General features: G+C 45.4%; 3 protein-coding genes across 6 annotated transcripts; all 3 read left to right on the forward strand.

Annotated features, from left to right (window-relative positions):
- Positions 1 to 14,284: 14,284 nt before the first annotated feature.
- LOC125149676 (piezo-type mechanosensitive ion channel component 2-like) lies at positions 14,285 to 33,483 on the forward strand. Of its 4 annotated transcripts, none has more exons than XM_047828824.1 (6): positions 14,285 to 14,389; positions 24,681 to 25,085; positions 25,411 to 25,669; positions 28,727 to 28,909; positions 31,496 to 31,748; positions 32,988 to 33,482. In XM_047828824.1, exons 2-6 carry the CDS (start codon positions 24,700 to 24,702, stop codon positions 33,122 to 33,124), a joined length of 1,218 nt encoding a protein of 405 aa, XP_047684780.1. In that variant the 5' UTR covers positions 14,285 to 14,389; positions 24,681 to 24,699; the 3' UTR covers positions 33,125 to 33,482. The 4 variants fall into 4 exon arrangements, with proteins under 4 accessions (XP_047684780.1, XP_047684777.1, XP_047684778.1 ...); XM_047828821.1 differs by lacking the exon at positions 14,285 to 14,389 and adding an exon at positions 21,882 to 22,195 and having other exon boundaries at positions 32,988 to 33,483; XM_047828822.1 differs by lacking the exon at positions 14,285 to 14,389 and adding an exon at positions 22,087 to 23,458 and having other exon boundaries at positions 32,988 to 33,483.
- A 1,153-nt stretch (positions 33,484 to 34,636) lies between these two features.
- On the forward strand, positions 34,637 to 36,959 carry LOC125148640 (piezo-type mechanosensitive ion channel component 2-like). Its single transcript, XM_047826660.1, has 4 exons — positions 34,637 to 34,656; positions 35,349 to 35,469; positions 35,568 to 35,782; positions 36,386 to 36,959. The coding sequence occupies exons 1-4, from the start codon at positions 34,637 to 34,639 to the stop codon at positions 36,444 to 36,446; spliced, it is 417 nt and encodes a 138-aa protein (XP_047682616.1). The 3' UTR covers positions 36,447 to 36,959.
- Positions 36,960 to 37,212: 253 nt separating this feature from the next.
- On the forward strand, positions 37,213 to 58,690 carry LOC125148641 (piezo-type mechanosensitive ion channel component 2-like). The gene is made up of 11 exons (XM_047826661.1): positions 37,213 to 37,346; positions 41,366 to 41,566; positions 43,277 to 43,424; positions 48,451 to 48,639; positions 48,985 to 49,077; positions 50,651 to 50,823; positions 52,691 to 52,764; positions 52,991 to 53,045; positions 54,227 to 54,306; positions 56,656 to 56,839; positions 57,933 to 58,690. The coding sequence occupies exons 1-11, from the start codon at positions 37,213 to 37,215 to the stop codon at positions 58,183 to 58,185; spliced, it is 1,584 nt and encodes a 527-aa protein (XP_047682617.1). The 3' UTR covers positions 58,186 to 58,690.
- The last annotated feature ends 11,810 nt before the right edge of the window (positions 58,691 to 70,500 follow it).

Here is a 70,500-nt window from a genome sequence, read left to right on the forward strand (position 1 = left end):
AAGCTCTCCTTTAGGTCAGCAATGACTTTGCCTCTTGATAAACCTGCTGCCTGGAGGGTCTCGACCTTCTGGACCTCTCAGAAGCCTTGGGCACCGTTAACCATTTTGTTCCTTCTTGAAACACTCTTCCCCCGGCTTCCTGAGTGACCACTCTCTTTGTTTCCCTTCGGAATCTCCGGCCAGTGTTTCTGAGTTTCCTCTTGAGAGCTCTTCTTTCTCCTCCAGAGCTTTAAACGTCGGAGTTCACCGAGATGCTGTCCTAGACTCCCTTCTCTCTAGGGGCTCTCCTTCGAAGGCCAAACCACTCCCGTGGCTTCAGAGATTCATAATGTCCCGATCCCTAACTCCAGGCCAAATCTCTGCTCCATTTCCAGTCCGCCCCATGAGCTACCTAATTTACCTCTCCACGGGAGGATTGCACACGGCCCCAGCCTCTGCAAATCCAGAACACACACATGGCTGGGTCTCTTCCTTGCACACAAACAGCTCCTCCCTCTCCGCCCTGCTCGCCTCCACGAAATGGCAACTCGGCGCTGAAGCCCTTCGAGCTAAAACCTGGAGCTCATCCTTGACCCTGCCCTGTCCCTCCCCACTTGCACCCAACAGGTCAGGTCGTCGAGCTCTGCCAGTCCTGTCTTCTAAATATCCCCGACCCATCGACTTTTCTCCATTTCCGCCCCCTCCATCCTACCCAAAGCACCTGCAACTTTCACTGTTCGACACTCCCAAAAACCTCCTAGGGATTTTCCCCTGTGCACATGCCACACAGCAGATGGTAGTGAGAACACAGCTTCCGTTTAAATCACCGAAGACGTGATCCTTAGCCTGGTGCCGGGAGCAACCTGGCCCCAGCCTCCACGTGCTCTCACCCCCATCTAACCCTCCCCTTGGATGCCGGGCCCCAGGCTCACGGCTGCACTTCCTATCGTCTTGGACACCGAATTCCTCGAAGCCAGGAGTCTTCTGCCATGACACCTGCCCTGCCCAAGCCACTCTTCTCTCCTGCCCTGCCCCTTCCCTTCTCCCTCCTTCATGCTTTCCTCCTCTGCCCAGCCCAGCCTGGTCAATTCTGCTCACACTTTAGTGTCTTGCCTTTAACATTACTCCCATAGGGACATTTTCCTGATTGCCACTAGCCCCAGAAGACATTATAGCCTTCTATGTATTTGCAGCATTTCTCCACAGCACCAGATGGGTAATTAAATAGTTACTTAATAATTGCGAAGTGGTATGTGCTCTCTTAAACTACAGACTCCAGGAAAGCAGAAAGCTGTGCATGGCTTTGCTCACTCCTGTCTCCCTAAGACCCAGTGCAGTGCTGGTATTAGAAGACACTCAATAAATAAATATTTGTGGAAATGAATGAATGAACCCTCAACTCACACTATCATGTGGATGAGAGTCACAGCAGAGCCTCTTAGGCACCTCTTCAGAGCCTCGAGACCTCATGAGTCCTGGATCCTGCTCTTCATGGGCTCTGAGGAGGATGGGCATCCATCCCAGTTTGCCCAGAACAATCCCAGTGTATGCCTGTTGTTCTGACATAATTATTGTGTCCCTTTTCACTTTCAAAGGGGTTCCTGGTCTGACCTTTACTGATCAGCAGTATACCAACCATCTCGATGCAGGCACAACCTGACAGTGCTGCCCACATGCCTCTTGTCCCCAACCTTGGAGAGGTCACTGTTCTATACCACCAGGTGTCCACACCAACACATGAGTGGGTGGCACCCAGAGTGTAAGGGAGCTATCCCCCCAGTAGGAGACCCAAACCAATGCGTGGATTCTCCCCCTTCGTCATTGCCAACGGAACATCCTAGGGCTTGGCCGGCGTAGCCCCTCAAAAGCATGGTCCTGTAGACTGGGACATCAGTCATGATCAAGAGCAAGTTCCCGGCTATGGACTCCCTTGCCTCATTCCTCTTTATCCCCGGCCCCTCTTCCTTCTGCGTCCAGCTTTGATCTCTAGAGAACCCAGGCTATTTCCACGGTGCCCCAAAGGGAAGAATTAAATTCAAACAGCAGGGAGAGAGCCAAGTATGAGAAGATGCATTTGGGCTGAGTAAAAGACCGGCCTAACACCAAGCTTAAGCCTGTCTTTCTTCAGAGGTAATGAGTTCTCTGTCATCAGAAGTGTTCTCAGACAGAACACCAGGAGGGAATTTCAGCACCAGGTAAGGCTGGGCAAACGTCTAACTGCCTTCCTCCCCGAGAGCCCCGTGGTTCTATATCGAGTAAAAAATTATCTCCCACGTTTATGTGGTTCGAGACAGTGTGGATAAACAGCTCTTTGGTTTGCAAACCTTATCCACAGAGCTGGATGTTTTCCACAAATATTCGTGCTTACCGCGGGCCCAAGTAAAAGTATAATGGCCGAAAGATCAAGACTTTAAAATAATGAAAAGCACACATAGTTTCCCAAACACTCCCAACTGGCATAAACATGCACAATCCATCAAAAAAACAGGATCCTGACCACCCCATTGGCTGATGGGGTGGTAACAATTCAACTTTTTTTTTTTTTTTTCAATTTAACAATCCTAAAGTCGCCAATTCATTTCATTTTTAAGTTCGTTTGTCTCAGGCCCCGGACCGTCAAACGATAAAGTTCAAGCCAACCTCCTCTACGACTAGTAAGGCGTTTGGGATTGCTTTCAAACGTGAGGTTAATTTCCTTTCCCGGGGAAGGTTCACCCTGAAGCACGGTGTGGATGCGAGGACAGTTGCCACGTGGCCTCAGCGCCTTGAACTTGGGGGAAGGGAAAGGAAACGAATCCTGAGAGTGCGCTGGCGGCCACGAAACCGACCCCCCCCCCACCCCCCCCTCCCACCCCACCCCCCCCCCCCCCTCCCACCCCACCCCCCCCTCCCACCCCACCCCCCCCCCGCCTCCGCCGGGGCAGACAGATTCATCCACCTAAGACGTGTACAAAAGGAAGCCCAAAGGTCGTGGGCCCTCGGGCTTGCCAACGCAGAACTGGTTGGCTGCATCTGTCAGGAAAGGACCACTGCACTGGGGGGGCGCGGTGGCAGAGCTGTTGTTTACACAAACAGCACTCGTGGCTGGACTCTGACCGCAACCAGAGGGAGGGGCCCGCACTGTCCTGCCAAGGGGACCAAGAAGTTAGGCCAGGGCGTCAGGATCCGGGGCCAGCGGCATGCGCTAGACACGGAATCGGAAGGAGAAACCTACTTGAACAAGACGCCATGACTTGACCTGGGGGCGGGGAGCACCCAGCACCCTGGATAGAAGGCTCCCCAGGACTGTTTCAGAGCCCCCAGCTGTGACCTGAGATCACTCTCACTAGCTGGGCTCCCGGGGAAGATTAGCCAGGAACGGAAGGAAGAGGAATGAGCAGGTGGGAACCAGCAGAGGCACCGGTGGGAGCGGCTGAGGAAGGCGCGCTGGCATTTTTCCAACCCCAGGCACTTTGGGCATGTGCCCGCATCTTACTTTCTATCCATGTTCACAAGGAATACGCCTTAAAGCCATCCAGAAACACACACACACCCCCTTAGGAAGCATCCGATTCGTGCTTTTGAAGGGTATCGGGCTGAAGCATTCGTTCAATTTCGGGAATCAGCTTTTCCTTTCCCTCCACGGAGTCCGTGTTGAAACTGTGCACCACGATGTGGCCCGGAATTCAACTTTTACTTTTGTCTTTTCTTTTTCAGAATTAAACTTTCTTTGCAGAATTGAACTTTTGCCCATCGGTTGCCCTCCTCACCTCCATCACCAGGTTGCTTTTCAAGGTCAGTTCTCACAAATGAACGATGCGGCACGTTGAGAGCATTCACTTGAGCAGCCAGCCCGGAACAGCTGGGCAGGACCCAGCCGGGCACCTCTGCTCGCCCGCTACGGGGTTCTTCTCTTGCCTACACCTCCAGACCCAACTTCCTCAGTGACATATCTATGCCTCTCACCTTTGTACCTGTTCTCTGTCCTGGAAAGAACGATGCTTCCCACAGCATAGGATTGAGCTACCAATATCAGTGAATATTCAAAAAACCAAGGGGAAGAGACCTGATGAGGGGATGTGCTGGCCTCAAAGGACGCAGGTCAGAATGTAGAGCTGGGAGGGAGCCCAGATCCTCCCTCACCTAATTCCCATATTCAGAGGTATGAGAACTGAGGGGGTCAGGCTAGGAGGCTCACTCCCTTGCAGAATACATGAAAATACTTCCTCAAGAACACACAGCTGCTTAGTGGTAGCAATGGAACTAGAAGCCAAGTCAAAGCGTGCCCCGTGTCACATGCTCCCAATCTGTATGTAGTGTGTATGAGCAAATTCACAGCACCACCGGGAAACCTGTTACCCAGATGCCTTCCTCTCCGCCAACTGGTGTCACCAAACGAGAGCCAACCACATTCGATAACCTATGAACTCACCCGGCACTGCCTGTGTTCCAGGCACTTTGGAGAAGGAATCAAAGCAAGGGCTAGCTGTTCCAGTGCTCAAGAGCTTACAATCTAGTTGGAGAAGCAAGACATTCGTCCCATAGGGTTTACTGAGTGATTACGTGCCAGGCACTGATGCAGGCACCGCTGGAGAGAACTAAACCAGACCTCTCTCTGCTTGCCACCCCACAACGGGGGAGACGGGGCAAAAGCAGACAAATAAGATGGGTCAAGGCGGAGATGATGAAGGCTGATGCGGCGGTGAGCACCTCCACCACTCTCGAAAGACTGGGGTGCCGAACACCATCTCTCCTCTCAGGTGTGATGTGTGAGTTCATGGAGCTCATAACCACAAGGGGAATGGCCTGAGGGCAGAGCTTTCCCAGGGACGAGGAGGCACAGGTTGGCATGGCCCACATATAGGCCAAAGGCCAAAGGAGAAGGTAACCCAGGAGAAGAAGAGTCTGAGTTGACCTCAAAGAGTCAGGCACAAACCAGACCATGCAGAGCCCTTAAGTCCAGGCAGGGGATTTGGACTTTGTGTAGGGGAAAGGGCGTCATCTGACCCTACAGTCACAAAGTCAACCGAATAGAAACCAGCATATGTACCGTGACAAACGCACCTGCCACGTTCAGGGGAGGGACTACGTGGAGGTGACAGACTGGCTGGCGACGGGGCACTGATTCCAGCCACAGGGAGCAAAGCCAAAGGCATCGGAAGTAAAGCGCACGCCTGTCTGACTTTTGCCACGTACAACACGCATTTATTACCGGTTTGGCAGGGAAGGGCAGCTTTTTATGATCCCCTCTCAACTCTACATACAGGGCTTACATATACAGGTCGAATAATTATTTTCACTTTTTGTTAGAGGTGGTAGCACCCGGAAGAGGTTGCATTTGGGAAGAAGAGGTAAGCAGCCTTCTAAAATGTGAGGAGAGCGTGTGCAAAGGCACACTCAGCAGAGGGGCCGTGTGCAGGGCGGGGGGCGGAGGTGGGGGTGAACCCGAGAAGCGGGTGCACTGCCCAAAGTCCACAGCCAGGTTTCCACTGAAATATCCACCTGGGCGTGAGGGGTGAGGTACGTGTGTTCGGATATCATCGTGGCCGTCGCAGAGGCGACTGGGCCACCTGAGGCAGGGTGGAGTCAGTGAGGGCCTCGAGGAAGCAGAGCTGTGATTCAGGATGGAGTCAAGGAGGTCTGAGCTCAGGCAGCTCACAGGTAGTCAGTTCATCGCACCCTCAACCACCGCAATATCCCACTGCTCGCTTCGCGCGGGTCCCCCAAATAACTAGTACACTTTGCACAGCCACTCGGGACTCTTTTTAAAGCACCACCTGGCACTTATTGTCCCCTTTGCTGTTCACGACAACCCTGTGGGGTAGAGAGAGCCTGTCCTTACTCGTGCTTTGCAGGCAGAGAAGGAGGCCAGAGCAGCAGCCCCCCCCCCACCCCCCGCCCCGGGAAGAGCCAGGCCCGGGTCTGTTTGACAGCTAAAGCACATTTGGACTGTCCTCAACAAAGACGACGACTGGCAGAATCTCAGTGGGTGAGACTGACACTAAACTCTACTTTTAAACGAGGGGAGGAGAAAGCCTCTACAATATGCTGGTGTTGCCACAGGGTTTCAGACAACAAGACATGGGTAGCGCGGACACTGGACCACCTTTGACCCCCTTCCCCGGCTTCCTCGCCGACAACCACCCTGACTTCCTTATTCTTTCAAACCCCGAAAATCAAGAGCAAATGTGACAAGCATTAGCAGAAGGTGACTTCGTACATCTGCAACGCCCTCTCTGAGACGATCACCTCACGAGACAGACCTGGAACCACATCCCGTCCCCCTACCACAGATTGGAAACCTAAGCCTCCTAACACTCGTCTGTGGAGACTCCCAGACAAGTCCCTACTTCGCGAGTGCTCATGCTGTCTGCCCCTGTGGTCCCCACGCCCCCAGGGTCACCCCACCTTCCCCCCACACCCCGCCAACCCAAGTCATGAACCTGAACGTATTCCCCAAGCTGCCCTGAAAGAACCAACTTACACGAAAGCCTTGGTGAGCCATATGGATTCCATAAACTATTCCTCTGTAAACATGGGAGTAGGATCGTGATAGGAAACCCAAGGCCTTTGTTCTAGGCCCCTTCTCATTCCCTCAGCACCCAGTCTGGTAGGCTCCAAAGTCTTCCCTTTCCAGCCCTAATGCAGAGCCCCCCAGCCTTCCCATTCCCTCAGCCCAGGGCCACACGTGAAAACCCCACCATCCATGCAAGACGCACCGGGGTCCCCCCCACACAAGGCAGTTGTGGTCTTACGTTACAAATAAAAATAAATACAATAAAGCTTCTAACTTTTATTATCCTATTTTTGCCTCTGTTTATATCCAGAAATACAGGGTTCGCTTTATTTCTTGCCCAAAAAATAAGTCGGCACGTGGAGGTCCACGGCTACAGAAGAACACACAAAGGCTAACAGTCAGATCTTCACTTGGCAAGTCATATTTAACTGTCACTTCTCCTAACTAGGAGAATTAAGGCCTTCCAACTCCAAACCCAAGGGGTCTGCTGAAGGGAACAGGCCTTCGGGGCTCAGGAAATTTTTCTATTGTTTCTCCTGACCAAAGGGCAAGTTGAGATTTCGAGAAGTCAGACAGGAAAGAAAAGTGAGTGGGCTTGAAGGGCCTTTGGAGAAAACATTTGGGGAGAAGACCCAGAAGAGGCGTGACAGGGATTGAAGAAAGAGCAGGACAGAGAAAGGGGTGTTAAAAGTGAGGGAGTCCCTTCATTTCTCCTCAGAACCTAAGAGCCAGATTGTTCATCTGGCTCAGTAAATGTTTGTTCTGCAGAAGCAAGAACACGCCAGATCTGCCCTGAAGGTGGGCAGCGGGTGCAGAGTGGAGGCAAGGAGGGTGAGGCCTTGCGCTTCCCTAACAGGAACTGTCCCTGAGCAAACAGGACCGGGCTACATGTGGGGTGGCGTTTGCCTGGGATGGGCACCGGTACCCATTAATTCACCCGCACAAGCACTGAGCTAGGATTCAATAGCAGTCACTAAATGTCCATCCGGGGCTAAGACAAACCTTGACCTATAAAATGATTTCAAGTTTCTTCCTGAACCGCGAAATTAAACCGTTACACCCTGAATAAGTGAGAAGTGAATTCCCAAGCCATATTATCAATCTCTTGTCTTCTAAAAAGTTTTAAATAAGCTTGGAGTGCTCCCACCACAGCACACACACTCCTCCCCTCTGAGAAGATGTCCCAAAATCTTCCTAAGAATACGAAAAAAGGAACTTCTTGCCTCCGTTCATCTGAGCTTCCATTGTGCCTTCGGGCTTTCTTTCTTTTATATCCCTCTCTGCCCCAGTCTCCACCAACCAGCTTTTCTCTCTGACAAATGTGAATAAAGGAGAACTGACCAAAAAGAGAGGCTAAGAGGACCCTCACGTCTCCAGTGGCAGGGAGCAAGGAGGTCGTGTGTGGCGCCCCCTGGCGGCTCCCTGGATCCTTTCTGAACCAAGAACGCCGAGCCTTGCAAGGCCACAGTGAAAGGGCAACTTTCCTCCTCCCCTCCAACTCAGCACATTCGGTCTTTTTTTTTTTTCCCCCACCCTCAGCCCATCTGTAAACGCTGGTGATTTTCTAAAGGACTTTAATAATATGAATACACTTGGAAAATCAACGAAGAAAAGTCAAGTTTATAAGGTTTAGGTTTCCTGTCCTGAAATACCTAATTATTGCTTCTTGCTTGGATTGTTCACCATGAAAGTTTAGCTTTCAACATCTCTAATGACTTATCCTTACTTTACTCCTCCCTTCCTCCCTCAAAGACCCTAGCAGCAAGAGTCACAAGTTCAAATCACTGTGGGACCAGGCAGGAGACAAAAAGGGGTCCAGCCATTACCTGTGGCAGCCATCACCCAGCAAAGAGGTCCATTTTTGGCCTGTGCACATACATGCCCCAGGCTTCCTGGTCTTCTGGATTTTTCAAGAGAAGTCAGAAACACATATTTTTGTGTGGAATGCCCCAACGTTTAAATGTCTTTAGCCAATTCACACTTTCTTCACATACTCTGTGAATCAACCAACTCATCTCTGCTGCTCGGGTGGACAGGTGGGGTGCCAGCTTACGAATTGCTACTGAGGCCCCTCACGTTGCCTGTGGTTTAGGTGGTTGGGCACCCACACACTTCCCCACCCCAAGGGGGATGAGTTTCCTACGGTAGGAACTGTGGGAGTCCATTCCCACAGAATCATGCAGTTGATATAGGGATCTATTCTGTCTCTCTTTTAAGAGACATTGAAGGATTGTCCTGAAATTGACTACTGATCTTATTTTCATTCAGACTAATGTTTTCGTTAATGTCTTCCTTAGAAAGTTAAGAATCTCACCCCTTTGTCTTTTTTTTTTCAACGTTTTTTTTTTGTTTTTTTTTTTTTTGTTTTTTTTTTTTTTTTGGGACAGAGAGAGACAGAGCATGAACGGGGGAGGGGCAGAGAGAGAGGGAGACACAGAATCGGAAACAGGCTCCAGGCTCCTAGCCATCAGCCCAGAGCCTGATGCGGGGCTCGAACTCACGGACTGCGAGATCGTGACCTGGCTGAAGTCGGACGCTTAACAGACTGTGCCACCCAGGCGCCCCGCCCCTTTGTCTTTTAGAAGGATGGGGAGCAAGGTGGCAGCAAAGGGGTAGATAAGTTTTAGTTCTAAATTACAGCTCCCAAAATACAGGTGTTTGAGGACCACAAAATTCCTCTAATACCATTGTAAGATGAAGGACGAAAGGTTGTCCTTTTCATTTCAGTTCAAGGAATATTGATTCTGCTCTTACTACCACGGGCGTAAGTATGTGCCCAGGACGGCCCCAATCTCAGGGAAGGTCACAGAGTCACAGATGACTTCTGACCCATCCAGCCACCACGCGACCTCATGTCCTACTGGTGCCTTGGGATCCTTTAGAGCTCCTCACCAAGATGACCTGTTAATCTTTTGCTTCTAGAAAACAACTTTTTTATTTATTTATTATTTTTTTAACGTTTATTTATTTTTGAGACAGAGAGGGACAGAGCATGAACGGGGGAGGGTCAGAGAGAGGGAGACACAGAATCTGAAACAGGCTCCAGGCTCCGAGCTGTCAGCACAGAGCCCGACGCGGGGCTCGAACCCACGGACCAAACTCACGGACCGTGAGATCATGACCTGAGCCGAAGTCGGCCGCCTAACCGACTGAGCCACCCAGGTGCCCCGAAAACAACTTTTTTAAATAGTCCCTCCAAATGGAGAAATTGACTGAGGTTTCTGGAATTCACATGTCTCTTATAGAAGTGGTGTCCTCATCTCAGCCAGACCCCAGCAATGAGTGACTCCTTGGCCTGTCACACATCTGCTTTAGATCTGGTGGGGTGCCTAGACCCAAGATGAGAAGCTTTTGAGAGCCCCCAGTCATCCCTGTGGGCTCCCTCCCCTGCATGGGCTACTCTGTGCCTTGCTCAGAATCATGATGTGGTAACTTATTAGGGCAGCAAAAATAGGGTGTTATATCTTGACTGAACACAGATGTGGGCTTTATAAAGTGGACAAAACATTTAAAACACTTAAGTTCATTCACTCACACAAACACTTGGGAGCATACCATTTATATATTAGTTTAAATTCTTAAATATATGACCTTTATCCATGTAACTATTTGATTTTATGAAAGCATTCTCCCATGCATAATCTCATTTGATCCCCACAAAACCCTCTCACGTAGAGGAGACTGATGGGCCCACCGCCATCTTACCAGTCGGGAAAGAGAGGTGAAATGCCTAAGCAGCAGTTACCCAGATGTGACAACAGAGGCCTAAATGTGACCCCCAGGTTTCTGACTCGAGAACTCAGGCTTTCCCCGCTTCACTGGGCAGTCTTTGGACGCAAAAGGTCACCAAGCTTGTTCTTAAACATTTACGAGAAAATGCACTGACCCCGCTTGCAAAGAATGTCTGTCCCATGGTTTGTTGCTTCTCAACAAACACTTTGGAAGCTGAGAGGACAAAACATGAGGGACCACAGGATGTTAAGCCCGTCCTGGAACCTTGGGCACCTCTGCCTTCCTCCTCAAATATCAAAGCAACTATAACCTACGGTGCAAGAGTATCCCCCATTCCTGGGGTTTGAGAAGAGGCATCAGATTCATTAATTCTATAACTAGGGATGTAACCACTTTGCCCAACCCCCATTTGGGGACCCGCCCCCTTCCCATTTAGTAGTCCTTGTGCCCTTGGAGTGGCTGAGCCCCCAGCTGGAGTGGATGCGTGCCCCCCCAGGCCCCACTCTACCCCCATGTTACGGTTATTATTAATGGCCTTAATCCTTCCTATTAATAGAATTGTTACTAGAAATGTTGTCTTGGTAAATTAGGGGAGCATGATTACAAAAATCATGCCTCAAGCTTGTCTGTGCAAAGAAAAAACAACATCTTTCATCTCACCAAAGGAAGGAAGGAACGGAGGCAATATTGGGAGTCAGTCCTTCGTAGAAAGGACAGATTTTATATGAGGACACTTTTGGTTGTGCACGAAAGGGGGATGGGTGGCCAAGCAAGCTTGGGAACCTGTGGGGCATCGTATCTGCCAGTATGTTCTATCAGTAACAGACAAGTACTCTGGATGCACAAAGATTTCTCTCCGAACTATCACCAATAAAGGAGGCCCTAGGCTGAGAGATGAGCTTCTCTGCCCAATAGCATTCATGCAACCATTAGCTCTGCAGCGCGGTGGCCCTTCACCCTCCGCTGAGCCTGCCACCAACAAAGAGTATCAAGTCACCATCCCAAAGAGGGTAAGATCAGGTCAAAATGCATCTGCTACCTAGGATTTCAGGGATGCAAAATTAAATCACAGATCAGTAGAGCTCAAAGGGAGGTTGAGGCCGGCTATTCCAACTCCCTTACTCTACAGGAAACGAGGTCGAGAAGTGTCATGTCTGAGTGAATTGGGCCAGTAACGACTCTAATTGCCATATACATAATCGTGAAATTGGGGCGCAGCCTGTCACAGGGTAAAGAATTAAATTTAAAACACTATATTCCTCTTTTTCCCTGCTTCCTTTCTTTTGTAGATTGTTTTAATTAACTATGTGCCATTCTGCACGTGGCTCATCTCCCTGAAATCTTTGGAGGCCTCATCTTGGCTACCTCCTGGTTGAACCTCAAGGCCTAAGTTCTGGTCATCAGCTATATAGGCCCAGAAACTCAATTTTAAGGTTAGCAAGGGCTAACTTCATGTCTTATCTGTGCATTATGGACTTCTGTACTTCTAAGTCCCCGAGGTTAATAAGCTTAAGGTCCCGGTATGTCTTACTGTCACCCCACGGTCTTAAGGGTCCTGGATCTCAGTCCAGATATTTTTCCACTACCACAGGGTCACCTTCAGAAGCAGCTGATATGATCCAGAAATAAACCCCCCCAATGTTAAAACTAGACAGAATCTAACATAACACCCTCATCTTCATGAGGCAGGAGAGTGCCAGAGAATTTAAGTTCTTGGTCCAAAGTCACACAGCTGGTTAACCACAGAACTCAGTCTGGGACAGGTCTCCTGACTCAGACCACAGTACTTTCTCATGAATCCCATTCCCCCTCCCTACCAGACTGTGTTAGCTACACACTACTTGCCCATCTGCTTAAATTGTTGGACTCTAATGCAAATTTCTATAACCAAAATGCTACTTTTTCATTGACCTTTTTGACAGAAATGGCAAAGCAACGCTGTTAGCCGATTCGACATGATAGAGATGAGCTGGTACATTGAAGGGACATTCAAAGTAACTCAAAACTGGAATGTTACTTCCATATTAATTTCTTATTACAAAATATGAACATTTTATGGGATAAGGATATTTTCCCCACCACATTTTAAAAGATTAATTCATTCAACCGATACTTATTAGCGTACCAGGCACGACTCAAGGTTCCAAAGATACAAGAGTGATCAAAACAGTTTTGAAAATCATTTTTTTCATGCAACCGCATGCTCTTATAGTCCAGTAGGAATCACATTTTTTTTTTTGTTTTCCTAAATTCAAGGTTTTATTGAGGTTTGATTTGCTTGCAAGGCACTGTGAAAAGTACAAAATTCATAGCCTTTGCCCTTTAAAAACTTAAAAGTCCTGGAGGGAAGATAGACAAAGCACACAGTCCCAGAAATAGTTATCAATAAGTGATATGTGACTGGGCCACCAAAGTTAATGGTCTCAAAACGAATCCTTAAAATAATTCAGAGGAGAGGACATCAGAGAGCAAATTTTAGAAGCAACTGGCTTGTCAAGGGAAGACAGAGAGGAGTTCAATATGGAAAAGTCACCGCCAGAAGACATGGTCTAGAAGAGCTAGCTCGTTCATAGAGGGATGGGAAGATGTCACCTCTCTCCCCAGCCCAGCGGGCCAGAGTGGGAAGAAACGCCCGGACCCCTTGCAAGCCTGACTGAGACGCTGCAGATTCAGTCTGTAAAAATCAAGGCTGCCAACGCTTGTAAGCACTCGGCTAACACAGGAGTGGAGCCTTCCTCCTGGCAGAATGCATAGGTTGTAACGTAAACAGGAGACCCAAGAGTCCGGGTGCCCCCTCATCAGATACACACCGTGCACGCTGCGTGCCGAGTGCTGGCTGAGAAATCCCGTGTGACGGCCACCGCCTCTAGGGACATAGACTGAGCAAATACACGGCACACCTGGTGAGGGCTGAGAGCAAATTAACAGGACACGGAGACAGAGCCTCTCGGGGAGACGCTGCCAGCTCGGTCACGAAGCCTCGAAGGGAGTGGTGGTTTTGCCGGGACCCAGACGAAGGGTGAGGAGCCCCAGACAGAGGTAAGGAAGGTTTCCGGGACAAGGCAGGAGACTTGGAGGTCTGAGGCAGGAGAAGCGGGGTGGCTCCATCAGTGGCGGACAGACCCAGACCACCGGGCAACGTACCAGACCTGGGGCCAGGGGGCCATGTCAGACCTGGCCTACGGGCCCCATGGGCTTAAGAGGATGTTACGGAGATTTGATAGGAAATGCCAGGACTGCTTCTTGGTTTTTTTGGTTTGCTTTTTGATGTTTAATTTTTTTTTTAAGTTTTGAAACTATTTTGTAGAGAGTAGATTGGAGTCAGGAAAAAAAAAAAAAACAAGAAAGAAAGGCAGTAGGTATATATCCCCATAGAGAAATGCATAGAGCCCAGGGATGGCTGGGAGAATCAGGGAACGGTGGGTTTGAATCACCCCCGTGGCTCTGGCTCCCTTTCGGCCAGCCTCATGGGGAATAGAGGCCAATGCTAGAGTCCAACACACCCGACAGGTGCTGTTGTCCAAGCCGAGAATCTCTGCAGAAATGGCTCGTCTGCCTCTTCACTCCACTGGCCAGCGGCGCTGGGGGTGCAGAGAGCCGGCCTGATGGTGAGAGGTGAGAGAAGAGGGGAAACTTGTCTTCGAGGCCTTCACCCCACCCGAGCCCTGCCGGCTGCGTGGCCAGGAGGAACTTCCTCCCAAGCCTGTGACAGTGGCAGGAGCGCTCTGCTCCCGGTTCCCCGCCGCCCCCCCCTGCCCCCGCACCCGCACCCGCCCCCAGCCCTGCTCTTTCTCGGGTCCTTGCAACACAAACTGTGAGTCAAAGACTGTAAAGTACGAAGAAGGAAGAGTCAACACTCTGCCCTCCGCCTCTGCCCAGCCCAGCTCTGCGCAGGCTGCTTCTGGCATTGGAACCGCCTCTTATAACTGCCTTGGGGTTCCAAAGGCTGCCCCTCCCATCAACCGCTTCCACGCAACTGCCACTGACTCAGAACTGCCTCCAGATCCTCGCGGCCCCACCCGGGACCAGCCCCGCCCTGCACTAGCTCACTTCCTGAGACACTGTCAACCATGCCCCGCGCTGGTCATTGTCTCCATCCGAGCCTCGAGCATTTTTTTTTAAAATATATGAAATTTACTGTCAGATTGGTGTCTGTACAACACCCAGTGCTCATCCGAACAGGTGTCCTCCTCAGTACCCATCACCCACCCACCCCTCCCTCCCATCCCCATCAACCCTCAGTTTGTTCTCAGTTCTTAAGAGTCTCTTATGCTTTGGCTCTCGCCCTCTCTAACCTCTTTTTTTTTTCCTTCCCCTCCCCCATGGGTTTCTGTGAAGTTTCTCAGGATCCACATAAGAGTGAAAACATATGGTATCTTTCTCTGTATGGCTTATTTCACTTAGCATCACACTCTCCAGTTCCATCCACATTGCTACAAAAGGCCATATTTCATTCTTTCTCATTGCCACATAGTATTCCATTGTGTATATAAACCACAATTTCCTTATCCACTCGTCAGTTGATAGACATTTAGGCTCTTTCCATAATTTGGCTATTGTTGAAAGTGCTGCTATAAACATTGGGGTACAAGTGCCCCGATGCATCAGCACTCCTGTATCCCTTGGGCAAATTCCTAGCAGTGCTACTGCTGGGTCAGAGGGTAGATCTATTTTCAATTATTTGAGGAACCTCCACACTGTTTTCCAGAGTGGCTGCACCAGTTTGCCTTCCCACCAACAGTGCAAGAGGGTTCCTGTTTCTCTAGCCTGGCTAGAGGGTTATCAATTTTGTTTATTTTTTCAAAAAACCAACTCTTGGTTTCATTGATCTGCTCCACAGTGTTTTTAGATTCTATATTGTTTATTTCTGCTCTCATCTTTATTATTTCTCTTCTTCTGCTGGGTTTAGGGTGTCTTTGCTCTTCTGCTTCTATTTCCTTTAGGTGTGCTGTTAGATTTTGTATTTGGGATTTTTCTTGTTTCTTGAGATAGGCCTGGATTGCAATGTATTACCCTCTCAGGACTACCTTGGCTGCATCCCAAAGCATTTGGATTGTTGTATTTTCATTTTCGCTTGTTTCCACAGTTTTTTAAATTTTTTCTCTAATTGCCTGGTTGACCCATTCATTCTTTAGTAGGGTGATCTTTAACCTCCATGCTTTTGGAGGTTGTCCAGACTTTTTCCTGTGGTTGATTTCAAGCTTCATAGCATTGTGGTCCGAATGTATGCATGGTATGATCTCAATTCTTGTATACTTATGAAGGGCTGTTTTGTGAGCCAGTATGTGATCTATCTTGGAGAATGTTCCATGTGCACTCGAGAAGAAAGTATATTCTGTTGCTTTGGGATGCAGAGTTCTAAATATATCTGTCAAGTCCATCTGGTCCAATGTCTCATTCAGGGCCCTTGTTTCTTTATTGACCGTGTGTCTAGATGATCTATCCATTGTTGTAAGGGCAGTATTAAAGTCCCCTGCAATTACCACATTCTTATCAATAAGGTTGCTTATGTTTGTGATTGTTTTATATATTTGGGGGCTCTCGTAATCGGTGCATAGACATTTGTAATTGTTAGCTCTTCCTGATGGATAGACCCTGTAATTATTTTTTTTTTAATTTTTTTTTCAACGTTTATTTATTTTGGGGACAGAGAGAGACAGAGCATGAATGGGGGAGGGGCAGAGAGAGAGGGAGACACAGAATTGGAACCAGGCTCCAGGCTCCGAGCCATCAGCCCAGAGCCTGACGCAGGGCTCAAACTCACAGACCGCGAGATCGTGACCTGGCTGAAGTCGGACGCTTAACCGACTGCGCCACCTAGGCGCCCCATAGATCTTGTAATTATTATATAATGCCCTTCTTCATCTCTCGTTACAGCCTTTCATTTAAAGTCTAGTTTGTCTGATAGAAGTATGGCTACTCCAGCTCTCTTTTGACTTCCAGTAGTATGATAAATAGTTCTCCATCCCCTCACTTTCAATCTGAACGTGTCCTCAGGTCTAAAATGAGTCTCTTGTAGACAGCAAATATATGGGTCTTGGTTTTTTTATCCATTCTGATATCCTATGTCTTTTGGTTTGCACATTTAGTCCATTTACATTCAGTGTTATTATAGAAAGATATGGGTTTAGAGTCATTGTGATGTCCGTAGGTTTCATGCTTGTAGCGATATCTCTGGTACTTTGTCTCACAAGATCCCCTTTAGGATCTCTTGTAGGGCTGGTTTAGTGATGACGAATTCCTTCAGTTTTTGTTTGTTTGGGAAGACCTTTATCTCTCCTTCTATTCTAAATGACAGACTTGCTGGACAAAGGATTCTCGGCTGCATAGTTTTTCCGTTTATCACATTGAAGATCTCCTGCCATTCCTTTCTGGCCTGCCAAGTTTCAGTAGAGAGATCCGTCACGAGTCTTATCGGTCTCCCTTTATATGTGAGGGCACGTTTATCCCTTGCTGCTTTCAGAATTTTCTCTTTATCCTTGTATTTTGCCAGTTTCACTATGATATGTCATGCAGAAGATCGATTCAAGTTCCGTCTGAAGGGAGTTCTCTGTGCCTCTTGGATTTCAATGCCTTTTTCCTTCCCCAGATCAGGGAAGTTCTCAGCTATGATTTCTTCAAATACACTTCAGCACCTTTCCCTCTCTCTTCCTCCTCTGGAATCCCAATTATGGGTAGATTATTTCTCTTTAGTGCATCACTTAGTTCTCTAATTTTCCCCTCATACTCCTGAATTTTTTTTATCTCTCTTTTTCTCAGCTTCCTCTTTTCCATAGTTTGATCTTCTAGTTCACCTAGTCTCTCCTCTGCCTCTTCAATCCGAGCTGTGGTCGTCTCCATTTTATTTTGCAGCTCATTTATAGCATTTTTTAGCTCCTCCTGCTGTTCATTAGTCCCTTCATCTCTGTAGCAATAGGTTCTCTGCTGTCCTCTATACTGTTTTCAAGCCCAGCGATTATTTTTATGACTCTTATTCTTTTTTTTTTTTAATGTTTATTTTTGAGACAGAGAGAGACAGAGCATGAAGAGGGGAGGGTCAGAGAGAGGGAGACACAGAATTGGAAGCAGGCTCCAGGCTCTGAGCTGTCAGCACAGATAAATTTAGTTTTCATGTCCTTTGATTGGCAAGTGCTGACAGCGCCCCCTTGTGGGTCTTCACTTTCAGGAAAATAGCATTTTTGAAAGGGGAACTTCATTCTCTTTGGACAGACTCCACTGAGACAAAAAATCATTATGGTTTATATTTTATTTTCATTTTCTGCAAATCATAATAACTCGTCTATTTGGAAGCTTCCAACTTTCTTAAATTTGTTCTTGTTGCAACAGTTTTCTATCTACAAATCAGTCATTTAAACAGAATTATTTTCTCTCGATTCATTTTGATGCGAAAGCTGAAAATCCATTTCTGTCTACCTTCTACCCAGGCTCTGACATATCCCACGTTACTTCGTGGTAGCTATTCCCATAATAATAAATAAAGCCTGCATGAGCGTGGGTACAAAAGTATACAATGTGTCAACAGGGAGGCAGGGGGAGGCAAGATTTGTTTGAAAGTAGTGAGTATTCAAGATGCTGACAGATGCTACTTTCTAGTGAGAGGGGTCAACGAAGGCCCCCGGGGGATCACACAGTTTCCAGATCCACACACTCTGTAACCTATTCATGACCAAACAACTGGTTTAAAAAAAAGGAGAATGGTAAGATGTATACTTCTCAAGATACATCTTAGTTACTTAGTGAGTTATTGCATACCATGTACAAATGTCCCGCTGCATTCAGCTTCAGACAGCGCTGCTCTGTACTGCACACTGGGTCTGACGCAAACCGTTTTCCCTTATCTGCATTCCAGAATAAAAGGCTTCAGTCAGCTCTGGTTAACAGAAAGTCATGTTCATATTCAACTGGGATGATTTCCTCCCACACGGTGAAGAATACACTTAACATCCACCCAGGGTATATAATGTGGTTATTGCATATTTATTTGCATCTGTTCTTAAAAAAATAATAATACTAATAATGCCCATAATAAGACTTATTTTTTTCTAATGAACGTTTTTTTAACTTCTTCCCTTGCCTAGTTTCATAATACAGAGGGTGTTGTTGTTGCTGTTGTTACCTGGGTCCCTAAGCTTGGCAAGTAAAAAGGAGAATGGATGGAATAACTTTCCCTCAATAATTTGCAATGACACTGCTAGTAATTGGCAACATTATTTTTCATGAACCGCTTTTCTTTTGAAGTTTCATGAAGCTATGTCCTATCTCCCAAAGGGGAAAACTACCCAGAAATACAATTTTTTTTCCATAAATTTTCGAGGGTTTTACAGGCCTTCTGGCCTGGCTGGAAAATAGCTGCTCAGGAACCAAACCGAATCAAATAAGTCAAAGAGAATTAGAGAGTAGACTGACAACGAGTTGTCCATAAAATAAACATGTGATGCCTATATTAGTAACTTGTAACTGCATAATAATTGACAACATGCCCAGTTAAGAACTCAACTTAATATTATAAATCACAACATAAGAGGGATAATAAAAGGAAGAAGAAGATTGATCAAAATGAAATCAAGTAAGCTACCTTTATGTTGGACCCAAGATTACAAGTGTAAAACCTTTCCCGTGATTAAAAACCATGAGGTAGGAATTATTTAAATCCACTGATTGCTTTTTAACAAAGACTGGCAAAATATCCTCCAAACTTAAAACCAATCAGTCAATAAATTTATTAGTAGAAAACGAGTACCTTTGAAATTAGTTCCTGGGGTGCCAGGGTGGCTCAGTTGCTTAAGCGTCCGACTCTTGATTTCGGTTCAGGTCGTGATGCCAGGATCGTGGGATTGAGCCCCGTGTTGGGCTCCGCACTGAGTGTGCAGCCTGCCTAAGATTCTCTCTCTCTCTCTCTTTCTCGCTGTCCCTCTGTCCCTCTCTCCACTCGCTCTCTCTCTAAAATAAAAACATAAAAAAAAAGAATTACAATTCGTTCCTAATGTATTTTTTACTTTTTATTTCAACCTAAAGAAAGGGGAGGCGCAGTAGAGGTCAATATGTTGTTAATAAATGAGTTAACATACCTGCCCTTTTCTTAGTGGCTGACCTCCCCTTCTGGTTTTTTTGCTTTAGGAAACTATCCAATCTGCAGACAAAATTTGTCTACGTTGAAGTCTGCTGGAAGCCATGCTGATTACTAGAAAGGCAGGAATCTTCCCTAGAAGGGATTCCGAGTGGAAGGTCACTCTGAGACACCTGTGTCATTAGACGGGGTCTAGCATCGTCCCCCAGTGGGGCTGCGCATGGCCCCCCCTCCCCGTGCAGAGGACCCAGCCTGGATGGGGCTGTCGCACCTGCCACACGTGCTCTGGCTTCCACGTCACCCGTTTTCACCTTTGGGCGTACTGCAGATGGAATTGGGATAAAAGCCTAACAAAGGACTTTCTATTCCCTTGACTTATTGCAAAAGTCACGATTTCCTTCAAATCCGGCTGTAAAACGGCACTTATTTTAATGGTTGTTTCCTGAAATCAGTATCGTCTACATTCCTCGAAAATAAATTATTTTAAATGGCTGCAAGAAACATTAGATGACATTCTAAAGAGCATTCCTAGATACCAAAGGAGTGGTCATCACTTGAAATGTGTCACCTAAAAGGCGTGGGCTGATCAGGGAGGTGACAGCAACTGTCCCTTTCACCTTTGTCATCTGGGCCAGTTATCAGAAAGCACCCAATCTTCCCTTTCACTTTTAAAATGCCCTGGATTGGACGACAGATTGGTCACACTCCAAGTAACCAAACTGGGTGGGATGGTGTGGGGTCTGAGGGTCAGCCAGTGTGACAGCAGACCCAGGAATTAACAAGATGAAGCCGACGTTGGGATTAGAACAGTGGTTCCCACCCAGAAAATCTGAGCAGGGCCACAGAAGAGGGCACACGGTATCTTTTTGCCTGCATGCTCACCCCTAAATGGCGGTAAGGGTGCACCCCTAAAACTAGAAAATTAAATACAGAAGTTCAAAGATCCATTTCCCTCATCTTATAAATGAGAGAACAGGTTATATGTTATCAATTCTATAAACTTAAAGTCAAAAATTTCTACCGAACAACTTTATCAAATAAGCAATAATATCTGTAGTTATTTTCATCATAATGAAACCTCTTCTGATTCTTAGAGAGAGAGAGAGAGAGAGAGAGAGAGAGGGAGACCTCAGAGAGGAGAATGAATTTCTCTAAACCCCCAGAGCCAGTTCCTGTCAGCGTGGGGACTTGAGCCCAGCCCTCACTGCACTTGGCCACTGCGTTTCTTACTCGATCTTGTCCTCCTCTCTTCATTGTATAAAGGATTTGGTGATATCTAGAGGAGTTGGGGCCTTTAAAAAAAAAAAAAAAAAACAGTCGCTCTGGCCTTATTAGAGACCATCTGGTTGTTCCCCAACTCGCCTCTGTCACTGCCCTGCATCTTGACCACACGCACAGCATGTTACATGCACTGCAGGGGGGCCCCACCGAGCACTCATGGGCTTGGTGCCACGGCTCTCAGAACCTGAAAAGCCCTTTAACTGGTTCCGCGAGTGAGTGACTCAGATATCCCTACACTCCCTGAGCCCTGGACGTTGTCACTTCCTGAATGGTTTCCATTGCTGCCACACAAAGTCTGACTGAGCACATCTGGCTGTGTGGGCTGGGCACACAGTAGGCCTCAGTCACTCACGTGATAATGGTGTTCGGCCAGGGGATCAGCCATCCTGTGTCACAAAGTCCTGTCCCGCTGGGTCAGCCAGGTCATTAGTGCTCAGGTGAGAAGATTCTTCATTCCAGTAGTCTCCTGCATAGGTTCTTTGGGTGCCTGTACCCCTTTGGGTTAAACTATATGTCAGCACTGAAATTCTGCCCACGTCATAACTCTGTCTGCTTCTTCCTCAGTTGCTCACGCAGTCCTCAGTCCTGAATCAACCAGCCTTCTCTCCCCCAGTGTTGCTCCGTGGGGTAACAAGAAGTGAGGATTTTAGCCCATGGGTTCTCGCCCTAAATAACATCTGCCAAGACCTAAAACGTGATCCAGAAGAAAAAAATTCATTAGGCAAAATGAGAAGTTAACAGACAAAATGACCCTGCCATTGCTAGACTTCCTCTGTTGTTTTCTTTGTACCATTTTCTTTCTTTCTTTCTTTTTCTTTTTCTTTTTTCCGATGTTGGTTTATATCTGGTTGCAGATCAAACCAGCATCTCCTTCACATGCAAGGCATCTAGTTTGGCTTCACTGAATACCACTCAGAAAATGGGGTGGATAATTCAGTTTGTCATGGTCATTTCTGAGCCTCGCTCCCTCTCTCATCTTGGAGACTGTTATGTTTTTTCTAAAAATGAAATGTTCTATATAAATATTACCCAAGCAGGTATTTCTGCTTAAGCCATTTGGTTACCAAATGGTTTCAATGAACTCAGGATTGGGAGCTCCAAATAAAACATATCTTCTCTAATTTAAAAACAAAACCAAACTCAGCTACAAAGTCATGAAGTACGAATTCCGCTCTGCGAAAGAAATATTGGGACTTGTAATTCTTCTATTTCCCTGTCCCACCCAGAGAGTGACGTTTCGTGATTTATTGCCAGCCGGGATACTTTTATAAAAACGTAGTACTGCTCTGTTTTCTCGTCTGGCCGGACAGGTCCTTCCCCATCCCTGAGCCCCGCTGTGGTGCTCGTTGTCCGTAGTATTGGTGTCGTGTGTGATTTGCTGCATGACCGTGTGTTGGTCAGTTGAGCCGTGTGTAAACTGATGTACCGCTGGTGTTTTAACACTGTGTCTCTGTAACTGTTTGCGCTGCTAGCTGCTACACTGAAGCAACCATGCTGTTCTCAAGGCAGTCTACCCTTGATGATTTAGATGGACCAGAAACTGTTCCTAAAACAAGTGAGCGTGCTCGACCTAGGCTTCGTAAAATGTTCAGCATGGATATGTCCTCCTCATCAGCTGACAGTGGCAGTTTAGCATCAAGGTGCTTAACTCGTGCATGCTTTGTTTTTTTCCCTCACGTTACCACTTTTCCCCCTTCGTGTCATTGCAAACATAAGCTCTTGTGATGTCCGTTTGGTTTTGGTTTTGGTTTCTTAATTTTCGTTCTAAGAATTTGCATGACTAACCAAAAGCATAACCGCCGCTCATTCTGGGACATGACTGGTCACTCCCAGGACAGCATTCTCTTACACTAACCGCTCTTTGGTTTTTGTCTGTTAGGAGTTTCTTAAAAATCCTTATTACAAACGTTGTCCTCCATTTTGTAAGTATTTTCCACTTCCTAGGCGTAAAGAGATAAGCATGCTCCCTCCTTGATGGAGAGCTCATGTGGGCAGTCCTCACAGAGGAAAATGGGCCAGGAAATATAGAAGACTTTTTCTCATGATTTCATCAAAAGAGACATGCAATAGAAAAAAAAAAAATTAAAATCTGCCACATGGAGTCGTTTTTAGTGGATAAGACCAAATCTACAGGACTTAGAATATACTTTACCATTGGCTTTTGTAGAGAACATTATTGTGCGGTAGAATATAGAGCCTTTGCCGACTGGAACTTATTGCTTTGGGCTTGAGTTTTCTCATTAAGTCCTACCGTGAGACAATACTCATTTAGAAATGAAATGATTTATATACAGTCCCAAAGCTCTTTGTGGAATTGCCTTTTTGAATGGTCCACGGGGGCACAGAAACATCAGCTGCATTGCGCTTCTCGTGACACCAGAAAAATCACCTGAACCAAGACAAATTTCAGTTTTGACCGTGCACAGTGGTAAATCAGAGGGGTGTTAACTTATTCTCTTCCACTGCACTCGGTTGAGTCCTGAAGGTACCAGGACTCGTTGACTCCCTTCAGGACCAGACCTGATCCAAAACCATAAAGAATGTGCTTGTAATTGGTTAGAGTCCAGCTGGAAGTTAGACTTGATGTGGGGTTGGCTCCACTGTTCTGAAAATTGCCTGGGGTGATCAATTTCATGGCCTTCCTAGGAGGTAAGTCTTAGAAAAATACCCAGTTTGCCTTGGCATTCCAAGAGCTTTCTATGCGATGTCCCGTACTGAAGTCCAAGGTCCTGGGAACATAAACACATGAGTGGGCACCAAGGGTTCACATAAATGTTCTTCGGTCTCAGGATGCCATGAAGGGCTCTGCCAAGACCTATTCATCTGTCCATCCATCCATCCATCCATCCACCCATCCACTCACTTATTGACATGTGTACTGTCGTCCATGACAAGAAAAGTGGGTACGACCTGTATATTTAAGAATCTCTGTGTTTATGGGCCCAAGCTGCTCACCGTATGCCATTCAGATAACAGTACAATTTCAGAGTCTAACACAGTATGGTCCTCTATCTACCAGATTCCACATCTCCAAAACATTTTTGCCCTTCTGCCCTTCAGGGGCTGGAGTAGACAATAAAAACAGGCAGGCCATGAATTTCACTATTATGGCTGCTGTATTTTCATTTCCAAAGTCGCCTACACAGACATGGCAGGGAAAGTTAGGAGATAAAGGACAGAGAAGGAGAGGTACAAGAGAGATGGTCAGGCTGCCAAAACTGGAGGGTGGAGATAAGCAGGGAAGCTTAGGGAGAATGAATACTCCATGGGGAACAAGTAGAAAAGATAAGTTGCAGTCACTGGGGACAGAGATAGCAGGGGTACACCCTGAGGGTGCAGCCTGCAGGATCCATAGCACTGGAGAGGGTCCATAGCACTGGGGAGGACAAAATGGCAGGCCTTCCCATGTGCAACACAAAGAACCCAGCGGGGGATGGTTGGGAGCCAGAGAGATGGTGAAAATTCAGTCATAGGTAATAAGCACCAGTAAGAAAGAGGTAAAGGATGGAAAAATAGGGAGGAGGAACAGATATCCAAGAAATGAGGCATTTTTTCCATAAAGCATGCAGGTTGTTTAATTTAGCCAATATTTTCTCATTCCTATCCTCCCCTTATGGGTAGGAGTGGGCCCATTACGTAGAATTGGGAGTAGAGTACCTCCTGGCCAACACCCACGGACCCAAACTGGCAAAGTTTCGTCTCCATAGGCCCCATCCTTTAATATAGCGGTAGGTATGCTATGCTAACTGTCTCCATTTGAAAAGAAACCCTGGAAACCATGGCTGCAAATCTTGATACGATTTAGACAACCTCTGTGCATAGGTGGCTTTAGCAACGTCTGAGCCATGTCGTGTGACTTGTTCAGGGTCTCAACCGTGCGCGTGCACTGTGGGCTTTTGCATTTTGAGGCTGCTGTTTGCAGTCTTTGCAGATCAGACATGAATACTGTGAAGGAACAAATCAGGTGGATGGAATGTCGGGGGCGGGGTGGTGGGGGCAGGGGAGGGAATGGGGTGGTAATTTTCTCGCCCGCCTTGACGTTTGTATTGGGGAGTGTTGGGAAGGTGTCTCGAGAATCGGGAGGATGCTAAGAGCAGGGTGTGTGCCCTCCCTCTCTCCCGACAGCGAGCCCACGCAGTGCACCATGCTGTACTCGCGCCAGGGGACCACGGAAACCATAGCGGAGGTGGAGGCCGAGCAGGATGACGAGGCGGTGGCCAAAGATGCCGATCAGGGAGGGGAGGAGGCAGCGGACTTGGGGCCGGAGGAGGCCTCGGAGGCCTCGGAGGCCGGCCTCACCCCAGATGCCGAGCTGCCGCACTACTCCACCGAGGATGGGGACGTGGAGGCGCCTCCCTCCTACAGCAAGGCGGTCAGCTTCGAGCGCCTGTCCTTCGGCTCGCGGGACGACTCTGCAGGCCAGAGCCACATGGCCGTGAGCCCTGACGAGAGCCGCTCAGACAGGCTCGAGTCCAGCATCTTACCGCCCCTGACTCACGAGCTGACGGCCAGCGAGCTGCTGCTGAACAAGTAAGAGTGCTGGGCGGGTGGGGGGGTGGGGGGGGGTTCCGCAGGTTGTGGGTAGACAAACTCCCGTGGACAAGCGTCCACCTGGACATTCAGAGCAATCAGACCCAATGTTCAGTGCTCCCATCGTGAAGCACAGAACTAGCCAAAGCCATCCGTGATAGACACTTGTGCACACATTTCTTCCTCCAGTAGGCTATTAGGTTGATTCTGCCAGAACTCTGGCCACATGGGAAGGAGGGGAGGGACAAGAGGGATCATGCAAAGCAGAAATCAGTGATTTGGAGAAATGAAGACGAGTTTATTCTCATGTTGTTTATTTGAACAGGATGTTCCATGATGACGAGCTGGAAGAGTCCGAAAAATTCTACGTTGGCCAACCCCGGTTCTTGCTGTTGTTCTATGCCATGTACAATACTCTGGTGGCCCGCTCAGAAATGGTGTGTTATTTTGTGATCATCCTCAACCACATGGTCTCTGCCTCCATGATCACCCTTGTGCTTCCCATTCTGATCTTCCTCTGGGCCATGCTGTCTGTGCCCAGGCCCAGTAGACGATTCTGGATGATGGCCATTGTCTACACAGAGGTAAGCCTCGAGTGGGAATTGCTAATAAATCGCTTCCGACATTCACTAGAGGCAGGCCAGCCCTGTCTCCCAGACAGTTTCACGCAGGACATTCAAGTAAATGGATGTTCTTAGATAGGCAAATGACTATTAACTAACAGCTATTTAGTGCTGGCGATTGTACATGTCTTTTCACAGGTCACACCACACCAAGATAGGCACCAATATCGTTTGGTTTAACATAAAAGGAAACAGCTTTAGCGAGATGAAATAACTGACCCAGGCTGCCCAACTGGCAAGTGATGGGGGAGGCTTTTGAAATCTGGTCATCTGTCCTATGATATGAACTACTGAAATAATGTGTTGTTTATGCAGAAATTAGTGTCTCGTGCCAGTGGATGTCCAGTGAATGGATGCTGAATTAAACAACACAGTAAGCAATTTGAATATAGTTTGATACAACATGCATATTTCCCATTTTTAAGCTTAAAGTCAGTTTCAACACACAAAAACACAAAGTCACATAAGCACCTACCTAAAAATCTGAATAACACGAAGGTAAATTACCATTTCATTTCCATCACGTGTGAGGGACAGGAGACACTCTTCCCAATTATACGAACCTGTTTTTCTATCTTTCCCCATCAAATATATGCAATGTCACAAACTCCCATGACAACGATAAAATTGGGAATTAAAAGGGAGGCTCAATAGCCTTTTTTTCCTTGGGTTTTTGTAGTTCTTTGTGTTCTGAGGTCTTTGAAGAAGGCGAATTTTCTTACCTGGCTCATAAAGGAAAGTTTTCACGAACATTGGTACTGTGGTTGCTTCTTAAAGGATGGAATTCATGATGTATGTACATTGAGATTCCAGAAATGTTGTAGGTTTATAGGTAATTCACCAGTAAAATAAAGCAAAGCTTTTATCAAAGCATCTCGAAAGTATCAGTGTAAAGTATCATGTATCTTATTTCCATAATAATTATTTAAATATATTTAAATACTTATAAAAGGTGGAAAGCCAACTACCTAGCTATCACTTTAAGTAGACTGTCTGTCACGATCTTGCCAAAATAATCATTTTTAAGTCTTACTTCCATCACATAAACTTTGTGATCCGGGACATAGATGACCCCCTATTTGGGGAATGGGTCCATTCTCTGTACCACCTCTGTACAGAGATGAGGGAGTTTCTAACCTGGAAGTGAAGGAAGAGAGTTTCTAATGTAGAAGTGAAGGACGAAGGAAATTCTCTAAAAATTTAGAGAAGGGAACAAGAGCTACTTACGTTATTTCATCATAAAATGAAATCTTCCTAGTTAAGTTAAATTGGGGTTCCCCATTTTCTCTGTCACACCAAGAAGGGAGGAAGTAGAAGATTAAGGTGATGTTAATTCACTCCACAAGTTAGACTATGCACCAAAACCCAGGAACTATGCCAAGCATAAGAAGAGGACAATAAATTTAATAAAAAACTTTTTTTAAAAAAAAGTTGCTTCTGTTTCTCAATGGCTCACAAACCAATATGGTGAACACATAGGATGTAAACAAAGAATTGCCCTACAGTACAACACAAAACCGCATTAGAGAGCATACAGGAAATACGGATATGGTCTGTGCCTCGTGCAGCCTGGGTGGTGTGGAGAGAGGCCATCATAGCATCTTCTCAGTAGAAGACAACTTAGAACTGAGTCTTAACGGATGAGTGTAAGGTCACCAAAGGACAAAAAGCAAAGGGTCAGACAAAGGTATAGACACTCTGACGTGTGCCCAGAATGACACATGGCTTGTGATGGCTGGGAGGCAGGCCGTGAGTGGACAGCACGGTAGTAGGCTCTTGGGAATGTCAACAGGGTGTATGCTCGGGACTTTCTCCCCTTGGTATGAAAGTATTTGAAAAGACGCTGAGAGGTCATGGGATGTGAACTGACCCAATGGCCACGAGGCTGAAGATGAATGGGGTAAATGAAGAGTTTTAGTAAGTGACCCAAACGGGTTGGGGGTGCGAGTGAGAAGGAAAGAGGCAAAGATAGTCTTCAGGTATCTGCTCTGGCATCCGTTTGTGGCAGTGCTGCTCAGCATGGTAAGAAACACAGGACTGTTCTTTGCGGAAGCTTGGCTATAAGAAGGAGAGAGACGGGAGGAGGGCAAAGTGACTCTAGGTCGGAAGAGGACTTCGAAAAATATTTTTTATGGATGAATTGCATGAATTGCAATTAATTCCCAGTGACCCAGCTGTCAGAGGGATGTTTAGATGAGGCCTGTCAATTTTCTCATGTGTCTTTGTCACAGACCGCTTCTCCCCAACATTTGTACCCTTAACTAGTCACCACAACCGGCAAGTTTTTATTTCTTTTTATTTCTTCTTGAGGAGAACTTCCAGGGAGCAACGAAATGGTGAGAACAGGGGCACCTGGGTGGCTCAGTCGGTTAAGTATCTGACTTCGGCACAGGTCATGAGCTCGCGGTTCGTGGGTTCGAGCCCTGCATCGGACTCTGCTGACAGTGCAGAGCCTGGAGCCTGCTTCAGAATCTGCGTCTCCCTCTGTCTCTGCCCCTCCCCCACTCACGCTCTACCCCCTCTGCTTCTCAAAAATAAAATAAAACATTAAAAAAAATTTGTTTTAACAGTGAGAACAAAGAGGTCAGAAGAAAATGAAAATAGGCATCAAAACTGCCTGAGATGCTCAGGAAGATTACAAATGAAAGCAATATGTAAAATATAGAATTCTTTTTGTTCAAGTTTGTCCTCGTTACCCTATCTTAATAGCTGAGTAATTAAACCTTATTAAATCAGCATAAACTAGCCAAGTCCTGAAAAATAGAAAAAATCATAAGTAGGTGCCGTGAGTAACCTGGCCGGCTCTGATGTATCTGCAGTCCTGCCCTGGCAGCAGTAAGATATTGCTCTTGGTCTAAAGTCCATGTACAAATGATAATGTTATTTTTCCACATCATTGTGTGTGATCTTATCACCAAAACTGTGAAATGATCTTTTTCTTAACTTTTATATCACTATTTTTCATATAGAACCATTCTTAAAAGGAGTGATTTTTTTTTTCCCATCATCTGCATGTAGGTGGCAATTGTGGTCAAGTATTTCTTCCAATTTGGCTTCTTTCCCTGGAACAAGAACGTGGAATTGAACAAAGATAAACCTTTCCACCCACCGAATATCATAGGAGTGGAGAAGAAAGAAGGCTATGTCCTTTATGATCTCATTCAGCTCTTGGCTCTTTTCTTCCATCGGTCCATTTTGAAGGTACTGCACGTTAACACTTAACCGGGTCATGTTGATCATTGCAGCCCCGGGTGATACTCCTGGAGAACCTGAACATTCCGATTGGCGATGAGGCCAAGGCATATGGGGCTCAATAAGGGAAACTGTAACAAACTTGGAAGAGAATTCCCCCATATTTCTACTTCTATTATGAACATATCATAATTAATCCATATTTGTGGGAATTATGTTAGAGAAAATGCATAACCTCGCAAAGGTATGTTATCCAAGGAAACCACTTAGCCAAAACTGAGTTTGCCTGAATTTTCTAGTTCTTCTGATAAATTACCTGAATTCATGCAGTTTACTAATTCTTGTTATGAATATATTAACAAATGTGTTAACATTATGTTTTCAGTTCTAGAAATTGAAGTTTAAATTTCTGCATTTAAGACATGGTGGTATTATGTTGTAATGTCAACTACACCTCCGTTTAAAAAAAAAAGACATGATTGTATAAATTCGGTCACTTCACAACTCTCTTGCAACTTGTATCCTTTTTCACATCATTTAAAAAATGTATATATAAACCTTTAGGCATTTTGCTACCTTCTCATTAATATTTCAGTGGTTTAGCAGCTACAGTTGAATATTTAAAGCATAGAATAAACAAAATTTTGGCGTTTCCTATTGATATACTTACTCTGGTTTCTTAGAAAATTTCATATCTATGGTGAATGTATTTGAGGTACTCTTATGCTGAAATTTTGGCTAATGATACGAAAAATCATTTTTAGAATAACAAGTCTTTTCATAAGGAGACAAAACTACCCTACAGCTTTGGAAATCTAGGAAACCAAACAGTTCAAACTACGTGGAAATTTCAAATGTGGTTAAGACTATCCTATTTGGTATGAATTGCTATAGATCTTATAAATAATTGGAAGAATTCACTAACAAATACACTACTATGAAAGTAGTAAAAGAATCTAAACATGTTCCAAAGTTGGCCAAAGAGAAAACAACTTTTAAAACGATTTAAAAGAAATCAATATAAGTTGGAAAATCCCATTAGGAAAATCTAGAATGATTGTTATGTTTTCAAGAATGCATCCACTGACTTTTCTTTTTGAAATAATATACCTATTAATATTTAAGAATAGGGACGCCTGGTCGGCTCAGTCAGTTAAGTGTCAGACTCTTGATTTTGGTACAGATCATGATCTCATGGTTTATGGGATCATGCCCCACGTCAGGCTCCACACTGGGCATGAAGCTTGCTTCAGATTTTCTCTCTCCCCTTCTCTCTGCCCCTCCCCACCTCAAAATAAATAAATAAACTTTAAAAAATTAAAAATAAAAGAATAAAATGTGTATTAGGTGACATTGTCTTTTAATGAGTTGATCATGCTCCAAGTTATTTTTTGACCAACTGAATTTTGGCAAATTGGACTGGAGCTGTTGTCCTCTACAGCATGTGTCAGAGGGAGGACTGAGTGAGCTCCTGGGGAATAAATGCATAGCCTGGCAATCTGGGCACTCAGGAGGCAGTGGGCTCCCTGGAGAGCTTCAAGAAATGGCAGCAAGGTCTTTGTAAGGTGGATTTGCTGTCCAGGTAACCTCTTGCACCAGCAAGACCCCTGGTTTTTCTCAGCCTCTCCTGCTATCCTTCCTCCTGCTGTCCTACCAGCCCCTTTTGCCCATTTCTTTGAAGCAAAATGCAGGCTCTACAGAGTGCATCACAATCTCTGTCTCATATGTGGGCCAACATTTTTTGAGTAGAGTATTTGCAGCTCTGTTCCTGACCCAGCCGTGGGTGATGCAGGGGTTCACAGCTTACCGTGGCTGTTCAGGGAGACACAGCATTTGTATTCAAGTGTAGGTATTTGGTGAACATGGACGGTGGGGCTAAATTCACCCACTGATATTTAAAATGCTACTTGTAAACACAGAGAAATATGTTCTAGAAAGTGCTTTCCCTCAGGAACGAGTTAAGTGATTATAACTTCGCCTTTACTCCATCTGCCAGACATGATCTGCATCCATGTCAATTAGCCAAACTCATGACCTGCACCAGCCCGTCCCCGCTCTCTGGGACTATCATAAACATCTAGATAATAAGCTTTCCTAGAGTCCCTTCATTTTCCAATCCTTTTTCTGCTTTATTGCAGTATGAGTGACAAAAATAATTGTAATATATTTAAAGTGTATACATTGTGGTGATGTGTTTTACGTAGACACAGTGAAAGGATCACCTCCATAGGGTTCATTAGTTCCCATCGCCTCCCATATATATCTGTTTTCTTTTTCATTATTTTTTTCCTCCCTTCCTCCCATCCCCCACCCTGCTTCCTTCCTTCTTTCCTTCTCTCCTTCCTTCTCTCCTTCCTTCCTTCCTTCCTCCCTCCCTCCCTTCCTCTTTCTTTCTTTCTTTCTTTCTATTTCTTCTTTTTCTTTCTTTCTTTTTTGTGAGAACATTTAAATTCTAACTATCTAGCAAATGTCAGTTATATGATGCAATATCACCAGCCACAGTCACCGTGTTTCACATATGGCTTTCTAATCGTGGGGGATGCGATGCTACCTCACCGGGAATGGCCGTGTGAGTTGTCCCTTATGCTTTCTCAGTGCCACGGCTTATGGGATGAAGATGACATCACCGACAGTGGCACAGACAAGGAAGAGTCGGATGATGAGCTGTCCCTCAGTCGTGGCAGGAGAGCCTCCTCTGATTCTCTGAAATCCATCAACCTGGCCGCGTCAGCGGAGTCGGTGCACGTGTCCTTCCCGGAGCAGCCCACGGCCATCCGGAGGAAGCGATCGGGCAGTAGCTCCCAGATATCCCCCAGATCCAGCTTTTCTTCCAATAGGTCCAAAAGAGGTATCTGTCGCATGATTTCCTTAGGCTGGAAAAACTCTGAGTTTTCTGGTTGTTCCGGTGCCAGTGGGTCTGGGTCTTGGGCAGGGGCGTTTATGGGGTGCTCTCAAGGAGACAGATGTGGTGATGTGAGAAGAAAGTGCTTTGACATCACAGGCTCAAGTTCAGTTCGTAGCTCAACTGTGTGACCTGGGGCAGCCATATCGTTCTTTAAAACATCTGATTCCTTCCCAGGACGAGGATTTGGGGTCGTTATGAAAAGTGGCCAGCACACTGCCTCGTATAGTAAGTGCTGGGCACATGCTAGTTTTTAAATCATATCCAGAGATATGAGATATTTCAGGGTGTGTCCAGAATGCTATAAATCACAATTTATTTTGAAAATATTTTTTAGATTTTATCAGTGGAAACTTTTAGCAAAACCACCTATTTATTCCCTAAGCTAGTTAATTTCTAACTAAGTAGTTGGGTATTATCAGCAGACAGATAAGCTCTCCAGTTTCCACTCTTGGAGAAATTGGGTTTTTGTATTTATAGTGCTCCTGCCTGAAGCTTTCCAAACACCCGTGTATTCATCTTCAGAATACACTTTTCAGGCAGGCACCAGCAGTCATCCATATTCATTTCACAGTTAGAGAAATCTGGACATGAAAAAGGCATGGGGCATGGACCCAATCTGGAAAACGCACAACCTGGGACCCCGTTTAGCACAATAAAAACTATTCTTCCAATCTATTTCTTCCTGGAATAAAGATCATATAACAGGGGCGCCTGGGTGGCTCAGTCTGTTAAGCATCCAACTCTTGGTTTCGGCTCAGGTCTTGATCTCTGGGTTCATGGGTTTGAGCCCCATGTCAGGCTCTGCACTGGTAGAATGGAGCCTGCTCAGGATTCTCTCTTGTGCCCTTTCTCTGCCCCACCCCTGCTTGAGCTCCCTCTCTCTCTCCCTCTCTCTCTCTCCCTCAAAATAAATAAATAAACTTAAAAAAAAAAAAAAAGATGGCCTAACAACCCCAGAAGGAGCCAATGTTGGGTGTAGAAACCCAAATACATTTCACTGTGGAGGCAGAGTTGAAACTGCAGATTGCAAATCCCCAGTCACTATTCTTACAGTCCATCGTATATAGTCACCCTCTCAATCTGCTTCAAGCCATCCTCTGCTCTGTGGGTTCCAGGGGCTTCTGTGGTGTTTACGTCAACAAACCTGTAACTCAGCACATCTTGGTTTTTTTCTGTCTCTAGGCAGCACAAGCACCCGAAACAGCAGTCAAAAAGGAAGCAGTGTTTTGAGCATCAAGCAGAAAAGTAAAAGGGAACTTTATATGGAAAAGCTTCAAGAACATTTAATCAAAGCAAAAGCATTTACCATAAAGAAGTGAGTCCATGAAGACATTTGGTGTGGGGTGTTTTATTTTAGCGTCAGGGAGCTGATATCAATTATTTCATGTAAACCAGGGGTGCAGAGCAGCGAAGTTACCTCTCATATCACAAATATCATCTGCTTAAGGCATAAGAAAATGACTTGTTATTGTATTGTTCTTAATGGAGATGTAATTGACATACAAATTAAGTTCAGGCATACAATATAATGGTTTGATAGATGTGTACGTTGTGGGATGATCACAATAGTCAACCTTCATCACCACCTGTAGTTACAGATTTTTTCTTATGATGAGACCTTTTAAGATTTACTCTCCTAGCAGCTTTGTAATGTGAAGTACACGGGGCACCTGGGTGGCTCAGTTGGTTAAGCGTCTGACTCTTGGTTTTGGCTCAGGTCATGATCTCACGGCTCATGAGTTCAGGCCCCACATCGGGCTCCTTGCTGACAGCATGGAGCCTGCTTGGGTTTCTCTCTCTCCCTCTCTTCTCTGCCCCTCCTCTGCTCTCTCTGTCTCTCAAAATAAACAAACTTAAAAAAAAATTTTTAATGAAATGTAAAGTGCAGGATTATTAACTGCAGTCACCATGCTATGCACCAGGACTAACTTTGTAACTGGAACTTTGTATGCTTTGACCCCCTTCACCCTTTTGCCCAACCCTCCTTCATGACAATCACCTATTTGTTCTCTGTATCTCTGAGTGTGGGTTCTTCTTTTTTTTTTTTTTTTAGATTCCACGTATTAGTGGTATCATATGTTATTTGACTTTCTCAGGCTTCTTCCATGTGTGTGTGTTTGTGTGTGTGTGTGTGTGTGTGTGTGTGTATTCATCCCAATAATATATATACTTCATTATATACCACTGTGCAAACACACACACACACACACACACGCACACATTTTTTTTATCCATTCATCCATTGAGGGACACTTGGGGGCCATGAGTTGGCTATGATAAATAATGCTGCACTGAACCTGGTGTGCAGAGATCTTTTTGAGTTAGTGTTTTCATTTCCTTCAGATAAATACCCAGAAGTAGAATTGCTGTATCATATTATAGTTCTATTTTTTAATTTTGGAGGGGAGCCTTCATACTGTTTTCCACAGTGACTGCACCAATTTGCATTCCCACCAACGGTGCACGAGGGTTCCCTTCTCTCCACTTCCTCACCAACATGTTATTTTTCTGTCTTTTTGTGTGAGGTAATGTATTGTTTTTAAAAATCACTTTTCAGTGTGATTCATTTTTATATCCATTACATTTATAAACATAGGTTTCTTATTTGAATAGAATAAGTAATTTCAAGGATTCATAGTATGTATTTCCAAGCATCATCATGCTAAATCCCACCTAGACAGAGAGGTGTATGATGTCAAAGTTGGAAGGTTAGAGAAACACTCTCATCCTGGAGAGGGGAAACTGAGGTTCACTGGCACACAGCTGGTCTCCAGAAAAATGCATGAGCCCCTCCTCCAGTGCCAGGGACCTTGACAGGCAGTAGACAAGCAATGGGAATGGAGGAGGCTCGGCAAGGCTGGCCTTGAATGTGGCCTCTGAGACCAGGAGGGCCATCCAACGTGAACATGGTCTTGAATTGAAGGCAGAACCCAGAAAACAAGGAAGACAGAGCAGAGGCTGGACAGAACAAGATGTAGTCAAAAGCCCAGGGCACTATGTAGGAATCAGAAGGGGCACAGGACCCATAAAGGGGAGGAGCAGGGGCTACCTAATGTGTACAGGGTGCTCAGGTCAGACTCCAGGTCTAAGCACCATTATGTAGTCCCATCTAATTCTCACCCCAGCCCTGTGGGGTTTTACAACAGAGGAAACAAAAACACAGAGAAGTAAGTAGCATGCTCAGGGGCTCACAGGCAGGGAGTAATTGAATCAGGTGACAAACCCAACACCTCATTTCTGGGGCTTTCGACCATTCTCTTGTGCTTCGGACAACAGAGGAGGCCTGTGGTCTCATCAGCACAAGGAGGCAGAGTGCCAAGGAAGGCACTTGAATGTGTCTGCACTTGCCATTAGAGCAGAAGCCTCCCCACCCCACACCGGGCTCTGCTGGGGCTGAAAAGGGAGGTGTGACCTGCTGGGAGAAAGGGATACGGAGGAATGGAATGATGGAAATACCCGGTCATCCCTCCCATCCTGCCCCTCCTGAAGCAAGTGCTGGGGGTCTCTGTTTTGCGGGACTTTGCAAATATATGTGCCCACCAGACAGTTCTTCTACAACCTCATCCATCCAGACTACAGTGCTGTGACCGATGTGTATGTGCTCATGTTCCTGGCTGACACTGTTGACTTTGTCATCATCGTCTTTGGCTTCTGGGCCTTTGGGGTAGGTTGGGGGGTGAAGGCCACCACACTTCTAACGAGTAAGAGCGATGCTGTCCTGTGAAGTGCCACTCGTGCCTAAACCTGTTGTTTCCTTCCCAGAAACACTCAGCAGCAGCAGACATCACCTCTTCGCTGTCAGAGGACCAGGTCCCTGGGCCTTTTTTGGTGATGGTCCTAATTCAGTTTGGAACCATGGTCGTGGACCGAGCACTATACCTCAGGAAGACCGTCCTGGGAAAGGTCATTTTCCAGGTCATTCTTGTGTTTGGAATTCACTTCTGGATGTTCTTCATCTTGCCTGGTGTGACTGAGAGGTAAGGTGGAAGCCGGAGGCACGCTCCCACTTTAACGCAAATATGTTCCAGGAGGTTATCATACCATACGCATCACCACAACAAAATCACCAGGTACAGGCAGAGGCATGGCCGAACAGCACCATGGGTTGGAAAAGTTAAAGATCTTCATCACTATCAAATTCAGTGTGGCTCAAAACGTGAACTGATTCCTCAAACACATTTTCATTGCGTGTTCGTACGCATTCATAGAAATCGGGTTTTTCAGGGTGGGAGAAGTGATGACCTTGGCGATCTGAGAAAACCAGAGGCCTTCCATTGTGATTGTCTCTACCCCTTAGTAGACAGAGATGAACCAGAGATGGTCTTACAGGCACTGCTAAGAGAAGGAGAGGCTCTCAGACTATGTCCTATGAGAAAGTGGGACATAAAAAGAGCGGCCTAAAGTTCAATGGGGAAAGGGCCAGTGAGATCCTTGGAGGTGGCTGTCTGCTGCCTTTCCCTGTCTCCTTGAGCTCTAAGGTCCAGTCATATTGAGGGTGCCATGTCCTCCTACACCTCATGGGACCTTGTTCACTGCCCTTCTCTCCTGCCTCCAACCCACTCTTCCTCCTCACCCTTTAGATTTCCCAGGTTGCTTCCACCAGAAACACTACTTGGGACCGAGTCGGTGCCAAACGCATGAACAAATGGATGAGCCAATGAATGAAAGAGAAACAAGGGAGACTGCTATAAATAGGACATTATGGGAACAAAGGGTGAACAGAAGGGGACATGGAAGCACCCATATAATGTAATAGGAATGATCTTTTTAATGAACATATCATTAAAAGTCTTCATGTTTTACAAGAAGCTGATCTTTTTATCATACCTCAAGGGTCATTCCTGGCCAAGCCTTGTGAATAACATGGCAATCTGGCTGGCCAATGCCATTTTCCGAAGAGTGACTAGAAAGTAATGAAACCTGCTCTCACTTATGTGGTTCATAACTTGACTCAAATGGCATTCTTAACGAGGAAATTCAACTCTCTCCTGACAATGCTTCAGCTACCTGTCTACTCTCACCTGGATGGTTAGGCTGTGACCTTTTGATTTTGGTGGCAATGCAAATATTGTAAAAGCAAAAATGGAGTTAGGATATTTCCCATGAGTCTGAAGTAAAACTAAGTCAATAAAGAATTGTTACCCAGAAAAATACCAACAGCCAAATAAGTCCTTCACACTATACTGCGTATGGGGAGAGTAACATATCTCAGCTGATAAAAATAATTCAGATTAAGGCACGCTTTTTGTTAAAAGACTAGTATTTTGTTAAAATACTTTGTAAGGACATTGTGGATCTTATTTGTTAGTCTTTAAAGTGAAATAAATGCGCTTTTCTCTATAAATAATTCTATATACATATCAACTCAGAGAAGTAAACCACATTCAAAAGCCATGGTAGTTAGATGATGAATGTTATCTCTGTGACATTTAAGAGCATCAATGGGCATTCTCCACCAGCCTTCCTAGAAACTCTTAATTTCAGAGATGAAAGCGACCTTAACAAGCTTTCTAGACCTGCTAACTTCACAGATGAAGATAGGTAAAACCCATACAGAAGAGTGGTGTCCCCAAAGTCACTCAGTTGGCTAGTGGTGAGACCAGATCCCAATCACAGACCTCTTGACCCTACTGTATGCTACACCCCACCTCCCATGGGGGGGTGCTCACTACCAAGCAGATTTCTTGAAATAATACAACCTACAATTCGTTGTGCAGTTGTGAAAAGGATTTGATTTTTCCATCCCCAGAACAGAGTTCCAGAGCATGGATGTTGCCATGTCCTGATAGAAAAGTTCATAGAGACTGGTGTTTCCAGAAATAGGGCAATGGAGAAGCCATGGAGAATCCTTCAGCAGGATCAAATTACCAAATAGTTGGATTATTCCTGCTGGTATGAGTTTCCAATTGATGCTGTAACAAATTGCCACAAACTTAGGGCTTAAAACAGAATGAATTTATCATCTTACACTGGACTAAAATCAAGGGGTAGGCAGGGCTGCATTCCTTTCTAAAGGCTCTAGGGGAGAATCCCTTTCCTCACCTTTTCTAGCTTCTTGAGGTGCTAGCCTGCCTTGGCTCATGGCCCGGCCTCAGTCTTCAAAGCCAACATCAGTGAGTGGAGTCCTCTTCTCATTACTTCACTCTTTCCCTTCCTCCACCATCATGGTTCCCTCTGACCGCAGCTGAGAAAGATTTCTTCCATTAAGAGCTCATTGATTAGAATCAGCCCACCTGGATAACCTAGGCGATCTCCCTACTTCAAGGTCCTTAATCTAATCTCAACTATAAAGCCTTCTTTTTCTTTGAAAGTTAACAGGGGCACCTGGGTGGCTCAGTTGGTTAAGTGTCCTACTTTAGCTCAGGTCATCATCTCACAGTTCGTGAGCTTGAGCCCCACATCGGGCTCTGTGCTGACAGCTCAGAGCCTGGAGCCTGCCTCAGATTCTGTGTCTCCTTGTCTCTCTGCCCCTCCCCTACTCATGTTCTGTCTCTCAAAAATAAATGTCTCAAAAAATTTTTTTTTAAAAATGGAAGGTAATATATTCACAGGTTCTGGGGATTAAGCAACAATACCTTGCAAACCGAATAGAGCTGGAATGTTTGTTATAATACCTGAATTAATGAAAACTTCAACTCAGTTTCTCATTTATTGAGTACCTGCTATGTCCAGGGCAGTAGACCAGGTGAAAAGGGGCATAACACTAACATGAATAAAGCAGAGACCTATCCCCATCTGGGAAGGACCACATGATGGGATTCCAGAGATTGAGGCACTATGATAAATACTAACACTATGCCCATAGCTGCACACCTAAGACTAATATAATGCTATATTATATTAGTATAATTAGTATAATTATATTATATATATTATATAATGTTATATATAAAATCTCCTATGCCCTTTGTAGACAGAGGCTTATCCCTCACCTCTAGCTTCTGGTACATCCATTTTCTGTCCCTACAATTTTGCCTTTCTCAGAATGTCACTTAAATGGATCACACGTCCTATGGCTTTTAAGGCTGGCTTTTTTCACTTGGCATAATATATTTGACATTCATCCATGTTGTTGCATGTATCAGTACTTAATCATTTTTTGTTGGTCAGTAGTATTCTATCATGTAAATGAACCAAAGAGTGTTTAAATATACAAAAGTTGAAGGACATTGGGGTTGTTTATAGTTCTTTGGCAATTACAAATAAAGCTTCTATAAATATTACCAAAAAAAAAAAAATGGCCACAGAGATCATTTCTGTCTCGTTGGATCTCACTTTTGAGCCTCACCTAATGGTCATTCTTAGTGCAATGGATTACCCTATCTTTATTTTTGGACATTTAATGCAAGATATATTAGGATTGGTGAGCCTTGAGTCTACATTGCCAGCATGTCAGTGACAATATAATTTCATGTCATTTCAAGCCATGCTGCCATCACTTGTTAACATCCCAGATTCATTTTTCCTCCTCCAGATATTGTTGCTAAAAATTTTACTCATTACTGTGCAAAAGAAAGCAGTCATTAATAGTTATGTTATCTAAATCCTTTTCAAAACAGGAAAAGAATAAGAGAAGGAACAGATTAGGAGTTGAAACTACACAGAAAAAAAAATTATGAATACCAGTTATAATATTCAGCATCAGGAAGCTCCAATATTTTAAATAATTCATCTGATAAGTGATTTTTTCTGTGTGTGGGCACGTGATTTATTTAGTCCACAAACTTTCAGTGGTTGCCTATAGTCTACAAAGTGCTGTGTGGCTGGTGCCGTGGGGGACAGATTGGTGAGTAAGGCATAACTCCAGCTGCTAGTAATAAAGGATGGAGAGACCACCAAAAGAAAAAGTCCTTCACTGTGGGACAACCTTAATGTTCCTATTAGATATAACAGGATTACTTCAGGAACCACTGATTAACTTATTCCAAGTTGATTCACTTTAAGGTTGAAGGAAGGAAAATGTTTATTTTTTCAAGTTTTTATTTAAATTCCAGTTAGTTAGCATAACATACAGTGTAATATTAGTTTCAAATGTATGATTTAGTGATTTTGAAATTTACATACAACACCCGGTACTCATCACAACATGGGTTGGTCCTTTTATAAGGGATAGAAGACAACACAGTTTTATAACCTTTTTTTTTTAAATGTTTATATATTTTTAAGAGAGACAGAGACAGGATGCGAGTGGGTTAGAGGCAGAGAGAGAGGGAGACACAGAATCCGAAGCAGGCTCCAGGCTCTGAGCTGTCAGCACAGAGCCCGACATGGGGCTCAAACTCACAAGCTGTGAGATCATGACCTGAGCCAAAGTCGGACGCTCAACCAACTCAGCCACCTAGGCGCCCCACAGTTTTGTAATTTTGATTATAATTTTGATAGATAACCATTTTTCCTCATGCAGTTTTCATATAAATTATTTGTAAAATCCAAGGACATTTCCCTGGAAAGCTGAAAGAATGTTCTTTCTTACTATTACACCAATAGAGACAGTCCCTAGAAAAGGAGAAGGAAGGAATAGTTGATATTGGCTCTCTGTAAAGTTCTGATATATTTACTAATAACTTGTCAAGTGCTAGATCATGGTCAAGTGTATTTAACTCATTAGGACCTGAAATACCAAAGCTGGTTTCTCTACAGGGGAAGACACATCTAAGAAATACTTTTAAGATTTCCAGTTGTTGAGATCCACATAGAGGTCCCTAGGTCCCTGAGATACATGGGCCAGTGCATCCCCGGCTGGTTCTTAGATCTGGTCAACTAAATAGTATTTTCAGTTAAAAAAAAAAATAATAACACATGTCTTCTTCTAATGTCAGAATTAAAAGTTAAGACGACGAATCTGAAACATAAAATAAAGAGGAATAAAGAGGAAGCTTTAAGTGTTGTTCTTAACTTTAAACACAGGGAAGATGGTACAGAAGTCTTGGCAAAAGGGACTACCATTTCGACTGCTGAAGATGTCCTTGGAGAAAAGAATGTTAGATCATGGAATCATAGATTTTCAGAGCTAGGGAAAGTCTTCAAATGAAGACAGACGTCTTGAGCATGATGGCTTGAGGAACAAACGCAATAGGTTATAAACACAACCGGAACCGAGGGTGTGGAAACTTTGTTAATCCACGACCTGCCTTTATAGATGGATAGCAAAAAAGGGGGGGATTCATTCCTCAGGATACCTCCTCCTACATCTTCCAAATTACAGGTCCTTTGAAGTAAAAAAAAAAAAAAAATACATCTTTTTGATGAACTTTAATTTGGATCACGGTAGCAGCATCTTTCACATTGTGAGAAAATGTTCATTAGTAAATGCGCTTAAAAAGAAATTAGTTTATTCATGGCCTAAACAACTGAATTATGCACTACACATTGGAGGCACCATTTGTAGAATTGTTTTTAATTATGAGACTTTCTTACCCTGCTGTTTGCCTTCGAAGTGATCTACTACTAGGTGCAGAGAATTCCTTACAATTGACTGAACTGGCTCTACATGCCAGAGGGGCAATTCGACTTCTTTTTTTTTTTTTTTTGAATCCTAAACTGGTATGCTCTTATACCAGAAGAATATTCCATTATTTCACTTTTATGTTTTTGCGCTTTAGGAAATTCAGCCAGAACCTGGTTGCTCAGCTTTGGTACTTTGTGAAATGTGTTTACTTTGGGTTGTCTGCCTACCAAATCCGTTGTGGCTACGCAAGGCGAGTCCTTGAAAACTTCCTCACCAAGAGCTACAATTATGTCAACCTCTTCTTGTTTCAAGGGTAAGGAAGGACACTCTGTGTTGTCACAGTCACTCACAGAGGGGAGGCTGGCAATAGAAAGGCACTTGTTTCCTTGGGAAGAAACAGGAAGGTGAAAAAAGGCTGATGTGGCAATTTAGATCATCACAGAACTCATGACTTTTGGCAAAAGACAGATACGCCTCTTGAAATAGCCTTTCTAGGTGTAGTTGCCACACACCTGGTCAGCATAGAGTTCTAGAATTATCCACATGGGTTAATTTTCTATTACTGGATCCTGCATAATTACTGTGCTAACATTTCAGGATGAAAACCAGGGATACACGATCCTTGGGTATTAATGTATTTCTGGGCACAATGGAACAGAAATTCGGCATTTGTGCTATTTGAAGATCCCCTTGGAATTTTGCATATACAATGAGTTCCTCCGTTGAAGAGGGCCATTTATTCCACCTAACGTCAACCTGAACGCCACATGACTTGCTTGTCCCTGGTAGTAAGTTAGCTACTAGACAAGGCCTATCGGCTCTTCCGTGTAAGAATTTCGTTGGTAGTATCTCCTCTCTGTTCCAATGAAGATCATACCACAGCCCGGAAGGTGAGGCTGCTCATGGCACCGCTGGCTCCTTGGTTGTACCAGACCTGGCGACAGGTGACTTAGTCACAGAAGAGGTGTTGAGTGTGCTCGGTCAGTCACTTAGTGGGTTCTCTGTGTATGGCCTGATATTTCTTCAATGGGCTGGATTTGTGTTCACTTGGCAGAGCTGAGTGGCCTAGGGGAGAATTTCCGAGTATAACCCAAGCTGCTCTGAAGAGCCTAGGGTGAACCTAGGTCTCCAGCTGGGAGAAGCTCTGTGTTAGTCAAGAAACAGGGAATAGTTCCTAGGCCAGAGAGGAGCCCACGCCAACCCATTCCCAAATATGAGAACGTAAGGCCAGAATCTTATTAACCTGAGGCAGCTACTCAGTCCACCATCTACTAAGTCTACTGTGTGCCCCCAACCCCATGTCCTGCATCTCTGTCTCCCCTCAGCTTTCACGTATCAGGTGTACAACTTTTCCTAGCTCATTCAACAGCAAAACCCCAGTACTCAATAATCCCGCGACCGACAGATTCTCATAACATAAACACATACACGTTTTAAAATGTAAAATGATGGGTCTTTTTGCAGAAGATATTACCTTAAATGTAGAAAATCCTAAAGAATCAACCGAAACACAGTTGTAAGTAATCAACGAATTCATCGTAAAGTTGCGGGATAGAAAACCAACGTGCAGAAATCAGTGGTGTTTCCATACGCTAAAAACAAAACATCAGAAAAGAAAAAATAAAGAAAACTATCCCATTCATAATAGCACCAGAAAACAATGAAATACTTAGAAATAAATTTAATCGAAGAAATGAAAAGATCTGGGCAATGAAAACCACAAGACTTTGATGAGAGACATGGGAGAGGACACCTTCAAACTTATTTAAAAGGCAATCCTAATTTGTTAAGACCATCAGCAAAAAGAAAAAATAGAAAAAAGAATGGAAAATACTAATTCATACGTTGACTTAGGATGAGAAGCAGTTGTATTCCAAGTTAATTTTACCATAAGGGTCACCTTGAGAATTTTTCCCAAGTCATAGGGGCTAAAACAATAAGGAACTACATGGGCTCCCGGGGTTGGGAGGATGACGGGGGCCACCCCACCACTGCCTCTCTAGCAAGATGTGGTTTCTGGCAGGTTCCGCCTCGTTCCCTTTCTGACTGAGCTGAGGGCTGTGATGGACTGGGTGTGGACAGACACGACCTTGAGCCTCTCCAGCTGGATCTGTGTGGAGGACATCTACGCTCACATATTCATCCTGAAGTGTTGGCGGGAGTCTGAAAAAGTAAGCCAATAAAAATGCCTTACCCCTTTTCGTTTCCCTTCCATCCAGGCTGGGTATAAGATTCATGTGACTCTCTGCAAGCTTTGTGGCCAAATACATGGAGGCAGGGGGCAAAAAGGGTGAGGACCTGTGACTGTCCCGTTGGTTTCCACCCCGGTGGACTTGCGAATTTTGGACTCACTGCTGCCTTAGTCAGCAATGGCATCCAGATGTGTTCTTCTTTTGGCCAGCCTATATTGTAGTTATTTTTAAAAGAAGAAATGATATATTGCTCTGTGACCCCATAATTCTTAAATGGCTCATTTGGGAGCAGAAGGGAATATGGTAGGATGGAGAAAAGTGGGGTCAGGTGGCCTGGACTCAGGCTCACCCTCTGATTCACTCTTTGATGAGCGACGGGACAATATAAGTTCCTTGTGCAAAGGAAATCGAAGTGCAAATATTTGCTTATTCTGTTAGGTTGAATATTGAAGTTTGAATACGGTTACAATTACTGTTATTTATTGGATTTTTTGCAAAAGCTTAACGTCGGAAACAGGAGTCATAACAGCAGTGGCAATGGCTCAACAAGCATTGGCTGAGGTGGTAGAAAGTATCCCTTTTTTGTTTCTCTTCTTGATAATACCCTCCTTGAAAAAGTTCCCTCCAGTGTATATAATTTCTAGTATGTTCTGCTGCTGCTTCTTGGAGTTCCAGTTTCATAATCACGGGTCCCACTGACCTGCAGCTCCTGTATTCGTGGGGTTTGTGAGAGTAAAGGAGGCAGGGCTGGCAGTAAACTTAAAATCTGCTAGCTTGTCCTCATTTGTAAGGAGCAGAGAAGCTGATAAAATGACAGAATATGGCAGATATTCTACCAAAGGGACTTTGAAGGTAACAGTCATGGCGATAAAGCATCCAGAAATCGTGACCAATGAAGAAAAGCGGGAAGAACCAAGAATTGTTCTGTCGGAAGTAGAAAAACAAATGGAAGGAGGCGAAGACAATAGCCGCTTTTAACTATTTGAAATAGTGGGAAATAGGGGGAAAGTTTGAATTTGTCTAGAAGACGCAAGATAACAGAGTTGACACAGGTTGGCAAAAGCTCTAGTAAGCTTCAGTGGCATCTGACGAACTTCCTAACAGTCGAAGCTGCCCCATCACAGACTGGCTGCCTCAGGAGGTGGCTGCTGCCCAGAGGTGTCCACATCTACACCGTCACACAGAAGAGAATTTACATCCTGAAACCTCTGTGCTGGGAAGCGTGGGTCCTAGATCTATTCATTCAGCAGCTTATCATATCAGTTGTCTATTGCTGCTTATCAAACTACATCAAACTTAGTGGTTTAAAAATAACCACCGTTTTGGAGGCACTTGGGTGGTTCAGTTGGTTGAGCCTCTGACTTCGGCTCAGGTCATGTGGGTTCAAGCCCCACATTGGGCTCCCTGCTCTCAGCACAGAGCCCACTTCAGGTCCTCTGTCCCCTGCTCTCTCTGCTCCTCCCCTGCTCGTGCTCTGTCTCTCAAAATAAACAAACTTTAAAAAATCACAACCATTTTCTTTGCTCACAATTCTGCGGGTCGGCAGTTTGGGCTGCATGTCGCTGGACAGACTTGCCCAGGGTCATCCTGTGGCTGCTGTTCCAGAGGGAGCAGGCACGGGCCAGAGAAAGGCCCGAGAGAGAAGTGGTTCAAGAGACAGACAAGTGGAGAAGATAATTTCGGAATAGAGAGGATCTGAACCTCTGTAGATGGTAAGGAAAAGAACAGTAGAAAAAAAGAAAAAGAAAAAGTCTTAGCATCGAAGCCAAAGGATAAAGGTCTGGGTGGGGGGCCTCGGGAAGCGTGGGACCAGAGGTGTGGGTGAATAAGTGAGTAGTGGCAAAGAGGAGTGGCCATCCTACGGGAAGCTGGGGAAAGATGTGGTGAGCCGACTGCACACCACATAGCCTGGCTTCCGCATGAAGTAGACGAACTTATCTGTTGACAGCAGGAGGGAAGGTCGGCATCCTAAAACCCAGAGTCTGTCCACTGAGCACTGGAAACCGTGAGATACTACTTCCTCTGGATGAATGGGAGGGGAGTCCTCAGGTGGGGGTTTCTGAATCAGAGGGCACATTACTGTCCCACATCGATACAGGGCCACCTTTCATGGGAGCAGCTGTGTCTGCCCCATTTGTTAGCTCTTACAAGCTTTTCACTGCTTTTGAGCCAACAGGTGACAACCATCTTTTTTTTTCCAGTTTTTTTTTTAATGTTTATTCATTTTTGAGAGAGGGGAAGAGCCAGAGTGTGAGCGGGGGAGGGGCAGAGAGAGAGAGAGGGAGACACAGAATCTGAAGCAGGCTCCAGGCTCCGAGCTGTCCGCACAGAGCCCAATACGGGGCTGGAACCCAGGAACCCTGAGATCATGACCTGAGCAGAAGTCAGGCACTTAACTGACTGAGCCACCCAGGCGCCCCGACAACCTTCTTAATACTATAGTGAGGAAGTCACAGCCATTGCCCGTCGTCCTTGTGAAGGACAGGGTTTGCTGTGCCCTAGAACACGAAGCATTCCTCCCCACAAAGGGTTTATGATTATTGTTGTCATTTTATCTTCAAGAAACAAAAAGCCTCATCTCAATGTATCACCTTTGGTGATACATGCATCACCTCTACTTAAATATATACTTCTATCTTAGGCTCAGTCGCTGGCTATTTCAGAATAAGAGCCTTTTAAATCACACGTAGTACAATTTGCTAAGGAACTTAGGTGTGTGGGACGTCAGTGTCAGGGGAATCCAGGCGAATCTGGTACGCGGTTTTACTCCATCCCATCAGAGACAGAAACGTTACCAGTGACCATCTCTTGTCCAGTATAAAGCAGAAGAGGAAGCTGCTTTTAAAAGTAAATTTTCTTGGGGCACCTGGGTGGCTCATTCGGTTAAGTGTCCGACTTCGGCTCAGGTCATGATCTGGCGGTTTGTGAGTTCGGGCCCCGTGTCGGGCTCTGTGCCGACGGCTCGGAGCCTGCAGCCTCCTTCAAATTCTGTGTCTCCCTCTCTCTCTTCCCCTCCCCTGCTCGTACTCTGTCTCTCAAAATTAAATAAATGCTAAAAGAAAAAAATTAAGTAACTTTTCTTGGGGATTCTTCCAAGTCGAATGTGCTGTGTTCCAGGGGCTTTATGAACACACTTTATGAAGCCAGAACAATTTCCCAAAAGGCAGAGTGTTGGCATAGGAGCACTCACAAATGCAGGCCACTCGGTCCCAGTCCTCGTTTCCAATGGTTTCCAGGCAGCCACGTCCCAAAACACTTTAGGAAGCTGATTGGAAATGTAGCCTGGAAGGTTATGGAAACTGGGAGACCCAGAAGAGCATTGACTTACCCAGGAAAGGGGTGACAGGCAGTGCAGGACAGGAAGGGGACGGTCCCTTTGAAAGGTGAAGGGGGAAGTAGCCTCAGAGTTAGAGAGAGGTCCAGAGGTGCTGGCCCTGTCCTGCCCCGGGGCTGAGCAGGAGAAGGGGGAGAGCGGAGGGGGAGGTTCTGGGGATTTTAGCAGTGAGCCTCAAAGGGTGGCCTCCAGGAGAGGAACCGATATGGCACCACTACAGTCAGAAGAGACCCAGGCTGTTCTTAGCAGAGAAAAGTCTTGAACCAACAAAACACTTCGCCACCTTGTGCCTGAGCGCTCCTGCGTGAGGATGAGAGGCCGCTTGTCTCAACTTGCCTCCCGGAGAAAAAGATGAAAAAGCAAGCCTGTGTGTGTGTGTGAATATATATCTGAAATTCTCCAATACTGCAGTTTTTCTTTCGCAATAGAAAATTGTAATCAGTGGCCTCAAATTCCAGCGCAAAGATACCGAAATACAGTGCTGGATCTGAACATCGTGCCCTAACTCGGAGCACAGCCACTGAGAGGCACTATCTCCTGAGCACAGAATCCATAATGCTGCCCATATTGGCTCCCGTGCCCCCCCCCCCCCCCGTCCAGCCCCGCCCTATACTTCCAGGCCTGACTTCAGCAATCACGGACGGCCAGGGCCCATAGAGCCATTGTAGCAGTGCTGGCTCCCAGACCTCTGTCCTTGTTGGTCGTTTGTCACATGAGCTCAGCGCCTGCAGGCAGAATGTGGATGAGTTTTCCTTACCTCACCTCTAGTGAAATGAATGGCTGCCTCCGGAGGGATTGTGCCCCCCAGGATAAATCTCACAGCCAGGCTGGGGAGTGGGGGTAACCCCCATATTGTGTGTGCAGCCCAGCTTCAGGGGCTGACCCTGGAAGGCAAAAAGGTCACGGAGAAGCAACATTTAAGCAAGGATTACACGTGCATATCTGAAGCCCTTTTGATTCCGGACAGCAAAGCTGGCTCCTTGCGCCTTGCTTAGGAGCCGTGCTTGGTGGGTCCCTAACAAAGCTGATGGAAGTGATCCCATCCCTCCCAGACGCACTGCTTTTGTAGGAGAGAGCAGGTCCCTCACGTGACGCACACTTCTGCCACCACCCCCACTTCCTGCTGTTCAGCACAGCCCCCGCTGAGGACCCGCGTGGAGTCCTGGCGGCCGAGAGAGAGGGCTCTTCTGATCGTATAGATCTTATTGCAGGGCTTGAACCACACTGCCTTCTGACAACGTGTGTCATGAATGAAGTGAAAATCTTTTTTCCACCCACCAAGAGCAGGTGGTTGATAGGCACAGCTTTGGAATATTCAGGAATTTGCAGTAAAATGTCTTTCTCCTGCATGATCCCTTGAAAGCAGAGGCTTTGTTCAGCAGTATTTGATCCATCGGTCCATAGGTTCATCACCAGCCAAAACCAACACAGTTTTAAGGAGAAAGTCCCTCGGGTCCCATTGGTCCCTCGTGGCACCACCGTGGGGACGTGTTGGGTGCTCCTTAGAGCTTCACATCACTACTTAATTTCCTAGAGTGACCTGAGCGAACTGAGCAGAATCAGGACTCAGTCGGGTCCTGCGGCAAGAGCGCGCACCCCTCCTCCCCGACCCAGACCCCGCCTGCTTGTCGGGGCCAGAAGCCTGAGCCCGGTGTGACCCCTCTGTTGCAGAGATACCCGCAGCCCCGGGGGCAGAAGAAGAAGAAAGTGGTGAAGTATGGCATGGGAGGCATGATCATCGTTCTGCTCATCTGCATTGTCTGGTTTCCCCTTCTCTTCATGTCCTTGATCAAATCTGTGGCGGGGGTCATCAACCAGCCCCTGGACGTCTCGGTCACAATCACCCTGGGAGGGTACCAGGTAACCGCTGTGCACCTCCCCCAGGGCTCACTCACCTGCCGGCGCCTTTCCCAATAAACAGCCACAGGATGTGGAGTTAGCTTTGGTGCTCCAGATTCCTCCCTACATTTCGGCTGGTCAGCAAAGACGTGATGTATGAGATAAGTAAAGCACCGAGGACAGTGAAAGAATCGTTTTGTTCTGGTTGGGTAATCACTTCAAAAAGAGATCTCTGAGGCCAGCTGCCCTCGGGTACCCGGGGGGGGGGGGGGGGGGCGATAACACGGCGGAAATATTGTTCTTTGAACCCAGGATGCAGAGGCGGGCCTTGGAGGGCTAACGGCACCTTGTTTCTTTGTTTTCCAGCCTATTTTCACAATGAGTGCACAGCAAAGCCAGTTGAAAGTTATGGATCAGCCCAAGTTTAATAAATTTATGAAAGCTTTTTCTAGGGACACTGTAAGTAAATGCATGTAGTAGATCTCTGTGAAGACCTTCTAGACGAAAGGTGAGCTCACGGCTTGTCATTTTGTTCACTCCTCTGTCATGGCCTGTGGTGGTGGGAGGGACTTTTCAGGGGTTACCAGGGGTCCGCAGCGCATTTCTGGCCACTGGCCCCTTCGATACTCTGAGCCATTATGTCCGTATCATTGGATATGTGTTAATAAACGTAATTGTAATTCGGGACATTTTAATGTAAGCTTAACAGATAGGTCCTCTTTCATATTTTTAATTTTTTTTTAATTGTAGTAGATACTGACCCCTTTGATGGGTAGGTCTAATCTGAGAATCTATATCAAGGGAGTCATTCAAAATGTTGGAAAAGCTCTATGCAGGCCTTGCTTGTGCTGGCATTCTCTGCATTAGTAAAAGCTGGAAGCCACTGAGGGCTTCATAACTAGGGACCGGTTAAATAAGTTATGGCAAATGTATCAAGTGAATTTGATAGGCACCGGCTGCCCTAGGGCGGTCGGCGTGGGAGAAGGGGACCACCACTTTTCATTTTATTTACATGCTATGTCTTCTGAATGTTTTCCGAGCAGCGTCTTTCATAATACAAAATAGTCATTGCAGAGACTCTGCATGGCGTGAACATTTCTCAAGATAAAACCTAAGTGAAAAAGGACACACATTCCTATTTTTTAAATTAAAACAAATCAAATCTACATTTCCTGCCATATATCACGGCGGTGATGCCCTGGTGGTTAAGTTGCGGCTGATGTATTCTCTTCCCTACCTTACAAACTTTTAATCACATGATAAATTGAGCTTTCAGAATTAAAATCTGCTTTACAAATAATACTTTGTATTTAAAGAAAATGATTAGGCACACAGATGCTTATCTCCTTTATAAAATTATCAGCCTCTAATGCACACTGCCAAAACTAATCTTGAGGGATGTGCAGCTATGAAGACAGGACCAGGATATTGTGGGTGGATTAAATTTGACTGGGTGGTGAGAGGGAGCACCCCAATAGTTGATGCATTTCCTTCTTAATGGGGAGGAAAAGGACACCAAGTCATCTGTCTTTTCTTTATTGATGAGTTGGGATGATCCCATAGCTGTATTGGTGCAGCAACATCACCAAGATTGCTCCGTGGCAGTCGGGCTGCCCATCCCTGTGGGGAGGGGAACAGAATAGTGCAATTGAGCATGAAGACCATGCACTGTAAAAATTGCCCTTCCTTACTAAGAATTCCCCTTCATGTAGCCAGTTACAAAGAACAGTAATCAGTAATCACTTTATTTGTACATCACCACAGGGGGCACATGGGTGGCTCAGTCCGTTGGGCGTCCGACTTCGGCTCAGGTTATGATCTCAAGGTTGGTGGGTTCGAGCCCCACGTCGGGCTCTGTGCTGACAGCTCAGAGCCTGGAGCCTGCTTCAGATTCTGCCTCCCTCTCTCTCTGCCCCTCCCCTGCTCGTGCTGTGTCTCTCTCTCAAAACTAAATAAACATTTTTGAAAAATTTTTATTTGTACATCCCCATATATATGATCTATTTATGCATGTGTATTTGTGCGCATACAGGGTGCTATGCAATTTCTGGAAAATTATGAAAAAGAAGACATAACTGTAGCAGAACTGGAAGGAAACTCAAATTCTTTGTGGACCATCAGCCCTCCCAGTAAGCAGAAAATGATAAGCGAACTCATGGACCCCAATAGTAGCTTCTCTGTTGTTTTTTCATGGAGTATTCAGAGGTAGTTACTGTATTTCCATGCATAATTTCCCCTTTCCCCCCAATCTAAACTCGGGGTGGGGGTGGGTGGATAGAAGTAAAGAAAAAGTCGATGGATGTGGTGTATAGCTGACATTACACTTTGGGAACGTTCACTCGATGCTACAGCTAACATCTGTGTTTACTAAATAACAGTTTGCCTAGGAATCTCTGACAAAAATAAGAACTTCTTAGTTTTCCTTTTTTCTACTCACTCCAGTTTTTAAAGAGAGGCTGGCAGTGAGTTTTGTGAATGAGAGAGAGAGAGAGGTAAAGCAAAAAGAAAAAGTGTCATGACTTATAAAATGAAATGGTCTGGATGATTGTAAGATTTCCCTGAAAGGTGGACATTTGGTCTTAGCAATAAGGAATTGGCAGTCTCGGGAACCCGAATTCTCACTCGAATCCCTCCAAGGTAGGGAGGTCCTGTCAGATCTTTTCTCGAAGCAGGAGATGTGAGAGCAGCCTGGGAGTCCCAAGATGGGAGAGCTGAGAGAGATTCCTTCTTACCCAACCTGAGCTCATGGCCAGCGCGTGGCCACTACTGCACTTGTTGATCTCTGTTAAGTTTGTATTTAAACTCAGTTAACACACAGTGTAATATTAGTTTCAGCTGTACAGCATAGGGATTCTTCACTTCCATACAACACCCGGTGCACCTCACAAGTGCCCTCCTTAATCCCCATCACCTATTTCACCCATCCCCCCACCCACCTCCCCTCTGGTAACCGTCGGTTTGTTCTCTGTGGCTAAGAGTCCCTTTCCTGGTTTGCCTCTCTCTTTTTTTCCCCTTTGCTCACTTGTTTTGTTTCTTAAATCCTGCACATGTGCGAAATCATATGGTATTTTTCTTTCTCTGACAGACTTATTTTGCTTAACATAATACTCTCTAGCTCCATCCATGTCTGTGCAAATGACAAGATTTCATTCCTTTTTACCGCTGAGTAATATTCCACACACACACACACACACACACACACACACACACACACCCCACATCTTCCTTATCCATTCATGAGCATGTCTTAAGAAAAGTTCTTGCATTCAGAAGCCCAATGTGTTAGTGAAGCAATCGGGGAACCTCAACACAATACACTAGTTGGTTGGCTTAGTGTTTGTTTGTTTGTATTTGTCATAGTCTTGTGATTCAGGATTCTATGCCAGCAGTCAAGTGACAGGTTCATTGGGTTCATGGTTCCTGGCTTCTAGGATAAAATTAAGAAAAAATTCTGACAGGTACAGAAGAAGGCTTCTCCAATCTAAAGTGAACTTACAAGGAAACAGTAAAGAAATCTCTGAAAGGGGGCTGTTCAGAATTGAAAGAACTCTTTCTTTCATCTTATTTTCTCCTTTAGAACATCCCAAATTCCTCACATGAAATCCTGTACTGCCAAAATTCACTTTCTAGCCTTTTCTTTGAAGAGCTACCAAAATAATAATAATAATAATAAATAACAATATTAAAGATCAACTCTTGATGGAACATTCTTTAAAAGCATGGATTCTATTAGTCACCATGGAGACTAACCTCACTAGATTAATAAAAAAAAAAGTGTTTCAGAAACTCATTATCAGAGCATCAAGACGGTTTCTCTTCTAGTCAACAGACTCTGCCCTCTCACCTGCCATCTGTTTTAAAGGTGTTTGTGGCCTCCCCGGGCTTTACTAACTTGGTTGTCTGAGAAGCTGGACGTAAAGGTGAGGTGGACAGAAAAGGTTGGGGGTGACAGTTGTGGATCCAAGGAAGACTTGGTGAGATTAATAAAATGAAGAGTCAAGTGAATTTTTGAACGTCTCTTCTAGACTTCCAAGTAATCACTGACATTGAGCCTTTTTATTTCTCTTCACAGAAACATGAGTTTGGGTGCAAAGGCAGAAATTGCAACCGATAAGCTTTCTTTTCCTCTTAAAAATACCACACGAGGGGCGCCTGGGTGGCTCAGTCGGTTGAGCATCCGACTTCGGCTCAGGTCATGATCTCACAGTTTGTGAGTTCGAGCCCCACGTCGGGCTCTGTGCTGACGGCTCAGAGCCTGGAGCCTGTCTCCGATTCTGTGTCTCCCTCTCTCTCTGCCCTTCCCCTGCTCATGCCCTGTCTCTCTCTGTCTCAAAAATAAATAAACATTAAAAAAAAAAAAATACCACATGAGAACATATAGCTAAAATGATAGCCGGCAACAACACGGAAAGTTCAAGAACACCGGTGTAAGTGATTGCTCCTGTTAATTAGCTTTAATAGATGGACATGTCTGGTACAAAATCTGCATCTGCAAACTCACGTATACCAGAAATGCAACTTTCTTCAGTAACTCAAGTCAATCTCTACTTGGAGGCTTCATTGTGTTACATTAAGGCAGCTCTGTTTTCTTTCCCCGGTACTCTGTCCACCTAGCCTTGGGAGTACTGACCTTGTTCCTGGGTAGCAAACTTTGCTCTTATCTGACCATAATCACCAAAAGCCAGAAAAAGCCCCTGGGATACCCCTCCTCTACTATGACCCCCTGGCCTGGGGTCAATGAATGGATGGGAGATGAGGGGAAGATAAGGGGTAAAAGGAAATTTGGGGGGGGGATCTACATCTTAATATATTCTCCTGCCGTATAAGTACTCCACTTCAAACAGATATAAGCTGTGATGTCTAGATTCTAAGCAGGAGGGAGAAAAAATGCTATTGGTGTAAAACCACTAAATAAAGTATTCCAGACGTCCACCAGCCAATGCCTAGTTCTGACCTCCAGTCTGCCTTGGGCCCAATTTATTGCAGTGAATATAAGCCGCCACTATGCAGTCCTCAGACGTGCTCCCTACGACAGCCTTTGTTAATCACTAAAGTTGAAGGAACCTCAAAGACTGTCAGTTCCTCCCCCATTATTTCATGAGAGAACAGGCAGGCCTAGAAAGTCACAGCGACCTGCTCAGGTCACTTAGCTTGTCCTTGGCAGAGGGAGGGTTAGGTCCAGGCCACTAGTTCTCTCCTCAAGCCTCAGTCTTGTCACTAGATAGATTCATGCCGTCCACTTGATTATAGATATATCTAGAGAGAGAGAGTACAGACCTAGATCCTAGCAAGAAAGACAGTCCCTTGCTTCAGAAACAGTCACAGTCATGGAAAATCTCTGTAGCAGTTTTCAAGTCATAAACTGCTCATGTACAGAGTTTACTTGAGTATTCGAATAGAAACAGGTAAAATTTTTTTGGCTTCAGAGAATTCTAGTTATAATGGAACCCATAAATTGCGATGACATCATATTGTATACATATACAAAGATTCACCATTATCGTTTGATATGAGGTCAAAGTAGCAACAAAAAAATCAATTTTATGTGGGTAAAACAACTAAAACTTAATTACGCTTCCCCTCCTTTTTTTTTTTTTTTAACATACAGGACTATAGAAAAGATCTACCCATATTACATGAAAGCACCTAGTGATTTGAATTCAAAACCTATAAAGCAACTTTTGTCTGGTAAGGCTGAGAAGGAATTATTTCAGAACTTTTTTTTAACCTTCTTTTATTCAACTTCTACAGTTTGCATTTTCAACCTTTCTCGAGCTTCTTTCCAGTTTTCTGTCTCTGTGAGACAGAGCTTATAGGAAGCATGAGACTCCCAGCTGCGTTCCACAGCCAGAAGGAATCAGTCAGTCACCAGAAGCCATATTCTTCATTGTTTTCATTGATACAGAACTTGATGGGCTTAAATCCACATTTAGTGCCTTAGTCTGTTTACTTGTTTCTATTAACGTCCATATCTTGGGCAGAAAATGGCCTCATGCAGTATTAAATATGAAGGCCCCGGGGCGCCTGGGTGGCGCAGTCGGTTAAGCGTCCGACTTCAGCCAGGTCACGATCTCGTGGTCCGTGAGTTCGAGCCCCGCGTCAGGCTCTGGGCTGATGGCTCGGAGCCTGGAGCCTGTTTCCGATTCTGTGTCTCCCTCTCTCTCTGCCCCTCCCCCGTTCATGCTCTGTCTCTCTCTGTCCCAAAAATAAATAAAATAAACGTTGAAAAAAAAAAAATTTAAATATGAAGGCCCCACGATAAGAACAATAAAAAAGTAGCAGGAAATGTGTGTGATTCAGCCCAAGGGTCGTTAAGTATCAACAGTAGTCTCTAGGGACTGTATTTACCCCAAATAACAGAGATGGTAGTAAGATGATGATATGGAATTCTTAAGCATTAATTATGAAGCATTGTTTGCTTCATCAGTTGCCTGGACCAGAACAGATGGGTATGGATGGTAAAAGTATAAGGACAATGTGGTATATATCCAAGTCACATTCATTCCTTTGCCAACATGGGTTGCTCATTGTCACCAGGCAGTATGCCAGGCACTGGAGACGGGGTTCTCCATGGTTCATGTTTAGCTGGAAAGATGGGGATTGCGTAGGTAAACAGGTAGACGCCCCCATGGAGATCTCAAGAAGTAGAGGCAGCATAGAGGTTCCGAAGACAAGGGTGGGCAGGCCCCCACATCTCTGTGCATTTCTTCCTCATGAGGTTCAGCCTGTGAAGTCCCCCTTCCCCACACCACAGGTCTTGGTGTTCTCAGGTCCTGCCGACACAACAACTTCTCTGATTAGCTTTACTGAGTTCTCTCTGATCTTTACCATAAGGCCTATTTAGCATACGTTGGTGGTTATCACCAGTTTACAAAGGGGGAACCAAGGCCCAGTGTGTGAATTACTCAGCAAAGGTTATACAACCAGTACGTGGACAAACTAGATCCAAACATGGGCCAGATGTCCCCCTTCAGAACTCTCTAGACTTCAGAACCAAGGTTCTTTTTCTTCCTGAGCATTCTCAGTGGTTCACATTCTTCTTGAGGAGGGGTTTCTTTATCTTTATGAGTCTCCTGCCTCACTCTCCATCCATCCATCCATCCATCCATCCGTCCATCCAATAGACTTACATTGCCACACACTGTCCTAGATTCCTTTGATCTAGGAATTTAGCAGGAAATAATGCAGCCACGGCCCCCACCCTCACAGAGTTTATAGTCCACCACCATGATTCTCAGTGGAGGCCATATTATCATTGGCCGTGGTGGTATTTTCTTAGAAAGGCCTACACAGAGATCTCCAAGCTTTCTGTTGGCCCTTTTACTGTTCTTCCATATTCACCCTAAGCTCCAACACAAGCAATCATTAACCACACATCATGGGTTTTCAGAACTTTCCTGAGCTTCAGGCCATCAATCCTTGCAGAAATAACCTCCTCTCGCTCTCCATCTCCACTTTACTGATGTTCTCAGCAAAATTCAACTCAGAAGTCATGTCATCTGGGAAGCCCTCATGGATCCTACCAACCAGAATTGTTCTCTCCTTGTCAGCACAGGTCTAATAGTGGTTGCCACGTGCCCATAAGTTGTGCTCATGTACATGGCCTGTTCCCATTGAGATATGGAATTGTGCTGTATTCAACTCTGTAACCCCTGATCACCTAACAGAGGGCCTTCCTCCCAGAAGACACTCAATAAATGCTAGTAATATGATTGGATTAGTCAAGTCAATAAAGAGTCAGTGATCTGGGTTTTTAAATGTCTAACTAGTTGCTTGGAATTATTAGCAAAGAAATATACTCATGTATATTAAGCACGTGTGATACTCACGTATATATCACGTATATATCACGTGGGTCTTATGCACACCTGCGGCCCACTTTTCTTTCTCCACTCACACTGTTAACATGTGCCCTACTCATCCTGGCATCACACGCTACGGATAGTGGTAATCAGGTTCTGCCATCTGACAATTGTTTGTGTGCATTGAATCTTAATATGCTTATGCTAACTTGGTTTCATTTTTCTCGTCTTGCAGAAAATAACTTCATGAATATCACCATTATTTTGTCCAGAGACAATACAACTAAATCTAACAGTGAGTGGTGGGTTCTCAACCTGACTGGAAACAGAATATACAATCAGCACGCTCAGGCCTTGGAACTGGTGGTCTTCAATGACAAAGTCAGCCCGCCCAGTCTGGGGTTCCTGGCTGGCTATGGGTAAGGATGCATTTCAATTAGCAGTCACAAGAGCCTACTTCTGTGTCATATAAAGTTGATGGGAAGCTTTGTACCTTCCTAAAATTCTTGAACTTAACAGCTGCAGTGTTAAAATTCATAGATCATTGGCCCTTCAAGAACCAGAGTCCCAAAGAAGTCAAAATGCCTTGGGTGAACAACACCATTAAGGACAGGACTAGAAGTCATAGTTCTGGTTTCTTGACTCCACGTCTTCCTGTTACGTTTGATGTAATTCAATGTTTAAACTTAGAAATTGGTGTAGGGTTATCTCTTTTCCATATAGATTGCCTTCTAACCTCAGCAGATGCTCAGTCAAGCATCGCAATTTTGGACATGGTCCAATGTCCAAAATGGTCTGATGCTATCATTTCACCGTGTTCTGATGCTTACATTCTAAGACACACGCATCCCCTACAAGACATGAAAGTCTGTTAAGAAGTCAATGTCTATGCAGAATTATAGTATTAAAATAAATAGCTAGGTGCAGAAAAGTATATATAGTACAATTGCATTTCTATCAAGTATATTATGTGGTTTCTTTATATAATATTTGCAGTAAAAACCCCTGAAGTTCATGCATGAGACTACTAGCATTGGTTGTTTCCAGAATTGAGATTTTTTTGACACTTTTATTTTTCAAGTCTTAAAGCACTGTAATGTATAAAGTGTGTTTACACAAGGAATATGAATTACCTTTAAAAAAATTTTTTTCTTAATGTTTATTATTTTTGAGAGAGAGAGAGAGCCAGAGAGCAAGCAGGGAAGGGGCAGAGAGAGAGGCAAACACAGAATCGGAAGCAGGCTCCAGGCTCTGAGCTGTCAGCACAGAGCCCTATGCAGGGCTTGAACTCACAGGCCGCGAGATCATGACCTGAGCTGAAGTCGGCTGCTTACCCAACTGAGCCACCCAGGTGCCCCTGAATTACCTTTTTAATAAACAGAGTAAATGTTTTCACCAAAGGGAAAAACTCTAGAGAAATTTTGTTATTTTTTTCTTTTAGACGTGTTCTATTAACTGTGTTTAACTGGTAGATACAATTTCTAGCTACCTTTTCTTTTTTTTTTTCCCCAGTATCATGGGATTGTATGCTTCGGTTGTCCTTGTGATTGGGAAGTTTGTCCGTGAATTCTTCAGTGGGATTTCTCACTCCATCATGTTTGAAGAGCTTCCAAATGTGGACCGAATTCTGAAGTTGTGCACAGATATTTTTTTAGTTCGAGAGACAGGGGAACTGGAACTCGAGGAAGATCTCTATGCCAAATTAATATTCCTGTACCGCTCACCAGAAACCATGATCAAATGGACTAGAGAAAAAACAAATTGATGCTTTAAGACACAGACTGCAGATCAAATTAACATTTGAATTTTTAAAAAAGCACAATATCCTCATAAGAGCTAAGCATTTCTAGTTGGATGGAAATGGTTTCTCTTCTGACAGGCGGTCAAAAGGAGCTGACTTCCTTCTGCAGTCTAAGCTACCTTGTAAATGAAGGCGCTGTTGAAAATGTTATTTGTAATTCCATTTCTCCAAAATCAGGGCTATTTGTTTTATGATATAGTCAACAGTGTCTTGCATTCTGATTGACGATGCAAAGGAATCATTTATGGGTCTCCTCCCTCAGAGAAACAGGAGAGAAGAAGGGAAAAGGAAAGTTGCCCATGGTTTTCTGGGCGGAGCCCGCACACTTCCTGAAGAGATGCTCTAGTTCAGTAGGCCGCACCCTGTTGCCAACGGGGAAGCTGCTGTGGGGAGAACAGATGGGCCTCAGCACGCCCCGAAAACACGCAACAGCAATAGGAGGCTGAAACTCCTGAAGAGATTTCTGGGGCGGGGGGGGGGACAAGAGAGGGAGCCAAAGACCCATGAAGATACCAGTGGACGAACGAGCCTCATTCTAAGCAAAAAGTTAACATTAGTGACACTCTTACTGCCTTATCTTAACTGAAGACTAGTAAAAAAAAAAAAAAAAAAAAAAAAAATCTTTCCATTAAACACCAGTGACTTCTCAGGAAAAAAGAAAAAAAGCAGCAAAACAAAAATGGGGACACCGGTTTTGTCGAGGCCCAGCAAATGACTCGCCTCAGTGGTGGCTGTTATGCTTCAGAGTTCGGCTCCTCCTCAGACACAGGCTCCAGGTAGAATGATGAAAATGGCGCCCAGCTGGGTGTGGAAATCTCTGACTCTGTAACTCTTTCCCAGCTGAGGTCACGAGCGCCCTTCTACCTTTTTCCCCTCCCTCAACACGCTTTTTCCCATTTCGATGATTTAAGGCAATGGTTTTTTCCAGTATGTGACATTTTCCTTCCTGTTTTTCAGGTATATCGAAGAGTTTACATATTCCAATTCACATTTTTACATCTGAGACGGGTTTTTTAAGTTCATAGTTATGGAAGAAATATGTATATTGAGCTTGGGGAAATAAAAAAAAACGGCCTTTTCTTAAATTATTATTATTGGTAATACAACCTCTTCATTAAATAACAATGTAGCATGAAAATTTATGATTGAAATGTAGTTTTCATTCTGTATTAAAATACAGTTTCTGAGGAGTCATTCAATGGACTAGAACGTGTCCAAAAAAATGATCCTATGTAGTCTGGGTTCAGGACTGACTTAAAATAAAGCACATCTTGCAAAGCCATTTCAAGAATAGTCTTCATTCTGCCTCCTTTGCGTGAAGTAGGAAAGAATTACTATTTTCAATACTGTGTACAAGGAGTTTAAAAAAATCATGGTAAGGGAATATGGAGCTTTAAAAAAAACCAGAGATCAGACGGTGTTCGGTGTCTTCTAGAGAACTGGTGCATATTTTTCTTCAGGCGGGAAAGCCAGCGTACTTCCCACCCTGTGGCAATCAGCTCCTCCAGCCGTCGTAGCAGTAAACTCAGACCACAAACTGTGGCCCACACTCGGATTTCCCAACAACACGAAGGATCATTGTGCGTATTCCGGGTTGTGAACTCTTTCTCTGGAAACAGGGCAGCTCGAGGGAGTTTCCAGAGAACAAGTTATGACACATTCAGGAAAGAGGAGAAGTAGGAAATCCTCCCGAGAAGAAAGTGGAAAGTCAAACTATACCAGAATGGTAATGCTCTTCAAGAGAGCAATTTCCAGGGTTCAAGAAGAAGCTTCCTGTATGTGTGGGGGGAGGGGGGGGATAGAAGGAAATATAAAAGATAGAAATAAAGGATTGTAGAAAGGAGGCGCTTCCTCCGGGGAGGCATGTGCTAGAGTGGAAATGGCAGACAACGAGGAGGTCCGCAGGCCTGGCCAGGCCACCGTTGGGCAGGGAACCCCCGGGCCAGCAGGCCCTGTCCCCTCTCAGCCCCACGTATCTGACACATGAAGGGATCGTCGTACTGTAGCCAGCCACGTTCCAAGCCCCGGCCCGGCGGACGCTCCTTGTGAAAATGGCCTGCCACCTTAGATTGGGTTCTCTGGAGACGGCCTCCGAAATGAACAGCCTGGACCAAGGACGTTTGGGGCAGTGGTCCCGGGAGTTACACTGGTCAGCAAGGAAGGCAGGATTGAGCAGAGGGATGTGCTGCCCCGTCACGCAGCTGCAGCTGAACGTCACCCAACCCTTCAGGGCACTTGAGATCTGGGGTGGTTCTGCCTCGTCCCGGGCAAGGGCATGGCAACTGGATGCTGGAACAGGAAGTTGTTGCCACCGCCACTCCCTGTGCGGGTTTCACCTTTGATGAGACGGGAGCCTACTCCCTGGAAGGAGGGGCACAGCCTTGACCCATGAGCACGGGCGTGTGGGCGTGCAGAGGGCATTCGTGGAGTCTGCAGTATCCATCACTGTCTATCCTTGGGCCACTCAGACCCGCTGGCTTCTTGTAAGAAGATTGTGAGGACTTACTTCCCTTATGAGGGAAGAGTAAGACGCAGGAGATCCGGCCCCTGCTGCCGCAGCTGGTTTTGAAGCCAGACATAATACTCAGCATCTATCCTCCACCACCTGTTCTAGGTTCCCCTCACCCTCATCTGGTCCCTGTCCCAATGAGGCAGGGAGCCGGGCAGGGTGAGCCAGACCCTCGGCCATAGGGGCCCAGCGTCCTCGTTACCAGCCTTGCTCTGGTCCCAGCTGCCGCATTTACCTCTTTTACTGTTCGGTCTGGTCCCCCCGGGACCCCTGAACACCAGCGTCTGCCTCCCTCCCCCACTGTATAGCCGCAGCCTTCCTCTCTCAGCCTACCCTTTCCGTAAGGTGACCCTGTGCATAAGGTGACCCCATCTGTAATGTGGCTCCATCCGTAAGGCGGCCCTGTCCCTTGCCAGAACTGTCATATTGTCCTTCTAGTTTAGTGATCCTTTCTAAAATGATTATTTTCCTTTTTCACTGGCTTTCAAATCCTGATTTCTATTGTTCTTTGGTGTCTTGTATTAATTGCTAATTTACTTTCGTCTGTTTGAAATACTGGGTTATAGCTTTCACCCGTGTTGTTGCGGCCATGCCTTTCTGGTAAACTTGTATTGTCTCTAGGGACCTGATTCTGCTCTTTATTCTTTTTTACTGATACGAATTTGATATTGTATTTAAGTACAGCCCTTTTCTGTGGCTCCTTGGGGTGTGGCACTAGGTTTCCCAACTTTTGGGTCAGGGGATGGCTCTTCTGGCTCTGCGACTCTGGAGACCCCTCCCACAGTCCCGGAGTGTCCACAAATATGTCTTCCATTCTGAAGCCCCCAGCTCTGCTCACCTCTCCATGAGGCCCACCCAGCCTCTACATGGTTCTCTCTTCTCATCGGCACCTGTTTTGCCCCCTCTATTCCTAGCAGTGCCCCCGAGGCTTGGGGCCTGGTCCTGAGAAGCAGTTTCTATCTGTTAGTTTTTTTGTTGTTGTTGTTGTTTTGAGAAAGGGAGAGGGAGCAAGCAGGAGCAGGAGAGAGGGGCAGACAGAGAATCACAGTATTCAACAAGGAAGAATACATTTAATTTCACAGTTAGGGATAACAGCCTTACATTTCCCTGGCTTGCTTAAATCAATTACTTGTGATAAAGGTGCTTTAGGACAGTGTGCACAAGTGATTAGTTCTTGGAAGCCTACATTGTTTGGAGGAAGAAGAATTTTTTGTAAAAAAATAAGCTATTTTTCATTAGCTTAGAGCATCGTTTCAAGTTATAAATACCTGTGGTATTTAATGTGGGTGCACCCACATTAATGAGGCCATCCTTCAACACCAGCCACACTGCTTCTTGGGACATCTTCATGGGACCTCCAATGGTTAGTCTAGATTTTGTCCCCAGAAGGTTCTGAAGTAGCTCAGAACACTCTATTCGTTAAGTAATTTCCATTACTCTATACCTAAGACCAAAATTTCAATCTCTAAATAATTTTCCACTATAAACTATGTCCTTTTCCACTACAAACTAGAGTACTTTGGCTGACATCACCTAGGTGAGGTTCTGCAGTCAAATAAGGTGGCAATATTAAGACACTTGACAAGTAAAATACTAATATGGAATTGTCCCAAATTGAAATATAAGCCTCCTGTCCTTTTTCAGTGAGAAAGGGAAGTTAAAATATTAACTATTCATTTATTAATTAACTATTGATTAACTATTAATCAAGTCAATGTCCAAGAACCCAAGAACACTAATAGCTTTCTTTTCACGAATTAAAAGTCAAAGAGATTAAAGCCCTCCATTTCTGATTCTGATCAGTCTCAGGCAGAGATGTTCTCAGCCCCTTAGAGAAATTGAGGTCACTTCAGGAAAGCAGCTTGTGTTGTCTTCACAGATTCTTTTGGTCCTTACGATGGCAATTCAATTCAGGGCACCTGGGTGGCTCAGTTGGTTAAGCATCTGTTGACCTCAGCTCAGATCATGACCTCACAGTTTCATGAGTTCCAGCCCCGCATCGGGCTCTTCACTGGCAGCACGGAGCCTGCTTAGGATCCTCTCTGTCTCCCTCTATCTCTGCTCCTCCCATGCTCACGCTGCCTCTGTCGCTCTCAAAAATAAATAAATTCAAAAAACTGTTTAAAAGACAACAATTCAATTCAACACCAGGTTTCTGATGGTGCTTCATTTTCTAAAGAGCCCCCAAATCAAAAAGGACCCACAGAACTCACCCATCATGATCAAAGGTCCTGCCTCCCCAGTTATCTAAGGCAAAAGCATGTTCTCGGAACCACCAAGAGTACTGCAAACCCAGAGCAGAAACTCAGGGGAGCTTGAGTGAAACTGATGGGGAAAATCATGCTGATCCAAGACTGGCTGAGAAGGCAGTCAGTCCGCACCAGGGAAGCAAAATCCACAGCCATGATCTTAACTCAACAGAGAGAGATCTATCCCAACGAGCAGTTACCTTTGGCTCGGTGCATTTGCCATATTGGGGAGGAATCCACATTGGCACCCCGTCCCCTCTCTCAGAGAGACACGGCTGGGAGGAGCCGGGGTTGCCCTCTTTACAGAGTGTGGAGATTGGCAGTGTTGACGGCTCCAGCCATAAAATGCATTAGAGATGCTCCTCTTTCCCTCCCGGTCAATTAGTAACTTCTCGGTTCCCATTTGTTCTTCACGCCCATATTACTACTGGCTGGAATGTTATTGGGTCTACTTTCTATTTAGTTACAAAGAGGCGGTATCAGTCCTGAGCTGCGGTAACAGCTTCCACCATCCCCTCGGCATGCAATTATCTGGACCTCCAAAATCAGCCTCCTGCGCAAGGGCTCTTCCTCACGTGCAGTTGATTATCCAGACTACGGGAGGGGTGGACTGTGCAGCCCTTCGTGGAGCAGCTACACGAATGCAAGGTTAGCCTCTCGACAGCCCGTTCTGGGAGCAAATGCAGACGGAATGTCGAGGCACCTGACGTAGTGCCACCGCTATCTGCATATGTCACCAGCACTCAGTGGTGCCCATAGAATGAAGCTGTTCTGCGGTTCTAGAGCAATGCATCAAATGTGTCAAGAATCACCTTCGGGGTGAGGGAAATTGGTAGCTTTTAGGGAAATTGTTTAATAGGTTGCAGGGACACTTTCCCCAAAGTCTTTGTTGAACATTGATTTCCACACCATCCGTATTTCTAATTCTCATTCTCTCCGGCAGTGAGGGTAGGTAATACCAGCCAGGAGGATAGAAGGTGCTGGGTGGGGGACACAGCTCCCCAGCCCTTGAGTGCCACAGCCCCCAGCCAAGCACCTGCTGCGCCCTCCTTCCACCCTGGCTGCAGCACCCATGTACCCCAGAGCTTAGGACTCAGGACAAGTTCTCATCGTCTCGGGGGACAGTAAGCAAAGATTTAGAGCTACAGCAAAACGTTAGTTTGAAACCTTTTGCCAAAGGAAGGAACTGAAGCTAAATGTCTCAGGTAAGGATGCCATGGGAGGAATGGAAACTGCAGATGTCATTTAGATAGCTCTGGACCCCCTATTTTCCTGCCCTCTGTCCTGCACTGAGGTCTGGGAAAGTGTTTCTGAAAGGCTACCTTCACCCAGGAGGCTGTCAGATGCCTAGGTGTTTCCATCTGCCCACGGAAGAGTGGCATGGCCAGGGATCGCTAGCAATGTGGGTGAGGCCCAGGCCAGGTGACCAGAGCTGAGACACCAGAGTAGGAATTCTGGAAAGAGCCCGAGGATTAGTTATGAGAAAGTGCTCTAGAACAGCCTGGCAGCTTCATTTCAGTGAGCTCGTCAGGCTTGGGGGTCGGAGCCCAGCCTCATGTCAGCAAACACATGGATGCCGGAAGGGCATTTAGTCGTTGAATTACATCAAGCAATGAAATGTATAGAGAAACGTGGAGGGGTTGGACTGGGAAGAAGCCACCTAGTATATTTCCCATATCCTCGGGCTTGGCGCAGGGGTGCGGTCTCAAACACCTCTAAGCACCCGGGTCAGCCCTCCACACGCCTCGCCCCCTCCCGCAGCCTCTCATCCTTTCTAGTTTGCTCATGCCTACCTCACCGTGGCCCCATCTCGGTTCTTCCCGGCTTTCCTTGTATGTGGCCATCACCCTCTGCTAGGTCGGGCTTCAGGTGCCACTTGGGAGAGAGAGGAGACGGATTGGCCAAAGGCTGAGGGAGTGAGCTTAGGTTTTCCAGAATGGAGGAGAAGAGGGAGAAGAGAGCCTCCCGTGATCTGCCCTCCAGGCAGTTCCCTGACAGAGGACGGACCCTCCCCATGTGAGGATTCACACTCACTGGCACATCTGTGCTGTCTTACAAAGAATTCCCACCTCATTCCTGGCTGATGAGACACATATTTTTTAATAGACACATAGTCCACAGACAATGTCACATTAATGTCAGGCGTACGGCAAGGTGATGACAAGTTATGCCGTGTTCACTACGAGTGTGGCTCCCATCTGTCACCACACAAAACTATTACAATACCATTGACTGTATTCTCTACGTTGTGCCTTTTATTCCCGTGACTTACTCATTCCATAACCGGAAGCCTGTGTCTCCTACACCCCTTCACCCACTTTGCCCATCCCCTCCCCCCTCCTCTCTGGCTACCATCAGTTTGTTCTCCGTCTTTATGGATTTGTTTCTGCTTTTGGTTTGTTTGGTTTTTTAGATTCCACATATAAGTGAAATCATACGGTATTTGTCTTCCTCTGTCCGACTTATTTCACTTAGCATAAGACCCTCTAGGCCCTACCCGATTGTCACAGATGGCAAGATCTCTGTAGTTTTTATGGCTGAGTAATATTCCATTGTATAGCTATACCGTGTCCCCCTTATCCATCCGTCCGTGGATGGACACTTGGACTGCATCCACGTCTTGGCTCTTGTAAATGACGCCACAGCAAACATAATATTCTCCAATTAGTGTTTTCGTTTTCATTTTCATTGAGTCAATATCCAGTACTGGATCACTTGGTATTATTGTTTTTCATTTTTTTGAAGAACCTCCACACTGTTTTCCACAGGGGCCACATCAATTTACGGTCCCACCAACAGTACATAGGGGTTCCCATTTCTCCACATGCTCGCCAACACTTGTTATTTCTTGGCTTTTTGATTCTAGCCATCCTCACGGGGGGAGAGGTGATATCTCATCATGGGTTTGATTTGCATTTCTTTGATGATGAGTGATTTTGAGCATCTTTTCATGTGTCTGTTGGCTATCTGTAGGTTTTCTTTGGAAAAATGTCTGTGCAGGTGTTCTGACCATTTTTATTTTTTTTCTTAATGTTTATTTATTTTTGAGACAGAGAGAGACAGAGCATGAGCAGGGGAGGGGCAGAGAGAGAGGGAGGCACAGAAGCTGAAGCAGGCTCTAGGCTCTGAGCTGTCAGCACAGAGCCCGACGCGGGGCTCAAACTCACAAACTGTGAGATCATGACCTGAGCCGAAGTCGGACACTTAACCGACTGAGCCACCCAGGCGCCCCTGTTCTGACCATTTTTAAATCAGATTATTTCTTGGGTTGTGTAAGGAGTGTGTGTGTGTGTATAGAGTTGTATAAGTTATTTATATATAGTTGGGTTATATTTTTAAAAGATGTCTTTCCATTACTTAGGAGGTATCAGGCTCTAGGCTGATTAATGGCATTGTTGCCTTGGGTAAGAGGTCAGTCTCCAAACCTAACTGACAGGTGACCACTGAAGTTCAGAACAACCCATGAGTTTCATTCAGGGTCACAGAAGGAATGTAAAGAGCCTGGCTCTTAGTGGAAGATCAACTATATGAGCTATTTCTCATAAGTAACCCAAGTCCCAGGTCATAGACAAGACAAGCCATCGTCTAACAGGGACAGAACTTCTTCTGCAGATCCCTATGCACCCAAGATATAAAGTCACCCTTTTACTTACGGGAAGTAATGCCAAGTTTACTTCCCTATGGTCCCTTTTTCTTCTGAAGATTCTCTCTTCCAAGTTGGCTTCATGGATGATGCATGTCACCATCAATGATGAATGTCACCCTTGTCCACATTCAATGTCCCCACCATGAAGGCAGTTTTAGACGTATAGTCTTAATTCTTTTCTATCCATTCTGCTTTTTCGAACCACAGAGGGATTTCTTAACCACTCAGAGGGAGTCTACGTAGAGGGATTCTACGTTAATAATCCATTGGCATGTCAGATTCAATATGCCCCCAACCAAAATCATGATTTTCACCTCAGCTCTCTTTAACTTTCCTGCCTTATATTTGTTACTAATACTGTCTCAGGCTGAGGACCTCAGACAGTCTGACATTCACTCAAGCCACCGAGTCGAGCAGACACCTGTCTGGTCCAGTCCCCTAAGCCTCTGCTATGCCGGTATTGTGGCTCTGCCCCCACACTTCTTGCTGACCGCAGCGACCCCTTCTTGGGCATCCAGGCTTCTACTCTCCATCCGTCCTCTCTGTTCCAGCAGCTTCCAGATCTTTCTGATGATCAGAATCGACAGAGAGCTTTGAAAAGCCAGAGTTCAGAAGCCTACAAGACTAAACCATCAGATCATAGAGATCTAGGGCCCAGAAATACCTTTTTTTTTTTTCCTGCACCCAGCTGATTCTGAAGTATTGGTCATGGATCTGTGTTTAAGGACAGTACATCTAACCCAAAGGCTCCTAAAACTCCTTAGCTCCTAAACTGCTTAGAATCATCTCCAGCTCTTGTTTAAAAAATACAGATTTCTGGGGATGCCTGGGTGGTTCAGTTGGTTGGGCATCCAACTTCAGCTCAGGTCACAATCTCTCAGCTTGTGAGTTCCAGCCCCACGCTGGGCTCTGTACTGATAGCTCAGAGCCTGGAGACTGCTTTGGATTCTGTGTCTCTCTCTCTCTGTCTCTCCCTGACCCTCCCTCTCTCCCTCTCTCTCTCTCTTTCAAAAACAGGTAAGCATTAAAAAATTAATTTAAAAAAATACAGACTTCTGGACTCCCTAGGACTCTGACTTAGAAGGCCAGGGTCTAAACCTTTTCAGATGATTTCAACCTCAGCCAGGTCAGAAGATACTCCCTTCCCTTTCTGCCCTGGAGTTGAGCCTTGCCAGGTACGTCTATATCTAAGGCATCATGATAATGTATAGAAGATGCTCAATAAAGGCTGGTTCTGCCATTCTTCCAGCCACGCTGGCTCCAAAGTTTTGTCCCCACCACTCCCCATGAAAAGGATGTCTGAAGCAATTGGGGAACTAGAGCTCCAGAGACAGAAGGTAGGGGCCCATTCCCTTCCATTCACTTCCTAATCAGTTACACTTGCTCGGGTGTTGGTCAAATGCCTATTGGGAAAACTAGGTCAAGTTTACTGAGAAGAGTGAAGAATGTTTGTAGCCTTCTAAAAACGATGGCTGACAAGGGAAGTCTCTGGGCTCAGAACCAAGTAGCCAATAATTGGAAATGTCTGGCTGGACTCATCAATAAATGATAATCCAGGAGGCACAATTGGTGGCCCTAAGCGTGGCCTCAAAGATAACTAGAAAAGGCCATGAGTCTCCCACTTGGAGTAGATTCAGTAATACTAAGCAGGCTCTCACACCTCACATGAAATCAGCCTCCTCCCCCTTGGATTACAGGAGAGATGATTTTCAAAAGAAAGCGTAAATTTTTCTATCCTCAGCTAGAGAGAATTCATATACGCAAGTCCCACCAGGAAAGGTGACACATCGTCTTGAAGTTATGCCAACGGGTGGATCATCTCCAGGCATCCGTTTTGATATATGGAGGGCAGATGAATAGGAAATATGAGAGGGTGAGAGTAAAAAAAGGCTTAGAGTCACCATGGAAAGACATCACCTGGAGTGATGTCCAGAGTACCTGGACCAGGGCAGAATACAGTCCCGCCCTGACTTGTCTACAGGATGGAGTATTCAACCAAATACACAAAACTTAGGGACCATGATGGCTTTTTGCAAGCCTAAAGCCAAGCCAAATCATAAATGTCTATACTTCCAAGTGTGGAAATATCACTGCTTAAAATCTTCCTAAATAAAATCAGTGTTCATCTATTAGCTGTTTTCATAACGCATTCATCTTTTTATGTTTTTGGTACGAATTCAATCGCAGCGAAGTCCTTTCTGAAAAAATTTTACGTCCATGACTGTTGTTCCATCTCCGTGTAGGAAGGCTTCGTGCAAACACCGAGGTGGATTGAGCTATGGAAAGTTCTGAGGTAACCTCCCTGAACTCCCAGTGCCTTTGGCTAGCGGACAGCTCAGCTGGGCTGCTCTGCGCAGCATGTTCTCCCCTCCCCTGGTGCGGAAGGGCTGCCCAGAGCCTGACCTCTGAGGTTGCCAGCACATATGCAACATATGCTCCATGGGCCAGACCATCCTAAAACACTAATGATGCATTAGGGAACTGCACACCAGCAATATTCAGTTATGAGTTATGCTGCTTCGTGGCACCCAGACTGATGCAAGGCAGTGAAATATTAATGAACCTTGCAGATGGCTGTGCCTCACATTGTTCACCCCTGCCCTGAGCCCACAGCAGTTAATAACCAGCTTTTGTCCTGCATTGAACTTGGGACAAGAAACCCAGGAAACATTTTTTTTTTAAATAGGGGAAAAAAACAAAAACAAAAAACATAATAATGCCAGAAAACAGAGAAAAAATGTCTGATGTAAGTTGATATACTAAAGTAAAGCCTGTCTGCAGCACAGACAGAACAAAGACCCTTGCAGACAGCAGTCGGCTTGGGAGCCTAACCGTGCCACCAGGCTTCCTCCCCACGCTGGGGTCTGGCAGAGAGAACACACTGGAGTCAGGCAGGCTCCACAGAAACACCAACACAGGATCGGGCCAAAAGCTTCACGAGGCAGAGGTATAAACATGAATCATCAGACTCAGGGCTGATGTATGGGACCCCTCGTGAGAATAACCTGGGAAATGTGCTCCAGCAAAGGGAATGCATATTTCAGGGAAGGAATTAGAAGGAGGAAGGTTTACAAGCTAGGAAAACATCTCCACTACAGAGCTCGTATTCCTTTCTCCCTCATCACGACGGTGTGGCTGAGGGCCACTGTGTGCTCCCAGGTGCTAACGGGGTCCAGGTAAATGAAAGAGCAGGCAGGTGCTGTGCAATCTGGCGAGACACAGCCGGAACAGCTAATTTCTAGTACAAGTTTTTGCCCCACGGAGATCCGTCAAAACAGCTTCCGAGGGGAATGGATTTTGCACGATTGTTTTGGCCTCAGATGTTGGCTTGCCTTTTTTGAGACAGCATGGGCCTAGGAAAGAGCCCAGACTTTGAGGTTCTGGTGCGGGATCCATGTATGCTGGAGTAAATCGGGAATACCAATATGTCTATGGCCTCACAACGATAGCGTTAGGGTAAAATGAAAGCATGTACATCAGCAACAAATAGTGCCAAGTCCTGTCACTTAGGGACGATCGCCAGATGGAGGAAATTTATGTACCCTTTTGATCAGTAATTTTATCATTTTTGGTAGAGATAAGCAGACAGAGCCAAACGACATAGTAATAAGTTGTACCTAATCATATCCCCTTCAAAATATAGAAACATGATTGCAAGGAGAAATTGATAAAACCAAAGTCCCAGCCATAGTGGGAGATGATCCTACAGCTCTTTTAGAAACTTACAGACCAAGGGCAATAAAAATGAGATTTGAACAAGGCAGCTCAGAAGTTTGATGTGTCCGTTATTTATGGAACACAACCATCTACAGATAGAGAATATATAAACTCTCCAAGGACCCATGGAACAGTTACAAACCAAGAGCGCGGAGCCT

The sequence above is a fragment of the Prionailurus viverrinus genome, chromosome D3 (assembly GCF_022837055.1).
Source record: "Prionailurus viverrinus isolate Anna chromosome D3, UM_Priviv_1.0, whole genome shotgun sequence".
Lineage (NCBI taxonomy): Eukaryota > Metazoa > Chordata > Mammalia > Carnivora > Felidae > Prionailurus > Prionailurus viverrinus.

What these genes read in the sequence shown, in the direction of transcription:
- LOC125148640 (XM_047826660.1), top strand. Translation starts at nt 34,637, where the DNA reads ATGGGAATGGAGGAGGCTCG. An exon ending in ATGGGAATGGAGGAGGCTCG is followed by an intron (nt 34,657 to 35,348) that starts GCAAGGCTGGCC and finishes TGTGCCCACCAG; the next exon opens with ACAGTTCTTCTACAACCTCA. An exon ending in TTGCCTGGTGTGACTGAGAG is followed by an intron (nt 35,783 to 36,385) that starts GTAAGGTGGAAG and finishes CTCACCCTTTAG; the next exon opens with ATTTCCCAGGTTGCTTCCAC.
- LOC125148641 (XM_047826661.1), top strand. Translation starts at nt 37,213, where the DNA reads ATGAATGTTATCTCTGTGACATTTAAGAGCATCAATGGGCATTCTCCA. An exon ending in TTTTCATGGAGTATTCAGAG is followed by an intron (nt 50,824 to 52,690) that starts GTAGTTACTGTA and finishes TTCTCTTCACAG; the next exon opens with AAACATGAGTTTGGGTGCAA. An exon ending in TATAAAGCAACTTTTGTCTG is followed by an intron (nt 54,307 to 56,655) that starts GTAAGGCTGAGA and finishes CTCGTCTTGCAG; the next exon opens with AAAATAACTTCATGAATATC.
- LOC125149676 (XM_047828821.1), top strand. Translation starts at nt 22,047, where the DNA reads ATGCTGTTCTCAAGGCAGTCTACCCTTGATGATTTAGATGGACCAGAA. An exon ending in AGCGAGCTGCTGCTGAACAA is followed by an intron (nt 25,086 to 25,410) that starts GTAAGAGTGCTG and finishes TTATTTGAACAG; the next exon opens with GATGTTCCATGATGACGAGC. An exon ending in TGGCCATTGTCTACACAGAG is followed by an intron (nt 25,670 to 28,726) that starts GTAAGCCTCGAG and finishes ATCTGCATGTAG; the next exon opens with GTGGCAATTGTGGTCAAGTA.